General features: G+C 47.3%; 2 protein-coding genes across 3 annotated transcripts; both read right to left on the bottom strand.

Annotated features, from left to right (window-relative positions):
* Positions 1 to 20,123: 20,123 nt before the first annotated feature.
* Eno1 (enolase 1) lies at positions 20,124 to 35,077 on the bottom strand. 2 transcript variants are annotated; one of them, XM_047560571.1, is made up of 12 exons: positions 34,921 to 35,077; positions 32,395 to 32,488; positions 29,144 to 29,239; positions 28,083 to 28,141; positions 25,596 to 25,665; positions 25,152 to 25,285; positions 24,610 to 24,832; positions 23,216 to 23,413; positions 22,236 to 22,437; positions 21,799 to 21,907; positions 21,482 to 21,540; positions 20,124 to 20,554 (listed from the first exon to the last, which is right to left on the bottom strand). In XM_047560571.1, the coding sequence occupies exons 2-12, from the start codon at positions 32,477 to 32,479 to the stop codon at positions 20,485 to 20,487; spliced, it is 1,305 nt and encodes a 434-aa protein (XP_047416527.1). In that variant the 5' UTR covers positions 32,480 to 32,488; positions 34,921 to 35,077; the 3' UTR covers positions 20,124 to 20,484. The 2 variants fall into 2 exon arrangements, with proteins under 2 accessions (XP_047416527.1, XP_047416526.1); XM_047560570.1 differs by lacking the exon at positions 28,083 to 28,141 and adding an exon at positions 27,721 to 27,779.
* A 17,654-nt stretch (positions 35,078 to 52,731) lies between these two features.
* On the bottom strand, positions 52,732 to 55,821 carry LOC124961039 (60S ribosomal protein L37-like). The gene is made up of 2 exons (XM_047519751.1): positions 55,481 to 55,821; positions 52,732 to 52,743 (listed from the first exon to the last, which is right to left on the bottom strand). Exon 1 carries the CDS (start codon positions 55,807 to 55,809, stop codon positions 55,516 to 55,518), a length of 294 nt encoding a protein of 97 aa, XP_047375707.1. The 5' UTR covers positions 55,810 to 55,821; the 3' UTR covers positions 52,732 to 52,743; positions 55,481 to 55,515.
* Between the last annotated feature and the right edge of the window lie 11,346 nt (positions 55,822 to 67,167).

Here is a 67,167-nt window from a genome sequence, read left to right as displayed (position 1 = left end):
CATTGAGTTTGATTCTTAGCATCGCATATAGATAATAAAATAAAGGTCCATTGCCAACTAAAAAAATATTTTAAAAGAGAGAGAGAGAAAGAAAGAGAGACCAAGGTGTTCTGCTGTGTGCTCAGAGGGCAGATAGCCAGGAGGACAGTGACCTGCACTAATGATGACCACAAACTCCCACAGTGCTCAGAATGAAAGCAATTCCTTACCCTGCCTGCCAGGCCCTGCACCAGCCGCCCTCAGCAGCAGGCTCTGTCCCACATCCTGGTTCCTCCAGCGCCTCACTTCCTGTCCTGACCACTTTATCTCACTTTACCTGACAGCACAAACCGCCCCTCACCCCCACTTCCACACAACCCCCCACACACACACCCCAGAGGGAAGAGGGGAGGTTGGAGGGAGGGGGAGGCGCTGACGTGTGGCACGTCAGGAGCTTGAAGGCACCTCCCCTCCACACGCACAAAGCCAAGCAGACTGAGAAGCAACGACTTTTCTTAGCTCCATCAGAGAGGCCATAGGACAGGCAAAGTGCTGACTCAAAACCAGGAGAGGCAGACAGGCCCACGCGGAGAATCGCAGCCTGCCTGAGCAGGACCCTCTGGGGGAATCTGTCCAGGGAGGAAAACCACAGCTACAGTGGAATTGGAATTGCCGGAGGCTCAGCATGTGTCCAGGCAGTGCTGGGGATTGAACCAGGGCCTCCCGTGTTCTAGGCGAGTGCTCTCCTGCTGAGCTACCCCGCCCCCCAGCCCCTGGAGAGCTGGAAACATGGAGAGGTTTGTGACACAAAGATCCCCCTGCACACTGCACCCCCTCTTCTGGAATACACCCAGGGCGCTCTGTTCTTTTTAACAAGGCCTCAGAAGAAACTTTCACCAGGGCCTAACTGACTGCAGGGAAGGGGTGCCAGCCTCAGCTCCCCAGCCCACCAATGGGAGAAGTGAGATGTCCAACTCCAGCCCCCTCCACCCTTCCTGCTAGAAGGAGTGAGATGTACGTACGTGTGGAGCTCACAGTCCAAGCCACAGGCTCACTAGGAGACCGAGAGCCAATCACAGGACCATAGGACACTCCTCTCCACACACCTAGCACTGTGTCCCTAAAGGCCATTCACCACAGTCATTTCTACACAGTATGTCAGCTCTCACTTTCAGCAAAAAACTCACAAGGCATGCGAAAAGTCAAAAACCAGGGTTTGAAGAGACAGCAAGCAACAGAGCCAGGTTCAGATACGGCACAGATGTTGGAATTATCACAACAGAAATTTAAAATAACTGTGATTAATGCTGAGGGCTTTAATGGAAAAAGTAGATGACATGCAAACACAGATAGGTAATATAAGCAGCGAGATGGAAATTCTGAGAAAGAATCAAGAGGAAATGCTAGAAATCAGACTCAATATATCAGATATGAAGAATGCCTTCCACGCCTCCTCAGCAGACTGGACACAGCTGAGGGAAGGAGCCATGTGCTTGGAGGCAAGTCAAGGATGACTTCCCAAACTGAAAAATAGAGACTGAAACACTGAAAGGGAATATCTGAGAACCATGGGACGATTGATTACAACAGGGTTAATACGTAGGACGGGAATGTAGAGGGAGAAGAGAGAAGAAATACTTGAGGCAATAATGACTGAATCTTTCCTGAAATTGAAGTTAGACACCAAACCACAGATCAGGAAGCTTGGAGATGTCCAACAGGATAAATGCCAAGGAATCTATGGACAGGCACAAGGAACTCAAATTGAGACAATCAAAGACAAAGAAAAATACTGAAAGAAGCCAAAGACGGAGAAAAAGAAGAATCACATTTGATTACCTATAGAGGGCAAAAAGAAGAATCACTTTCAATTTCTCTCCAGAAAACACACAATCAGGGAGAGAAGACCCTGTAGTGAAATATTTAATGTGTTGAAAGAAAAAAAACTCACCAATCTAAAGTTCTGTATCTAGTGGAATTATTCTTAAAAAGTGAAGGAGAGCCAGGTACAGTGGCACACGCCCCTAATCCCAGCAAATTGGGAGGCTGAGGCAGGAGGATTGCAAGTTCAAAGCCAGCGTTAGCAACTCAGCAAGACCCTGTCTTAAAATAAAAAAATAAAAAGTGCTGAGGACCGGGGGTGTAGCTCAGCAATGGGGTACATGTTTAGCAAGCTCAAGACCCTGGTTTCAATCCCCAGCATGAAAAACGATGAAAACAAAAAACAAAAAATGAACAACAACAAAAAAAAAAACTGAAGCAAATATGAAAAAAAGAACATTTTCAAAAGTTTAGTCTGTTAATGAAAAGCTATAAAAATGTTCAAGACACCACAGGCTCTTTGTAAAGTTACAAAAAGCCACCTTCTCTTTCTCCTGCTTTTTTTTTTTTTTTTTTTTTTTGGTACCAGGGATTGAACCCAAGGATGCTTAACTACTGAGCCACATCCCCAGCCCTTTTTATTGTTTATTTTGATCAGCATGGAGAAAATGTTGATCTGCCTTCATGTTGAATCTTGTTCATGTAGCACTGGGTATTGAACCGGGGGACTAACATGTGCTAGTCAAGTGCACAATCATGGAGCTAGATCCCCTGCCCCGCCCTTTTCCATCAACCTTGGATTCCAGTGAGGACGCTTCAGACTGGGCATGGATATGCACATCTGTAATCCCCACTGCCTGCAAGGCCAAGTTCAAGGCCAGCTCCGGCCATTTATCAGACTGTCTCAAAGTACAAAACTGAAAAAGGCAGGGGATGTAGTTCAGCAGTAGAACACCCCTGGGGTCAACTCCTAGAACTACACACACACACACACACAAGGCTTTGAAATCAAAGCTTCAAATCAGCACTGCACAGCCTATTGACAACAGATACTTTCCGTTTACATCATACTTTAAGAAGAATTGATATTTTGATCCTTAGAGGACAAATAAAAACATCTAGGGGCTGGGGAGGTAGCTCAGTCGGTAGAGTGCTTGCCTTGTAAGCACAAGGCCCTGGGTTCGATCCCCAGCACCCAAAAGAAAAAAAAAAGAAAAAAAAAAAAAAAAAACATCTAAAAGTCAATAAAATGATGTCCCCAAAGATAAACTAGAAATGCTATAGAAATTGCCCCATTTAGTCAAGGTTGTTAGCGTTGTCCTGGACTGCTAAGATGGTATAAACATAGAAATATCACTAAATACAAAAGTGAGAAAAATGCAAAGTTAATGGAAGGACAGAAGTCAAATATTTGGAATCTGTTAAAAATTGACCTTAGAATCTTGCAATGTTTCCTTGGGACAGAAACCTCAAAATCCTCTAGCTGAACATTTTGGTCTCAGAATCTTAAATATCAACAACTCATGTGAGTTGAATTATATCCTCCAAAAAGCTATGCTGAAGTCCTAACCTTGGTACCCCAGAAAAGGTGACCTTATTTGAAAATAAGGTCATTGCAGAGGTGATTCATCAAGATGCTGCCACTGAAGCAGGGAGAGCCCTCGTCCAATATGACTGACGTCATGAAGACCCAGAGACCTGGAGACGTCACGTGATGGTGGAGGCGAAGACCTGAGTGACGGGTCCACAAACCAAGGAAGGGGCCTGGAACGGAGTCTCCCCGGGAAACTTCAGGAGGATCCAGCCCCGCCAACACCTTGATTTTGAACTTCTAGTCTCCAAGTTTATGAGACAACAAATCTCTGCTGTTCTAAGTCACACCATTTGTGGTATTTTGTCTCAGCAGCTTTACAAAACTAATGCAATGACTGAAAGAGCTTTTTTCAGGTGAAACTTATCTCCTGATACTTAGGGTCTTAGAAACTCAAGAATATGCAAGCACATATTCCATGAGTTGTCAGAACAAGGCCACCATCTCAGCTCAGGTGGCTTCTCATAAATGCCACCATCCACTCAGGGCAGGATGAGAGAAGAAAATTCAAAATGCCTGAGTGTTATTATGAAATTAGTTTTGACCTCACAAAACAGAGTCCCCAAACCTCACTTTGACAAGTGCTGATGAATCAGGCCCATGAGAAGTGGCCTCCGGCAGTCAGCACCTAACCCTGACTCCGTTGTTGCGGGGCTTCTTAGAATCACAGAGCCACAGAAAGAATGCTTCAGGGAGGGTTGAGGCAAGTAACTAGGACAAAGCCAACGAGAGGGTCTCAGCTCAATGCTGCTCTGGACATCCTGAAGCACAGGTGGTACAAATTGCTTCTTGCCCAACACTCGTTATTTTAAAAAGTGATTTAAAGAGTGTGGCCCACTAAGAGAACAGAGTAACCTTTCTTCCCCACATGACAGGTGAGACTTCAAATTCTGATTCCAAGGATTCCTTGGGTGTCCATGAATCCCCTGAAATTATATGAAGAAAATGTATAAACGAGTGTGTTTGTGCATAGATGTGCAGGTACTCATGCACATATTTGGGGAGGGGGGTCCCCAGCTCTTGTTGGGTTTTCAAAGGGCGTGCATGACTTGAGAAGGTTACCAGGGCAAGGTCATCCAAGGAATGACTGATTTAGAGGTTTTCTTCCTCCTGGGCAGCCTTTGGGATCTTGCTGCTTCTTCCTTTCCTGCTTGCAGGAGGGGTCTTTCTGCACAGCACCTCACTGATGTGGGGATGGGGCCCCCTCAGCCTGAACTGTCTCATGACATGAAAGCAGGTGTGCATGAAACAGCCAGTTCATTAAAAAGTCATATGATCCCAGCAGCTCGGGCAGACTGAGGCAGAAGGATCACAAGTTCAAAGCCAGCCTCAGCAACTCAATGAGACTCTAAGCAACTTAGACCCTAAGCAACTGAGAGAGAACCTCTCTCTCTCTCTCTCTCTCTCTCTCTCTCTCTCTCTCTCTCTCTCTCTCTCTCTCTCATTCTCTTTCTTAGTACTAGGGATTGAAACCAGGAGCCCTTTACCACTGAGCCACATCCCAAGCCCTTTTTATTTTTTATTTTGAGACAGGGTTTGCTAAATTCCTTAGGGTTTAAATTGCTGAGGTTGGCTTTTAACTTGGATCCTCCTGCCTCAGCCTCCCGAGCCACTGAGATTAGGGGCATGTGCCATGGCGCCCGACTGTGAGACCCCATCTCAAAATAAAAAATAAAAAGGGCTGGGGATGTGACTCAGTGGTAGAGCACCTCTGGGTTCAATTCTCAGTACCAAAATAAAGGTCCAAATGACAGACTGATCCAGGGCAAGAGGCATGGGAGGGGCACCCAATGCTCAGCACTCACTTGCCTGCGTTCACTGTGTTTAGCTCAGGATGACTAAACATTCATATAAAAATAAACCCTGTAACAACAGAGCCTGAGATCCTTTTATTTATTAATTTTTTTGGTGCTATGGATGGATCCCATGGCCTCACACATGCTAGAAAATTGTTCTGCCACTGAGCTATGCTCCAGCCCCCCAATTCCAAATATTTTAGTACTTGAACATACATTAGATGAGTAATTGGACTAAATTCAGATCTAGATAAGTAAAATTTTTCCAGTTGAAAATAAACAGAAGCCAGGCAGGGTGGCACAGGCCTGTAATCCCAGTGGCTCCGGAAGCCAAGGCAGGAGGATCGTGAGTTCAAAGCCAGCCTTAGCAATTTAGCAAGGCCCTAAGCAACTCAGTGAGACCCTGTCTCTAAATAAAATACAAACCAGGGCTGGGGATGGGGCTCAGTGGTCAAGTCCCCCTGAGTTCAATCCCCGGTACCCCTGCCCCCCCAAAAAAGAAAATGAACAGAACAGCAAAAAATAGATATATTTGAGAAAAATAAAATCTGGTTTTTTTCCTCCATTTATGGGAAGTTCAGCATCATGATAAACAAGTATTCCAATTACTACCTTTCCTGGTTCGTGTTCATTTGTCAGCTGCACTTTCCAAAATCTTTATTTTTGGAGGATTTTGAGTAGTGGAAATTAGTTGATTGAGTTCTCATCAAGGACAAAAATACGCAGCATAAAAACAAAAGGTAACCTTGATTGAACGAACGTTTGAAGTAACTCATCACTTTTTCTTTTTTTTTTTGTATCAGGGTTGAACCCAAGGGCACTTAACCAACTGAGCCACATGCCCATTACCCCGCTTTTTAAAAAAAGTTTTAATTTTGAGACAGGGTCTCACTAAGTTCCTTAGGGCCTCATTAAGGTGCTAAGGCTGGTTTTGAACTTGTGGTTCTCCCACCTCAGCTTCCCAAGCCACTGGGATTAAAGCTGTGTGCCACCATGCCTGGCCGTCCTTATGCCTTCTATTTATATTCTGCAGCAATAAAAAGTGGCTCATTCTCAGTTTTTATCTGGTAAAATATTACAGTTTAATTATTTTGGTCTGAGTCCAAAATAGTGTCTTCACGATGTCACAGAAGTTATAGGTTTTTGACGGATGCCAAGACCATTAACACTGTACTTTATGATCATTACACACTCATCTATTATGCTCATCCGTACTTCACAGTTCATTATTTAACAGTGTTATCTAAAAGGTTAAAATCTTTATGGGATCATTTGCCTGATTCTTAACTTGGCTAATTTACAAATAATTTCACAAACATCTTTATTTATTAATTTATTTTTGTACCAAGGACTGAACCCAGGGGTCCTCTACGGCTAAGCTACATCCATAGTGCTTTTTATTTTGAGACAGGGCCTAAGTTGCTGAGGCTGGCCTTGAACTTGCAATCCTCCTGCCTCAGTCTCCTGAGAACTGGGATTACTAGGTGCTAGGTGTGGCTAGCACACTTAGCTGCAATCTTGAGATTACCAATGCTTCCTTGCTTTCGCTGGATGCCCTTCAGCATTTCTTTAGAAGAAATTATTACCACCATGTCAAATAAATGTGGTGTACATTCCTAACATGGCAAATGGATTTTTAAAGTCATTTTTCTTTCATTATAATTCTCAGGAAAAAGTCTTTAAAAATCTGTTTTTAATTAAATTTAATAAAAAGCATACAAATTCTAAAGGGCTCTTCTAAGTGCAGTGAATCATCTGAAAGATTAATATGCATGCCTGCTCACCGGCTGGCCTCCTGCCTCTCAGGGCACCAGGGCCACGTCTGCAAAGTACTAATTCTCCCTGTGCTGCCTGTGCTTTCCCCACACTACCCCCAGAATCAACCACTGGCCTCCTAGGATGGACCAGTGATCTGCAGTGAACCACACAGGTGGAGCCAACCACTGCTATGCAGGTAACCCGGGAACGAGATTTAAGCACGACCTAGATCAGACCACAGACGCATACTGGAAGAACCCACAGACTTTGGAATTCTCTGCTGACATCGAGACGGCGGCCACCTCCATCCTTGTGGAAAAGGCCAGTGAGACTCAGATGATGACATTTAAGACAGAGAGCTTTGTGAGTAAAGACTTTGACCAGACCAGCACCCCGACAGGAAGCAATCTGTCCACCTCAGTATTCTTTTAAAATGAAGCAAAGTCTCCATTAGTTGTGACTGTCACTCCGCTATTCACCACTTGAACTTCTGCAACAGCAGACCGCCACATTATTGGATATCACAGAACTGTAAAATGCGTGGCATGGCGCCAGTTGAGGGGAAGCTCCCAGGCACTGGCCCTGGGTGGTCACAACCCTCGTGCTGTGAACTGTACGTAGGTGGGAGAGGGACGTTTCCTGACTCTGTCCTACCTAATACAGGCTTCACAGATTTTCACAGGAATTGAAAAAGCAGTTAAACACATCTAAAGTCATAGGGCTGTCTCCTGTGCCTGGGAAATGCACTAGAGACATGCTGGCCAGATCACTGAGATTCCAGTCTTGTCAATCTGTCGCTCATAGAAGGGACAAAGCAACTGATTGTGTGTGTGTGTGTAGCATTGGGAATTGAACCTGGGGGTGCTCTTCCACTGAGCTGTACCCCCAGCCCTTTTTATTTCTACTTTTGAAATAGGGTCTCGCCAAATGGCTGAGGTTAACCTGGAACGTGGAATCCGGCCTTAGCCTCCCACGTCACTGGGATTGCAGGTGTGCACTGAGGCATCCGGTTACAACAGGATTCTCCATCACTTTCTAATCTATCCCAATGAGGACTTCAGATATAGCAGGAACTCCAGGCCATCTCTGTCTTCTTCTCAGTTTTTTCATAGAAGGGGACAATTAAGAGTGAAACAAATTATACTTCCAGCTGAGACTCAGAAAGGTTAAGTGGCCTGGTCGAGGTCGCATAGCTGGAAGGTAGCAGGAGACTCAGCTCTGAGACAGTGGTTGCTGGTATCTATCATCCATTCTTCCTTTTTCTGGTCAGAGCAGCCCATTCTTCCTTTGGGAAACACTTCTTTTCCGATCTCAATCCATGTAGTTGGGTGATACTGACCTGCCCCCAGAATCAAAGGGTGAACTGGCGGCCCAGGTCTGTCCAATCTGTGATTTCGCCTACCCCCTTTGGTTGTAGTGATTGGTTCAAGGTGGAGATGTACTCCAGTTTGAGTCAATGAGAGTCCATTTTAGGCTTTTTGCTGAAACAGTTGGAAGCTTAGGCAGTTGAGCTGAACAGATAGAGGTATGGTGGGACCAAGCCTGGAGAAAGAGAGGGATATTGAGTCCTGAAGTGACCATTTCAGCCTCAGGAACCAGCTGTCTTGAAATTCCATGCCAATAAATGTCCTTTTCGGTTTAAGCTTTTTTTGTTTGTTTGTTTTTGTTTTTGTTTTGTTTTGTTTTCTTTTTTAATTCTGAGACAGGGTCTCCTAAGTTGTCCAGGCTGGCTCAAATTTGCAAACCTCCTGCCTCAGTCTCCTGGGTAACTGTTACTACAGGTGAGCGCCACTGCACTGCGTAGAGCTAGGCTGCTTTGAATTGGTCATTCCTGCTTGCAAGTGAAGCTCCTGAACCATGTAAACCCCAGTCCACACCCTCCCCAACACTGCTGCCTCGGCCCAGTGGTTCTGCTCCAGTAGTAATTTAGCCTTAGCCCATCTCTGCTCTGGAAAGCAGTGTTCACCTGTAAAACCCGGCTCCTAGTTGGCACGAATGCGCACCCTGTAATCCCAGGGAGGCAGGAGACTTACAAATTCAAGGCCAGCCTCTGCAAGTTAGCGAGGCCCTAAGCAAATTAGCAAGACCTTGTCTCAAAATAAAAAATAAAAAGAGCTGGGGATGTGGCTCAGTGACAGAGCACGCTGGTATCTGCAGTACGCCACGTGTACACTCACAGAAGGAAAACCCCGCCCTGGGCTGGGGAGGAAGCTCTGTGATGCAGGCCTAGCCTGGCATGTTCATGGTGGTTTGATCCTCACCACCTCAGGCGGGTTGGGAATCCAGCCCTTGACAAGGTCCTGCTACAGGACAGGTGCTCAGTCCCCTGGGGATGAACACTTGGGTGCTCGTGGTTGCTGTTTTCTCCTTTGGATTGAAGTAGCCCCAGGGAGTGGAGCCGCCGCCGGCTGGCATTCTCCTTTGTCAGCTCCTGCCCCACTTTCGCTCACCCTGTGGCCTCTTCAGACAATTCAGTGTGGACGCTTCTGTCCACCGTCCCAATGGTGCCTGGGACTTGGAGAGGCATCCATAAGCTCTGTGTCTGGCACGCCTTATTTTTGTTATCACATGGTGTTTTCCTGTGGAAGGAGAAGCCCTCATAGAAAGGGCAAGGGCATGCTCTTTTGGGGACTCTAACACTTGAGGTCCACAGTTATCTTCTGCTCTGAGTCTGTACTTCAGCTAACTTGGGGTGACATGAGCATGGCCAATAGTTCTGCATTGGTCAGTGCCTGAAGCCAACAGAGTGGCCTGCTTTTAGGAGGAGGGAGCTGCTGTCCATATTGAGAGTTCCCAAATATATGGCTTCCCCTGAGGTCAGAAAAGTGCTGGCCATGCCTTTGTTTGGGGCCGTTATCTTTTTCTGCTCAGCATTCCTATTTTCCTCATTGCTGATGTGTTTAGGACTTAATAGAGCTGTCAGCCAGAGATTTATAATAGTCCTTTAACACCACAGATTCTTTCTGCCAAATACTTCAGCCCCAAAGCTGGCTACTGGCTGGTGGCTTTGATGTTAGTGTACAAAGCCTAAACTTCCATAAAGGCAGGGGGAGGATATGACCAGGTGACCCAGAGGAGAGACCCAAATCTGACCCCTCCCCCACCCTACCTTGGGCTGTCCTTCTCCAGGCCAGGCATCCAGGGGCCCTGCCTTCTGTAGAGTCCCTGTTTCTCCTTGAATGACCCTGAGGGCCCCTGGAAACGGGTGTTGTCCTCAGGGCGACCGGCGTGGTGCAGGACGCCTGTGGAAATTCTCTGCAGAGTTGCAGTCTGGACAGATGCCCTCCAATGCGCGACTTTGTGTAGAACCTTCCAGTTCTGGTCACTTACTTCCTGGTCCCCGGCCGGCTCATCTCCAGGGTGCTCCCTGGGCTGGTCCCAGGAAGTGCCCTTCCCAGTCCCTGGTTTGATTGCTTTCCTGGTAGGTGGCTGGCAATGTCAAACACAGCTGTGCTAGAGGGAGCCAGGCTCAGCACCTGCAGCGACCTCTTGCTGGTGGGACTGGGCCCGGGCACTGGACCGCACGACTGAAGTCCCAGTTGGTGGCAGCAGTGCCAGAGGGCAGCGTAGCCCTGTCTCCCTGTTTGCCCGGTTGTTTCCTTTTTTCCTTTGGTCCCTGGAAAGGCTGAGCCAAAGTCTTCAGCACGCAAGAAATCTTAGGTGTGAGATTCTTCCCCAAAGGCTCGGAATCAAAGTGGGTCATGGAAGCTGTCTCCTTGACCGCGATCCATGGCTGTGCCTCGCCACAGCATCTGCCGTGACCCGGGAGAGGGTAGATGTGGACAAGGACTTGCTGTCCAGGAATTTTCCTTTATCCAGTGACAGCTCCATTCATCTCCGGAGCTCTGCCCCGAGCTCCAGGCTGGCTCCAAGCCGCTACCCGCCACCGGGTACAGTCGGCTCAGAGGAAGAGCAACCCTCTGCCAGACGCTGGCGCTGCAGAGCAGGGCCGGGAAGGCAGCCAGTGGAGGCCTCCCCGGCCCCAGGCAGAGCCAGCGGGCAGCGGCCGCGGAGGCCCCGGGCTGAGGGCGGCTCCGCTGCGCCCCCTAGCGACCGAAGGACGCCCGCGCCCGCAGACCGGACCGCCCTGTCCAAGGCGCGGGCGGAGCTGGGCTCGGTACCTCGGGGCCCACTCTGTCCTCGGTTCAGTCGGACCCGATTTTTGCCCTGAGTGGTGGATGGAGAACAGCCACTCCCGTGCCAAGGCGCTGAGGAGGCGACAGCAAAAGGCTGGTTTTTCTTTCCTTTCTTTCTTTTTAAGTATCTTTAGTTGTGGATGGACACAATACCTTTATTTTATTCATTTATTTATATGTGGTGCTGAGGGTCGAACCCAGGGCTTCACACATGCTGGGCAAGCGCTCTATTGGGTTCCTAATGATGGTAAGTACAGCTGAGGGCAGGGTGGGTGCTGGCAGTGGCCAGGACTGGGAAGCACATTGTCTAAAAATGCCACCTTTTCAGTAGTTTTTAATATATATATTTTTAGTTGTAGGTGGACACAACATCTTTATTTTTATGTGGTGCTGAGGATCGAACCCTGGGCCTTAAGCATGCTAGACAAGAACATTACCACTAAGCCACAACCCCAGCCCTTCAGTAGTTTTTAAAGCGATCCATTGTTAAGACTTACACAAAAAAAGACATCTTTTCAACAAATGGTGCTGGGACAGCTGTGTATCCACGAGTAACACCTTGTACAAAAATTAACTGGAGGGCTTGGGGTTGTGGCAGGTGGTAGAGTGCTTGCCCCCACGTGTAAGGCCCTGGGTTCATTACTCAGCTGCTCATGAATAAGATAAAAGACTCATTGACAACCAAAAAATAATTTTAAAAAATTAACTGGAGTCGATTGCTGTGGAGCATGCCTACCCATAATCTCAGCAACCTGGGAGGCTGAGGCAGGAGGATCAAAAGTTCCAGGCCGGCCTCTGCAATTTAGTGAATCCCTGAGGCACTTAGCAAGACCCTGTCTCAAAAATAAAAAATGAAAACTACAGGGGAGGTGGCTCACTGGTTAAGCACCTCTGGGTTAAGCCCCCAGCCCCCAAAACAAAACAAAACAACAACCACAGCAAACATAGTTATATGTGATCAAGCAATTCCACTCCTGGTAAGTTGCCTACAAGAACTGATTTATTTATTAAAAATATTTTCAGTTGTAGATGGACACAATACCTTTATTTTATTTATTTATTTTTATGTGGAGCTTAGAATTAAACCTAGCACCTCACACATGCTAGGCAAGCCCTCTACCACTGAGCCACAACTCCAGCCCAAGAACTGATTTATTTCTGCAGTGTGGGAGATTGAACCCAGGATCTTAAGCATGCTAGGCAAGTGCTCTACCACTGAGCTACACACCCAGCTCTACGCAACAGAATTGAAAACATGTTCACACAAATAGTTGTACATAAATATACATTGTAGTAGTATTCAAAATAGGCTCCAGGTGAAAACAACTGGAATCAATTTACAGATAAACAATGTGCTATATCCATAAAATGAAATATTATTCTGCCACGAAAAGTAATAGAAGATTGATATGTTCTGTGACATAGATGAATTCTCAAAATGTTATTCTAAGTGAAAGAAGTCAGTCACAAAGCACCACACATTATATGACTCCATTCATGAACTATCTGGAAGGAGCTTAGTACTTGCCAGGAGCTGGGGGAGCTGGGTGGGGAGTGACTGTTATTAGCACCTGCTGCCTTTCCCAGGTGATGAAAATGTTCTATAGCTAGATTGTGGTAATTGATTTACACAAATTTATGAATATAAGCTGAATTGCACATTTGGGAGGTGGGGTACCAGGGATTGGACTCAGGGATGCTCTACCACTAAGGCACGGTCACATCCCCAGCCCTTTTTTTAAGGTCTGGATACAGGGTCTCACTACCTTGCTGAGGCTGGACTGGAACTTGAGACCCTCCTGCCTCAGCCTCCATGTGGCACAGCGCCCGTCTCCTCATAGCCTTCGATGTGAGCGTGTGGCAGTGCTGTTGTCACTGACTGGCAGAGAGGTGTGGGCTGCAAACCACCTGTGGTTACTTCCATGGCCTCTGCCTTGGTTTGTGCACAGCTTCTCCTGGTCTGAGAGAACTGGGGCTCCTCCTGGCTTGTCACTGCCCTCGCTGCCCCCCAAGCAGCCAGCCTCAGGCTGACCGGCAGAGCAGCCCAGGACTGAGTCCCCTGACTGCCTTGGGGCCTCACAGGTCCAGGGCACTTACCTTCCTCATGACCTGGTGAGCCCATCTTCCGAAAGTGTCTTCAGGCCCCACTGACCTTGTTCTCAGTTTTCCTCCCTCTTCAGTTCATTGCTGAGATCATGCCCTTGGACTTCAACCTCTAACATTCTAAAAAGATCTCTGCAATTCTTTTTAAAATGATCCCCTTCTCTTCATCAAAACTGTAGCCCTCAAAGGTCCTCCTGCAGAAATTGCTGTGAGTCTTCCATGAAGCCACAGGTGCAGGCTGTGGGGCTCATCCATTTGCTCATTCATACCTGGGGCACCTGCCCAAGGTGGCACAGGATCCACTGCAGTGAGTTTGGGAGGCTGAGGCAGGAGGATTGCAAGTTCAAAGCCAGCCTCAGCAATTTAGTGAGGCCCTAGGCAACTCAGTGAGACCCTGTCTCTTTTTTTTTTAATTTTTTTGGCAGTGCTGGGGATTGAACCCAGGGCCTTGTGCTTGTGAGGCAAGCATTTTACCAACTGAGCTATATCCCCAGCCCCTAGAGATCCTGTCTCTAAATAAAATATTACAAAAGGTCAGGGAATGTGACTCAGTGGTTCCCTGGACACCTGGATTCAATTCCCGGTACCAAAAAAAAAAAAAAAGAAAAAAGAAAAGAAAAGAAAAGAAAAGAAACAGTAGGCATGTGACACTTCAGGTGATGTTAATTGTTTGGGAAAAAAAAAAAAAAGCAGGGTAGGGGGACAGTGTTGGCTGGGAGAGGACCCGGCTGGGATGTATGAGGGTGTGCATTTTGGGGAGATGGTACTTCTCAAAGCAGCAAAGCCCCAGCATCCTAACAGTCTGGGGACACATGACCTGGCAGGCACACCTGCCCAGTGTGGTGGCCAGAGCCACGGCCACACCCAGCCCAGGGTTCCTTCCTCCCTCCCTCCCTCCCTTCTTCCTTCCCTCCCTCCCTTTTTCCTTCCTTCCTTCCCCCCTCTTTTTTTTTTAACCAAGGGTTAAAGATTGAACCCAGGGGCACTTTTACACTGAGTCACATTCCCTGCCCTTTTTTTATATTTTATTTTGAGACAGGTTCTCACTAAGTTGATGAAACTGGTCTCAACTTCATGATCCTCCTGTCTCAGCCTCCCAGGTCACTGGGATTACAGGCATACTCCACGATACCCAGTCTAGGGTTTCCTTCTCTTAAGGTCAAGATACTATTTCATACCTGCTAGGATGGCCCAATTGTAATAAATGGAAAACAACATATAATGAGAATGTCAAAAAATTTGGAATTCTTGTGCACTGCTGGTGGGAATGTCAAATGGTGCAGTTGCTGTAGAAAGCAACTGGGGTTGGGGTGAAGCTCAGTAGCAGAGTGGGTGCTTAGCATGTGCAAAACCCTGGGGTCAATCCCCAAAACAACAAGATAGATAGTTTTAGGATTATCATATGACCCAGTAGTTCTACTAAAGATCTATCCCTAAGAACTGAAAGCGGGACTCAGAGGCCCCTTGCACAGCCACGTTCCTGACCGCACTATTCACAAGTCAAAAGGTGGGAACAACTCAAGTAACCCCAAATGGATGAATGGATTAACAGATGTGGTCTGTTTATCCACATCTGTCTACTCCATGGAATATCATTCAGTCTTATAAGGAATGAGGTCTGACATGTGAATGATCCCTGGAAACCTCACGCCAGGGGCTTATGAGGCCGACAAAGAAGACCAATGTTGTAGGACTCCCCTGGTATGAAGTATCTGGGAGAGATAAAGTCATGGAGAGGAAATAGAAACACGCTGATCAGCTGTTGGGAGAGGAGAATGGGGAGTTCTCCTGCCGAACAGGTACCCTGTTTTGGTTTGGGATAATGAACATTTTTGGAACTAGATAAAGGTAATGGTTATACAACACTTTGAATATAATCAACCCCACTGAATTGTACACCTAAAATGGTTAAAAGGGTATGTGTTCGTTGTCTATATTTTACCACTATTAAGAGAAAACAGCAGAACCATATCCTGCACAGTGAGGTCCCGCAGGGACCTGGAGAATGGCTGAGACTGGGTTGCAGCTGCTGTCCCTTGGGTCCAAGCGATCCCTTCTTGAGAGTGTTGAGGCAGCAGTCTGGTGGCCAAATAAAGGAGCCCGAAGGTGACGCTCATCAGCGCGGGTCTCAGAAGAGGTAGCTGGGCAGGGTGGCGTTGGAGGGTTTTTAATTGCTTCTGAATTAATACGCTTCCTTCTCACCCCTGGGGTGCTTGGGTTTAATTACTGTCTGAGGTCACATATGCAAATGAATCTGCCATCGCTCCTGGTCCCAGTGGACAGCAGCCTTGATTACCAAGCCCTCCCACTTTGCGGCAAGACTGGCAGGAAGCAGCTGAGATGCCACCGGCCAGGCGGGCTGAGCTGACAGCAGAATAGGATGAAGGTGGCGGCCACCCCATGTCTGGGTCTGGAGGAGCTGAAGAGTTCAAGGTCATGTCAGGGGAGTTCTTGCTACCTTAAGGCCTGGGGTGGGGGTGGTTGTCAAGGGGAAGCCCTGGAGGGTTTGATCTCCAGAACCCTTGGGGACAGAGGACTTTAACAGAAAGGGAGGACCAGGCAGGCAGGTGAAGGAGGTGGGTCGGGGCGGCTGGAAGACCGGCCGGCTGCTGCCTTCCCAGAGTGCAGGACAGCGAGCTCGTTGTCCAGGCTGCAGAACCCAGAAATTGACGTTGCTTTAGGTTCTGAGAACTAATGAGAATTAAAACAATAATACAGAACAAAACACCAGCAGCTCCCTGGGTCAGGGATGGGGTAGGGACTTACCGGAAGGGGTTCTAGGAGCTCCTGGGGTGTTGGAAATGTTCTGTCACAACTGTAGCGATGGGACCTGTCTCCCGTTTGTTGAAACCTGTCAGCTGTACACTTGATGGATGCCTGCACTTGGACACCGTTGCGAGTGGCTCTCCAGCCTGGGCCTGCTGGAGTGACTCCCACAGAGGGGCGAGGACCATTCTGCCAGCCACGGCAGTGACTGGAGGATGTGCCGTCAGCATCCCCTGCACATCCACGGAGCATGTCGCGTGGACACTGAAGAGATCCAGAAATTGTCCATGAAGGAGACAGGGACTTCAGATGTGCACAGTGATACCAGGCTCACAAAACCATCTGGGCCGAAGGAGTAAGGAAAGTTGCGCATAGCATCCTTGTGCAGTTGTCAAAAAACACGTCTGGATGAAGATCACCAAGTCAAGCTCTAGGTGTTGGTGACTTATGTACCTGCCTGTTGCCACTTTCAAAAATCTAGAGACTGGGCAAGGAGCTCAGTGGGTGCTTGTGTAGCATGGGTGGAAACCCGGCCTCCATTCTAGCCTTGAAAACAGAAAGCCTGCAATGGGTGTGGGTGAAAACGACCTGCTGGTTGTCAAAGTTATAAAGCCACCACACAGGGGGTGGGCGTGGAAAGCTCACGGGAACCCAGCAGGAAGGGCTGGGACCCACTGGGGCAATTCGCAGGAACTTGACATAGCCTGAGTGCTTCCCTTCCCCATCCCTGTGTCCTGTACCTGTTACTGGGGACGTCTGCACCTGGTCGTTAGGCCTAGTGGTTTTGTTCTGAATGGGACCCCAAGTGATGAAGGCATTTATGGCACTGAGTACATGTAAGAATCCGTGGGTGGTGCTAGCAGGACCTTCTGTGGATGGGAAACTGAAGTGCCATTGCTAAGCAGGAGAGCTGGGGCCAGGACCACGCAAGCCTGGCTGAGCCCTCTGCGCTCTGCCGCTGCGCTGTCCTGCTGCAGCGTGACCACTGTCGGGTGCAGCAGAGCTGAACTGGCCGCATCTGCAGCCAGGCGGGCTCCTGGAGCGCCCCTGCCTACCGTGCTGCAGCCCGTTGCTCAGCCACCATCTTCCTGCCTTGACCAGGGCTTGGGGGCTCAGAGAAGCCTGATGCTCCCTCCCGTGGTCTCCCTGCAAGCAAGGCATTCTGGTGTGGCCGGGTCACCACCAACCCTGCAACCCGTTCACTTTACACCAGGGTCGTCAAGGTCCGCTGCACGCTGGAGCCGCTGGGGGGCTTGTTAACAAACACTGATGCTTCGGATTCTGCCTGGAGAGTCTGATTTAATTGGTCTGGGGCGAGGCCTGAGCAACAGGAGCTTTCCCGGGGGTTCTAATGTGGCCAAGTCTGAGAACCACTGTTTTGAAGTTTTAATTTATTTTTGTTCTAATGTCAGAAGACCAGAATTCAGAGGATGGAAAACAACCACAGATGAGAAATATATGCACCATGGAAAAGTATTTGGAATACAAAATTAAAAAATAAGAAAACAAAGCAAGCAGAGAATACTAAGAAGTGCCAAGGAAACTGTTTATTTTAAAAACACTTTTGAGTTTCTGTGTGCCCATGTGGTCTGGAGACACATGTAAACCCAGGCCAGCTCTCAGGAAACCTGGCATTAATATTGCCTATATTCCTTCAGAAGGGCCCCTGGTAAAGGTCCACTGGCCTGCAGTCCTGACCAGCTACATCTGCCTATGTGTCAGGAATGTGCTTCGCTGGTGCTGGGTAAGGAAGTTGTCAGCCAGCTTTCCTAATTTGGGGTATTGGTGTGCCCAGGGTGGTGTGGTAAGCCACCCAGTCCAGCCTGCAAGGGAAATGCCTCCACCCTGTCTTAGCAGCCTTCTTTTGGGGTTGAGTGGGTCTGAAAGGTGTCTATCTCTACGTGCCCCCTGACTTCAAGAGCAATCAATGACTTTATCTGGTAGTAAGGAAATGTTGACATTATATTATATATAAATTTTTTTTAGTTGCCAACAGAGCTTTACTTGTTTATATGCAGTGGTGAGGATTAAACCCAGGGCCTCACACATGCCAGGCAGGCTGCCCTACCTAACTGAGCCACAACCCCAACATTTTTTTTTGTTTTTTGTAGTTGTAGACAGACAGCATGTCTTTATTTTTATGAGGTGCCGAAGATCGAACCCAGTGCCTCACACAGGAGGCAAGCATTCTGCCACTGAGCTATCACCCCAGCCCCAACATTAAAGCAAATTTAAAGACACCAGTGGTACTTCCTGCCCTCAAGTGGAGGCAAACAACATGTAAAGCACTCCAGGAAGACTGTCAGGCCCAGTTAAAGACTTACTTCCCTCGGAATCAATTCCCAGAGAGATCATCACTGAAACCTGGAAAGGGTATTTCTGGGTTGTGTGAAACAGCTGCATTGCTAGATGGGGTGAACTGGCTCCTGTGATTTGCAGATTTAGTTTATAGGTGTGTACGGCTGGACAGGAATGGCTTTGTGATTGTCCACTTTGAGTAGGATCCCAGTTATTCAAATACTAACCTAAGTACCACTGACACTACTCAGTTATAATCGAAGTCACTAACCAGTGACTTAGTTTCACATGCTGGTAATGAAACCCAGGTCCCTGCATATGCTAGGCAAGCACTCAACCACTGGGCTACACCCTCAGCCCTTTGAATTTTTCCAGACAGGGTCTCATTAAGTTACCAAGGCTGACCTTGCACTTGGAACCCTCCTGCCTCAGTTTCCCAAGTAGCTGGGATGACAGGTTGTACACCACTGTGCCTGGGCATTTTTTTTTTTTTTTTTTTTTTTTTTTTTTGTGGTGCTGTGGCTTGAACCCAGGGCCTTGTGCATGCAAGGCAAACACTCTACCAACTGAGCTATATTCCCAGCCCAGTAATTTTAAAAATAAGGAATCATCTTTATTCCCTGGTAGGCCCCCATCTGTGAAGGGGCAGCTTCCCCTGTGCCCTGGAGCTCCATCTACAGCTCAGAACCTGCCCTGCAGATTGGCTGCCTGAGAGCTCCCACTGGCTCCACCAGGCCCCAGCGCTCAAAAGCCAATCATAGTGCATTTCTCCTCCTGGGGTTGTTCCTTGGGTTAAATCCTGACTGAAGGCGCCATGAACACAAACATCCACAAGAGGGCCTCCTAGTCCCCGACTATGTACTGTTATTAAAGTAAAACTGATCAATTTATTTCAGGGGAAGAAAAATGCTAATACAATTGGAATAAATGTACTCTTCATGCACTGTGCTCACCATTACCCTGCAACAGCACTTTCTGCAGAATAAAAGTTTATGTGTACCACTAATGAGGTGGGTCTTAGCCGTGTGTAGGTTCGAGCACTTTAAGAAAGGAGCTTGGTGAAGTGGCACATACTTGTTCCTATCTAATTGGGAGACTGAGGCAGGAGGATCACAAGTTCAAGGTCAACTTCAGCAACTTAGACTTTGCCTCAAAACAAAAAGGGCTGGGTTGTGGCTCAGTGTACAGCGCTTGCCTGGTACATGTGAGGTACTGGGTTCCATCCTCAGGACCACATAAAAATAAAAGCATGTGTCCATCTGCAACTAAACAACAAAAACAAAAAATAGGTTGTGGATGTGGGTGTAGCTCAGTGGTTGATCACCTCTGGGTTTAACCCCAGGTCTGTAACAACAAAGCAAAAAACAAAAATAATAAAAATCCAATGACCCAAGGAATAGATTCACTTGAGTTTAAGACCTTCTAGATCCTCCCCACTCCATCCCTTCAGCTACTTCTGAATCATTCTACCCGCTTCTCCCAGGAACAGAGCCAGCAGATCTGCCTCACTCGGAAGGCTTATTTTTATGCCGTGGGTCCCTCTGGTGTGGACAACCATTTGGTTGTGGCCTGGACATTCTCAGATCACCTCCTAAAGAGCTCTGTATCTGTACTGCGTCCTCAATAAGATGTCTGAATTCCAAGAACCACCGTGCCTCCACCCACTGGCTGTTCACGACCTTCCTCGAGGCCCAGACCTCTTCTGCCTCCCTTTAGGACACAAACCAAAGCCTCCGGCTTTCCCAGGCTTGTACCCGACAGACCTGGGGGCCCTGGGAACTCCACAGACTAAAAGGACAGACTGAGCAGCCAGGGCCAGCTCTTGCTTGTCTCCCCACCCCCCTCTCTCTCACACACACACACACACACACAGTGTTCTCGTGGGTCACTGAGGCTTTTTATTTTGCACATGAAACCACTGGGGACCCTGCCCGTCACCACACTGGAGATTACACTGGAGGCACACAGAGCTCTGGACACTTGATGTAAAGCGAGCTGAGAATGACAATTTGGGCCAGTCACATGATTACAGAGCTAGGGTTTCCAACAGGGTTCCAAGTGGTCACCCTCGGCTTCTGCAGGAGTCCTAAAGAAGCAGTGGCAGGAGAAGGGAGCTAACTACCAAAGGCCCCAGCGAGCACTGGTCGGGGGCTTGAACTGTCCACACACGCTAGCATCAGGGGAAGGATCTAGTCGCTGGCCGGTGACTGCGGGCGCAGGTGAGCCTGCCCACAGCTTACTTGGCCAGGGGGTTTCTGAAGTTCCTGCCGGCAAACTTCGCCTTGTCACCCAGCTCCTCCTCGATTCTTGGAAAGCACAAAGATAAAGAGGGTGAGTAAGAGACGGCTGGTCCCAAGGCAGGAAGCCCTCCCCACCACCAGTGCTGCAGGGACACAGATCTACTCCTCCCAGAAAGCCAGAACCCGGAATGGTCTGGTCCATTCAACTTCCTCAAGAACCCTGCTGTTCCCAGGGCAGGAAGCGGAAGAGCAGCCCCTCCCCTCTTCAGTTCTGAAGGGCAGAACACACATCAGGATGAGCATTTCTTGGAATATAAAATACCTAACACTTTTTTTTTTTTTTTAAAGATGAAAGAACCACCCAGTTTCTTCAAAAAAACATTATGGGAAAAAGGAGGGTGAAATTATTAGAAGACATAAGGTACTATTCGGGTCCTGGTACACACAATAAACAAGAACCCTGAGACAGTGGAGTGTGTGCAAAGACTTGGCACAGCCGCCACAGAACCACAGCTACGCTGGGGTGACGAAGGGAAGAGTGTCTTTTCTGAGTGCACTGAAACCTGTCGGGGAAAAGTTCTGAAGACAGAGTAATGGAGGAGAAGTTCTGAAGTGGATGTTCCCTTTCCCTCAAAGTGTAGAAAAGATAACTTAGAAGCAGACACCCAGCCACCTGCTCTTGGCTTTGTGTCTGAGCCCTGGTTTCGCCCAGCCCTAAAAACATGGTAGACTGTCAAAGGGGACCCAATTCTGTCTCCCACCAGAAGAGGGCAGCAGGATGGAACTGGGTTTTGCTTCTGGGCTGACAATGCCAGGCACGGGAGGGAGGGTCTGTGCCAGGGTCTGTGCCCAGGTCTGTGCCGATCCAACGCCACTCAGCCCGATTTCCTGTGCTGTGTGCCCTCAGCTGGACACACCTCCAGAACAGGCGTGGAGGGAGTGCCACACTCAGTGCAGACCCCAGCCCCTGCCTTCGTCAGGAAGTCTCTGTACCTGAGGAGCTGGTTGTACTTGGCCAGGCGCTCAGATCGGCAAGGTGCACCAGTCTTGATCTGCAGGGAGAAAGCAAAGGCCACATTTGCTTGTGGGACACCCTGGGCAAGGGGAGGGTACCATGGCAGGGAGAATTTTTAAGGAGGACCCTAAGAACATGTAGGAGCAGAACACCCAGGCAGGGCATTTGTGACCCTGTTCTGTTTAGGCTTGTAAACCATGGCAGCTACACACGGGACAGGAGCAACAACAGGACAACGGTCAGAAGTCATCTGCCCTTAGAGGAAATATGGACAGTCTGTCCAAGAAGCCCTCACCTGCCCAGTGCAGAGTCCCACCACCAGGTCGGCGATGAAGGTGTCCTCAGTCTCCCCAGAGCGATGAGACACCATGACGCCCCAGCCGTTGGACTGGGCCAGCTTGCACCTGGAGTGGGACCCAACCCAGACAGCATGAGCCGCCAGCCCTCACCAGAGCCCAGCAACAGGAGCTGAAGCCTGCAGCCCAGGCTCCCCTGGGCCCCGTCAGCTCAAACCCTGGCACCAGCCTCCTAGCAGGGAGACCAGTCTCCTCTCAGAGCCCTTCCCAGCGCTTACTCTCCAAGTGACAGGGGTCACCAGGACTCAGGCCACCACTACTCAACATCCCAGCCCCCTTGGTGCCACCACCTACTTTAAAAGTTACTGATGGTCAACTGTGAACCCCACTACACTTTCAGGGTACCCTAGTTCAGGTACGCCTGGGAGGAACTCACGCCTGGAGGGACTCGGTCACTGAGCCGATCTGGTTGACTTTGAGCAGGAGGCAGTTGCAGGACTTCTCGCCCACGGCCTTGGCAATGCGCTTGGGGTTGGTCACAGTGAGATCATCGCCTACCACCTGGATGCCGGCGCTACTCGTGAACTTCTGCCAAGCTTCCCAGTCGTCCTGGTCGAAGGGATCTTCGATAGACACCACTAGGAAAGGAGACGCACCACCAGAGTGAGCTGGGTTCTGGGCTGCAGCACTGGAACCCCGCTGCTCAGCTCCAAGCACCTGCTCCAGGCCTCAGAACAGAGCCCCCTGTGGTTCCCGGAAACACTGTCCCACCAAGGCTGCACAGCTCAAACGTGACCAGCCTGGGCCCACAGGGTTTTTCTCTTAAAGGGGAATATTTACCTGCCTAGGCTGTAAGTTTAGTGCTGCTGAGAAAAGCACACAGGTAGAACATTTGTCCAGCAAGCACAAGGCCCTGGGTGGGCTCAATCCCCAGCACCACAAAAATATTTTTAAAAAGCATGAAGACCTGAGTTTGGGTCTGGGCTCACTCCTGACCAAGAGTACAACTACTAACTGAAGGAACTCTCGAGTTTGACTAGAGTTCCTGCTCCACCACTGCTACACCCCTGGGCAAGTTTTCGTATCCATCTGTGCCTTCAGCTTCCTCTCCTATAAAGTGGCAGTGAGAGCCCATTCCGTATGCAATAGGTGGAGAACAGCCTACTAACAGGAAGTAGGAAACTGTCAGCAAGTGGCCACGAGAGCTCGGGGCTCAGCTTCCTCCTGTGTGATGGACTGCAGTGACAGCAACAGAGGTGTACAGTTCTTCACATGGTGTCCCTGCTGGCACTGAAAGGACCCTCTCCTAGACTCCCCACAGCAGGAAGCACAGGAAGCCCTATGCTATGTGTGCCGTGTTCACTACCCCAGCAAAACCCCCTTGGGGATGTGTGTGGCACACCCCGGAGCACTCACCCGGGTAGTCCCTGATGAAGGACTTGTACAGGTCGGCCAGCTGGTCAGGAGTGATGTACCTGCTGGCATCATCAGGAGACTTGAAATCCAGGTCATACTTCCCAGATCTGAAGAACTCAGAGGCGGCCACGTCCATGCCAATGACAACCTTGTCAGTGTAGCCAGCCTTCCCAATGGCGTTCTTCAGCAGTTCCAGGGCTGGGGAAAGGCAACAGTGTGGGTAACAGGGAGAGACAGCGGCCACATGGGGACCACAACAAAACCAGGTGCTTGCCTTGGCCACCAGCTCTGAGGACACCAGTTACTGTCTTCTGCCCCTTAAGCATCACCAAGTGAGAATTTCATATCACCTAAGAAAACAGTCCTTCTCATGGACAAATACTCCCAAATTCAGCACCTAGGACAGCTGAGCTGGCCAGGATGCAGTTACAGTGAGATCAGCTGGGATCGGCTGACCCAAGGACAGGCTTTAATGGAGCTGAGGCTGGAATCCAAGAGGCAGTCCTGGGCAGCAAGGGCAGTCACTAGACTTTTCTGCCAAGTGATTAGGCACAGAGATCCTTGCTCCTTAAAGATCCCTCCCCCAAAACAGCTCTTAGGTTAAACCATGGGAGTGGGGAAGACCTGGGTTCAATCTCCAACACCGTAAAAGGAAGCAGGCTGGAGTGTGGCTTAGCGGGAGAGCACTTGCCTGGCACACATGAGGCCTGGCTTTGATCCCCCAGCACCACCACCAAAAAGGAAATGGGGTTGGGGGGGAAGGGCAATGTTAAAAAAGACATGACCCAAGCACCAGGGAGGGAGAAGTCCATTCTGCACAGAACTCCTGTAGCTAAACCAAGGCAGGACCAATGTCTCCTTCCACTAGCCACCCTGGAGGCCACAGAAACACACTGGAGCAAAGTCTGCACTCCCACACCAGACTTGGCACGCAGAGTTCTTGTCCCAAGACTTTCTGGACCCCCATGCATGACCTACCTTGAAGCAAAATCAAAACAGAAACTTTAAGTTTGCTTAACAATGCCTTAAAGTGAATATGAAAATAGTGACTGAAGCTCTATGTGGGGGTGACACCTGGAACCCCAGCTACCTGGAAGGCCATGGCAGGAGGATAGCAAGTTTGGGGCCCAGCCCGGGCAGCTCAGTGAGACCGTCTCACCCCACCCGCTGACCAGAGCAGCTCCCACCACCGCTGCATTTGCCCCATGTACTGACGGGAAAGGAGGCAACCTCGGCCTTCTGGGTCTCTGGCTTGATTTTGGCCTGGTCTTTGTGGCACTATCTATTGGTCCCTACACAATGAATCCCCAGGTGAAGTTTCCCTCCCAAACCCGTCTGCAGGGTCTTGATCCTGTGTCCAGTGGCGGGTGTGAGAGGTCCTCCAGCACCTTTACCTTCTTTATTCTCCAGGATGTTAGGGGCAAACCCGCCCTCGTCGCCCACATTGGTGGCGTCTTTCCCGTATTTCTCCTTGATGACGTTCTTCAGGTTGTGGTAGACCTCTGCTCCGATGCGCATGGCCTCCTTGAAGCTGGAAGCTCCCACAGGGAGGATCATGAACTCCTGCATGGCCAGCTTGTTACCAGCATGAGACCCGCCATTGATCACGTTGAACGCCTGCAGAGAGGCACCCGCCAACCCCTCCAGTTACCATCCGGTTCACAGATAAGCCAGGCCCTTGAGGAGCAGCTGGGGTGGTGGTGGAATGCTCACCAGGGCCCTTGAGAACTGCAACAGTTACCAGCAGGAGCTGCTATACCAGCTCACTCACCCTAACAAGGAAGCACTGCTGGTCCTAAAAAGGCAGAGATCTCCAGGGCCCCTCCTATCTGCTGTGCTGGGAATTACGTGCTTAGGAAATCAAGGCACAGGGTCTTAAGGACCCCAGGAGGGAGCCACCCTCCTCCCGCTTTAGGAGTTCCAACCAGTCACTCACCGGAACTGGCAGGATGACTTCAGAGTTGCCAGCCAAGTCGGCAATGTGGCGGTACAGGGGTACGCCCTTCTCCACAGCGCCAGCTTTGCAGACAGCAAGGGACACCCCCAGGATAGCATTTGCACCAAACTTAGCTGGAATGGAATTAGTTAAATGAAATGGCATGTCACGTGGACCACCCACTTCCCAAGAGTCCCTTCCTCGGGTGGCAAACTGGCAAATTTCACAAGTTGGCGGCTTATAAAGGGCAAACCTCTCCTGAGCACCCATTAGACATGCTGCTGTCACCTGTATACACTCCAGAATCTAGAATGTGACTTCTCAAGGTGAGGCAAAGAAACAGGAAGAGTCAGCCTGTAACTAAGTTCTCTTCCTGAGGTTTTTAGACAGGTCTTCAGGGGATCCCAGTCTTTCCCAGCAGACTCTCTAACTCAGGCCACTCACATTTATTTTCTGTTCCATCCATCTCGATCATCAGTTTGTCAATCTTCTCCTGCTCCACAACGTTCAGTTTCTGCAGGGGAGAGGGAGGGTGAGGACCCCATGTCAATTGCAAAACCTTTGCTCCTTTGCCATGAAATCCACCAAACTTTGGAATGGTGCAAAGTCGAAATCAATTCTGTACTCTCTGCTGATTTTAAAGGCAAAGGGCTGGGGGTGGAGCTGCGGCACAGTGCGCACTAGCATGTGTGAGGCCACGGGCTCTGTCCCCAGCACCAAAAGAAAGACAAAACAAGGGGACACACAGAACTGCCTTTTACTTGCTTTAAGGATGCCTGGCATTTCTCCTGGCCAACAATGGAGGCTGTACAGCCTACTGTGAGTTCAAGGTCACACATACCAGACAGACTTGCCTGGCACATGCTATGTGAGTTATTAATACAAACAAGAGTGACTCTTGGGGCAATAAATAACAAAGCTCATTGTTCAGTCAAATAAGCTGGGCCCTGCAAAAGCTGGCTCTGTGGCCACCTCTCTTGGCTAAGATCAAATGACTGCCAGTCTCTGATGGGATGTGTACTTTTTGCAGGAAGTCTAAAATTACTCAGCAAAACATTTGCTAATTGATCAACATGAGTATTTTGGGGGAGACTTTAAAGTAAAAAAGTTTTGGGGCTAGGGTTGTAGCTCAGTGGTACAGTGCCTGCCTAGCACGTTCGTGAGGCACTCAGCACCACATAAAAAATAAAGGTATTGTGTACTACAACTATAAACAAAAAGGCAAAAGCAACTTAGTGAGACACTGTCTCAAAAAGGGCTGGGAATGTGGCTCAGCAGTTAGGCACCCCTGGTACCAAAATAATAGTAATAATAATAAAATCAGTACTGCTTTAAAAACTTTATAATTCAGTCATAACAATGCATGATTTTATGTGTAATGTTCCTTATATAAAATCACCTACAACTCCATCAATGCTCCGTTGAAGATGTGTCATCTTTGGCTGTTTTGACAAGGCATTACTGAAAAAGTAAGCAGTTACCCAGGCAGATGGCTCCAGGCCAATCCTCCAAAGCAGTTCAGCTGAAGGTTTTCCCCCAGAAAGCCCTGCTCACTGCCTTAGTGCTGCCATTTGAGGGCGTGGGGGTGCTCAGGAGACCAGAACAGGGGTGACACACGCACGGTGGTAATGAGGAAATTCCATCTGGGGACTCACTGTGTGGGGACCAATTAGTGCCACAAAGGTCAAAATCAGCAAGCCAGAGACGCAGAAGGCAAAGGAGTGCCTCTCTTCCCATCAGTACACAGGGCAAATGCAGTGGTGGGGGGACCCAATGCCAGCAGAACAGATTAAGAGGCCGTGGCTCGTCTGGATGGGCTGCGAGCTGCTCTGGACAGGGTGTGCAAACCCTTCCCATTTGGGGAGCATAGCAGGGACTGTGAAGGGCCACAGGAAGGGTGAATGACACAAAAATCTCTGAGGTTGGGTCGTCAGGTCCCTATCCCTATTTTACCTATAGTCTCTCTCTTTTTGTTTCACCTACTGAATCTATGTTTTTATTTTTTAAGTACTGGGGATTTTAGGTACTGAGCCACATCCCTAGTCCTTTTATTTTAATTTCTATTTTGAGTCAGGTTCTCACTACATTGCCGAGGCTGGCCTTGAACTTGCCATCCTCTTGCCTTGCTGGGATAATAGGCATGTGCCACCATGCCCAGCCTAAGCTGCCCTTAAAACACAGATCTTAACCTCTGGGCTGTAGTTCGGCGGCAGAGTGCCTGCCTTGCACACACAGGCCTCAGGTTCAATCCCTAGCACTGCAAAAACAAACAAATACAAACAAACAATGAATCTGGATCTTAATTTCCCAAAGGTCAAGATAGTTGCAGGGAAAAATATCAAGGGCTCTGGACTGCTCTCCATTCCTCTGGTCTAGTTCCAGATGCTATTAGAAGTGGACACCAGGCAGAGAGCAGGTTACACTGTTCCATGCATTAAGCACTCCCAAGCACAACGGGAATCCAACTGGCTTCCACAGCTCTCAGAATAAGCTTTGTGAACAGGAGAGGCCCTGGGCCTGGAACTTGCTAGAGTGCCACTGATACACATTAGTTACCGGAAGGTCCTACCTTGCTAACCAGGGCAGGTGCAATAGTTTTATTGATGTGCTCAACAGCCTTTGAGACACCTAGAAGGAATAATTAAATCAAATTACATTAATAAATAAATACAGGCTTGAGCAGCATTGCTAGAGAACCACTGGTTATGTGGACCCAGAAGCCCACCAAAGGTCCTCCATGGACCTCTTGGAAATTCCACCCCACTTCCCCTTGAATCAGCTTTCCAGCCCAGTCTGAGTGCTCTTACCTAGGACCCCAAGGGGTTAGAGCCACACAAAGATCAACCAGCTCAGAAAATAATCTGCAGTTAGTTTACAAGACCATGCACTGGAAGTACCAGCCGCACAACTAGACGATGCCTGATGGGTTACCTGAGTGCACAAGGCTGGCGCCAGGAACTCATTAACATATTTAACGGGTCTGGAAACGCCTGCCCAGTAGAGGTGGACAGAGAAGGAAAGAGAGACTCAGAAGAGCAGAGGCTGTAAAGGACAGGATGGGAGAGAGCAGACACAAAGGCCAGGAGTGTCAGGGTATAGGTGTACCTCCTACAAGTGCTGGCCCACCGAGCACTTACAACCATGAGGGCAGAGCACTGTCCAGCCCTGGAGAAGGCCATGCAGGCCACTGAACAGGGCAGCATGTCTGTGGGAAGGGAAACACGGCCTCCTCTCCTGCTGTGTTCCTCAGCCAACTCCACAACTCTCTCCCCTGTGGCCCTTGTAGACATCCCCAATTGCTGTTCCCCCGCAATTTCAATACTCCAGATAAGCTATAGCATCTGTTATGGTTAGTTAAGAATGCCTGCCTCTCCCAAAAGAACCAATTCTTAGATCCTGGGGACGGTAACGCTGTTGAGAAGACACAGTCTAGCCCACTGTGCTTTGCTGTGACATGGGTACTGGGGTTCCATCTTCAGAAAGGTCAAAGGTGCACAAAGACCCACAAATCAAACTGCACAGTGTCGACCAGAGTCTGCCTTTGCCAGAGCAGTACGTCTGTGAATCAAATCAACAGAAAACCAAATTGCAACGATTCATCAGGCGCCTCCTGTCAATGGCAGGCCTTGGCCAGAAGGCCCAGATCCTCCTGGGAGGAGGGGAGACTTTTCCTTGGTAAAGCTACAGGTTCTCTTCTCATGCCTGGACTGTGGCCTAACCAGAAAAAGAGTATTCCAGACTGGAGAGAAGAGCAGCAGATACAAGCACTAAAGTGCCTGGCCCAAGTTCCAGGCTTGGGAACCCCAGAACCAACAAGCCAGCTCTGCTGGCTCTCCACGTGCCAGCACTGTGCTCATCCTGAAATCAGAGAGAAATCCTACTGCCACTCCTCAAAACAGGGAGAAGGCGTCTGGGAAAGACCTGGAGGGGGCTAGGGGCACAGAGGCTGGCTCAGCCTCACTGCAGAGGCAGGTGTGGGCTCCAAGCCTTACCCTTCCCCATGTAGCGAGTCTTATCATTGTCCCGGAGCTCTAGGGCTTCGTAGATACCAGTTGAGGCCCCACTGGGCACAGCAGCTCTAAAGAGACCTGGAGCAAAGGAAAAGAAATATTGCGATTAAGAAACTGCAAGAGCACAAGCCAAGTTCCCTCCTCACGGGTAGCATCTGTCATTGGGAAACACTGCACTGTTGCGTCCTTCTACCATATGGGCAGGCCCAACGGCCCATTTCTCCAGCCCTACACACTGGTGTGCCTCTGTAGTGCAGGCCCCACTGCGAAGCACACGTGCTTCTCCAGCTTAAAGAGAGTCACCTTGGGGCTGGGGCTGTAGCTCAGTGGTAGAGCGCTTGCCTAGCATGTGTGAGGCACTGGGTTCGATCCTTAGTACTGTAATGTATAAAGCTGCTCCCCCACCCATCAGGTGCAGCCATTTTCCCCGCCTCCCAACCACTTGTCAGTCTGTGAACATCCTATTGGTTCATTAGTCAGCTTGCAAGTATCCTTCTCCGATACTGGTCCCTGTTAGCCTGGCAGAATTCAACTATTTACTATAGCTTCCCCGCCATCTTTCCCCATTCTTCAGTCTGTCCTCACTTTCTCTAGCCTCCTGGTTTTCACACTCTCTCTAGCACATGCCCTTTCTCTTTCCTTTCTTTTTTCCTCTCATTTTCTCTCTTACCCTGCAGGGAGACACTCTGTTTGCTTAATAAACTCCCCTTATGTGATTTCCCGTGTCTGGTGTGGTTCCGTGGAAATTCCCTTACAAGTACCACATAAAAAATAAAGGCACTTGCATCTATCTACCAAAAAAAGAAAAAAAAAAAAAAAAAAAAAAAAAAAAAAAAAAAAAAAAAAAAACCATCCTGCTCAGAGCTTCTCAGACTTGAACGTGCACACAGGCAGATGCGGACATAGGAGGTCAAGGGTCTGCATCTCCAAAAAGCCTGCAGCAGGTCCGTGGGCCACCTGGAAGCTTCGCCAACAAAACACCTGGAGCGCACTGGGGCTGTGGCTCAGTGGCAGAGCGCTTGCCTGGCATGTGTGAGGCACCGGGTTCGATTCCAGGCACCACATATAAACAAGCACATAAATAAATAAAGGGCCAAAACAACAACAACAAACAAAAACCCCCAAACAAGCAAACAAAACACAACACAACTGGAGTCAGGCAGGGGATGGATGATCTATGGCTTGTTTCAGTTTGGACAAGGATAAATGCTATTTTTTTTTTTTTTGCAGTGCTGGGGATTGAACCCAGGGGCTTGTGCTTGCAAGGCAAGCACTCTACCAACTGAGCTATATCCCCAGCCCTATTTTGGGGTTTTTCTACCCAAAAGGAAACTGGAAATTAGGGTGAACTAAGGAAAAGAAGGAATGCAGAGTTTAGTAACACCAAGGTGAACACCGAATCACAATCTTGCAGCTACAGAAACCAGCCATCAGGCCCTAACCCACGAAAGGCCCAAGGACAGCACAGGAGAGGTGCTGCAGGTACAGGGATGGCAGCCTCTGGACTCAAGTTGAAAGGAACCCCTTGTCTGAGGGCTGTAACGGGCTGGTGGGGTGCAGGGACATGCAGGAAGATGGGCTAAGAGAAAAAAAAACCAACCAGAGTTTAAACACGGTGATCTGTAGCAAGACTGATCAGCAGGGTAAGTCAGCTTGCTACCCACCCGGCACAGATCAAAAGAAAGCAAGAGCAAGCTGAGTCCATGGAGTTTGACAAGGACAGCGATGTAGGTTCACTGACTATAACAAAGCACCACTCTGGTGAGGAGTGCTGATAATGGGGGGCTCTATGTTGGGGTGGGGCAGTGCATACATTTTGCTGTGAACTTACAGGTACTCTAAAAATGTCAGAGAAAAAGAAAGGTGGGTAGGGACTCCTAAATCTATTATCTTATGTTTTTTTTTAAAATGGTTGAAGAGCTGGGGAGATAGCTCAGTCGGTAGAGTGCTTGCCTTGGAAACACAAGGCCCTGGGTTCGATCCCCAGCACCGCAAAAAAAAAAAAAAAAAAAAAAAAGTTAAAAGATATAAAGGAGAGTTCCATTCATTTTAATGTTTTAAGTTAAATTTACTTTTAATTGACATAAAAACAAAAAAGATACATATTAATGAGGAAAAATATTAATTTTAATCATTTTAAAGTTTTTCAGAGAAAATGCCCCACTCCCAATAATCTTCCAGTGCCTGGTGTCTTTTTTGTTTATTTGTGTAAAGTCAACTAATTTCCAAGTGGAAAGTTCCACCTGCTGACTGAGCCAGCTATCTCAAGAAGGGTCATTCACAGCATCCTAGGAGAACCCTGGTTCTTTACCACAGAGCAAATGCCCAGAAGAAACCAGAGTGCCCACCATAGGCTCTCCGTGAATGAATAAGACTCCAGGATCCTTCTTGTAAGGGGGCATTGAGGGGAGGCAGGAAGGGAAGGGCTGGGTTCCAGTGCCAGGCCTGTGACTCAGGCAGTGACTCAGCTCTGACTGGCAGGCTCTGGTGAGCTCGGCTAAGTGAGACTTTGCCTGAGGCTCTTCCAACCACACCCACCACATCCATGTACAAAGCTGCTGGAGGTGACAGGGTTACTGAAGCACCAGATTTTCTTCCTAAAGTAATAGCTTTTAGGAATCCCCACATGTGAATGTTTTCTTCACATGGGAAAACTTCCCAGGGCGATTTAAAGCCAGGTGACAATAAGAACCTCTCGACTGTCCCAGAGCCTAGTCAACACTGTCCCTGACTCAGGGCTCAAGAGCGATCGCCAGACACAAGAAGAGTGCTCCAATTCCACCAGCGCCCTTCCCCTTTAACCTCGCTCAAGAGGGAGAGATCACCGTATCAAGCCCTATCTGCTTATTTGGTCACAGCAAGTTGTGAAGCCAGCAGCAAGTGATGGGCCCTTTTAGGGACAAGGTCTCAAGGCAACACTGACTTCCTTGCCTTGCTGACCTAGGAGGCAGCAAGAGTTTGTTTTAATATTAAGAAGCACTGGGTGTGCTGAGAAAGATACGGCAGAAGTATCACAAGTTCAAGGCCAGCCTGGGCAACTCAGCAAGACCTGTCTCAAAATGAAAAATTAAAGACCATGGATGGCTTCTTGCCTTACAATCTGGTGATGCTTCAGTAATGTGTCCAGTATGTGCAGGTCAGTGAGAAAAGTTGTGGCAGCAACAGACCCATAGTCAGGCAGATTTTTAAATGGAACATGGTAGAAGGAACTAAGGAAAGAAAGTGGTACGTACCTTTTGAGGTGAAGAGATCAACCTCAACAGTGGGATTCCCACGAGAGTCAAAGATCTCTCTGGCATGGATCTTGAGAATAGACATGGTGAATTTCTGTAGGGAAACACACAGCTCATATTTTCCATAAAACATAACACAGCACTTGCTCATTCACTCAAAAGTTTTCTTCTGAGGGCTCCGGGACCAAAACCTGAATGTATGAGGGCTACTTAGTGGGAATAAATCCTGCTGGAAAGCAGCGGGAATTGCTCCTTAAAAAGTTTTGGGGGGCTGGGGTTGTGAGTCAGTGGTAGAGGGCTCACCTAGCACGCGTAGGGCCCTGTGTTCAATCCTCAGCACCACACAAAAATAAAGGTATTGTGCCCACCTACAACTAATATATATACACAGGCACATGTATATTTAAAAAAGAAAAAGGATTTTGGGGTCTAAGGGTGCAGTTCAATGGTAGAGCACTTGCCTGGCATGTACCATGCCTTGGGTATGATCCCCAGCAGTGGCAAAAAAGAAAAAAGGTTCGAGAATGTGGGGGTTGTGGGGGGGCGAGGCTTGCTCAGTGGTAGAGCACGTGCTCAGCACAAGCAAGACACTGATTCAATCCCCAACACTAACAAATAAAAGATCCCAATAGATCAGGTTGTGCCCTATAACTGGGGAGGAGGAGGGAGCAAAAACTGAAAACCTAAGAATGCGTGCATAGAGAGAAATAATCCAAGTGTTAAGATTAATGTGTGCTACCATGCAGAATGTCTCTGAAATGGGTCACTGTCATCAGTTAACAATGAAGGTTGGCCTGGAAATGGAAAGGGACCAAGAACAAATAGCAAGGAAGGAGGGACATGAAGGTCACAAGCAAAACCTTCTAGGATAATGCCAAAAGGGAGGCAGGAGGGAGATCCGGTTCATAGTGTAACAGAGAATGAAAAGTTTAGGGCATGATTTATTAAATTAAATTTGAAGTAACAGTAGCAGATTGAATTGGTAGATAGATGACATCTGATTATATTTCTTTCAAAGAGCATTTTATTTCCTTTCAAAAACTTAACTGTGAAATGTTATGATTTGTAAAAAGAGGAACAATTCCATCCATGAACACCAAGGGAAGAAGCTTTCTTTGAAAACATCTTAAAATTTTTTGTAGCAACAAAGAGCAAGTCCTCAAAGAAAGCCTTTTACTTTGTTCCCTTGAGGGCTCACCAAAAAAGAAATCAATTCAACAACTTGTAGAACTGAACTGGACAAGAGTTAACAGATTAGTGTTCAGGAGCCATTTCTAGCTGGGCTCCCCACGGACATCTCTAGAAGATTCTGAGGAGAGAATGGCATTTTTTCTTTCAAACTTTCAGAATGAGATACGGAAGCCACTTTTGTGGCTTTACGTAACAATGGAGTTCTATTCACGAGACAAGAAAAAGTATCTAGTTTTTAATCTACCATATTCCAAAAAGGCACACTTATTTAGACATTCTTTAGCTTTTAAATTCTAGCTAACTTTGAGTTTTGGCAAATTATGTATCTGCATACAATTTAGCATCCAAAAAGTTCCCTGGGGCCGTTTCTAGCTGATCTCCCCTGCATCCCAGGCCACTTCTGGTTTACACTGTAGATTTCCAATGCACTTTTTTTAAGCACATCTTTATTTCAGTACCTCAGCATTTTCTGATTCATTTTAATGACATAAGACGAAGCAGTTAATTTCATGATGTGGAAGTGAAAGGTGACATATCTTTAAATTAGATAAAAAGCAACTCTTAAAAATCTTCGCTGCTTTTTAGCTGCCTGGATTAACGCCCAGCCAGGGGCAGTACTAAGTGGACCCCGATGAGCCCAGAGGGAGACCACGTGGAGGCCCCCGCGAGCCGGAAGCTTTCTCGAACGCATCCTTTCTAAGAGCAGGGCCTGAGGGTGGCCGGTCAGGGAGCCGAGAACAGCTAGCTCTTGCCCAACTTGGGCGAGGTCCCCAGAAGACTTCCCAATTATACAACGTCTCTGCTGCAGTTTCCTCAAGAATAAGCACCTTAGAGATACCGCCCGCCGCTTACGGCGGAGCAGCGAAGGGGTGGCCACCGGACGCTGGGGGGCGGCCCGCGAGGCGCGGTGGGCGCCGGCGCCGGCGCCGGCGCCGCCGCGGGGGGAGGGGAGGCGCACCTCCCGGGCATTTCTTCGGCCCCTGCCCCTTCCTCCATTGTGGGTAGGGCCTGGCTTGAATGAGCACCAGCGCCAAGTCTCTCCCTTCCCCGAAGCCTGCACCAGCTACTGATGGAGAAGCGCCCTCCGCGCCCCCGCCGTGCGTGGCTCGCCTGCGCTGCTGACCTTCCGGGCCCAGCTATCCCGCCCCGTGACCACTCGCTGGCCCGAACCCTCCCCCGCGCAAAGCAGCTCGCGTCCCACAGGTGCGCCCGCCGCCGCTGCCCGCGGGGGCCCGGAGCCTGCACGTGCCCACCGCCCCGCGAGCCCAGTCCTCCGCCTCCGAGGGCTCCCACTCTGAAGCTGGAGGCCCCGCAGCTCCTTCCAAGAGCCCCTACCTGGCTGCGGGGGTCTCGTCGCCCAGGAAGGAAGCAGAGAGTGCTACAGACACCGAGAGGAGCGTTGAGCCGACAAGGTGTGGCGCCCCGCGTCCGCGCTGCTCTCCCCGCCACCCGCCCCGACTTCCTGCGCAGCTCCAGAGGCCCCGCCCCCTCCCGCCCCCAGGGGCCGCCCCCTCGCCACCGCCTCCCCATTGGCTTTGCGCGCCGTCACTCTGGTCCTCGCCTCCCGGGAAGGGGCGGAGCTGTGGCTGCCTCCACCACCAGGAAAGTGGGGGCGACGACCCGGGATGTGGGGCGGGCGGGCATGGGGGGCCCCGGGTCCCTAGTGTCTGCTGGGGATCGGGCGAGCCCACGCGTTGGGACCCCTGAGCCGAACGGGGGGTCTGCGGGGCCGGGGGTCCGCGGAGCCGGGGCCCCGGGGCGGGGCGGCGCGGCCGGCATGAGGGCTTGGAGCTCCGGCACGTACTCCCAGTCCCGCACGCACTCGGCGTCGCTCCGGCGCTACACGACCGGCCCACGACCTTGGTGACGACCTTCTCGGCCCGGCCCTCCTGCTGCCCCAGTGGCGCCACGAGGTGCTAGCGAACCCCGCGGGGTCGAGACGTTGAGCGGCCGCGCCCCCTACGCTCCGCTCTCGCGTGGGGGCCGCGGGCCACGTGCGCCTGCGCGCCGCGCAGCCGCCTGGCTCCCGCTAGCTAGCCACCCGCCAAGGTGACCCGTCTCTTTGTCCTTGCTCCCTGGGTCAGGTGCGAGTCTCAAGCCAAGGAGGCCAAAGGAAGGTTCACTTTCCCTTGATATTACGCAGTACTTGTTGCTGGGGCTTGAACCCAGGGCATGCTAGGCACAAACTTTACCACTCAGCTATGCCCCCAGCCCTATCTAATGATTTTTGAACTTTTTTTTTTTTTTTTTTTTTTTTTTAATGTGCCTGGCACATCCCTATGTGCCACCTCAGTGTTAGTTTATTCTCTAGCCTTAGTTAATGTTGCATTTTAAAAGGAAATTTAATATCTCTCATCCCTGCCCCCCAGGGGACTGGATCAGGTTTATCTGGATTCTTTTGAACATACATGTAATAATTTGGGACTGAATTTTACATAGATCAGAAGGTTTTCCCAGAGTTCAAGACAGGTAATATTCCATGGTGGTTTCACAAATGAAAAACAGGAAGGATTGGGTGGGGTCATTTTATCTTTCCAATCAAGAAAGAACTGATAGAGGTGGTTGGCACATACCTGTAATCCCAACAATTTGGGAGGCTGAAGTAGGAGGATTGCAAGTTTGAGGCCAGGCTGGGCGATTTAGAGACTGTTTCAAAATGGAAAAAAAAAAAAAAAAAAAAAAAAAAAAAAAAGGAAATGGTAACTCAGTGGTTGAGTGCCCCTGAGTTCAATTCCCAGTAACACACACACAACGGTGATAGCCATTGAAAATAACTTCTGCTATTCCCACACTCCAAGGATCATTTTCTGTTATGGTCATTTTTGTATTTTCTCAGGGTTCCTCCGGTCTAAATCTGAGAGCTAAAGCAATGTCATGCACCTCTGTATTTTCATATTGCCTTGCATAAAGGGACTCGAATAAATTTATTGTACCTTCTATCAACTACAAAAGCTTCATTTCTTCCTTAACTGCTAGCATTTTGGCCCCTGGAGCTCCTGGTTGATGTTTCCATAGAATTGGGCAAAAGTGAAGGCCTATGAAGTCCATGGCATTTGCTCCCAATTAAGAAGCAACAGGAACTAAAATGTTTCATTAAAAAGAATGTTATGAATTTTGCAAACAGTTTGTGATTTCACCAGCAATACACTGATGTTTTTGGCTGCATAAAACCAGTCTCCCCAGCCCCGTGACTCAGCAACTAAATCAAGTTCTAAGCCTTAGGAAATCAGACAGCTCTTCTTTTTAGAGCCATTTTAAGGTGTGGTCCTGAAAATGCTCCAATCTTTTTTTAAATTTTACATTAAAATGGTTAGATAAAGATAGACCAGCAGGGCTCTTGTAACTGATGTCTGGCCAGAACCGGTGAATCTAGGAAGAAATCAAATGCAGAACATGATCTCAGACAGCTGCTATTTCAAGATTCTTGGAGGCCTCCACGCAGCATTCTGAGCCAGCACTTTGACCTCACATTGCACCTCAAATGTTAATGATTAGTAGAGATGTCCTCAAATCCTTTCCAAAATCCTTTCCAAAATCCACAGGCTGCCAAATGCCCTCCCCATCTCCACAGCTCCTGAGGCTTGGGTTACAGGCAGTGGGTTCATATTTGCCTGCAGTCAGCATCAGGGTAGTTACCTTGTTACAGGCATTTAGTTGTTACTTCTCACTTTCAGTGAGCTTGTTGAGCAATTTTGTTACATGTTAAGGCATTCACTTTGCTGGTGTGCAGGGAGGGGGAATGAATTTGCAAAGCTATCAGAATGGCATTTTGTGTGTGTGTGTGTGTGTGTCTGGGGATTGAATCCAGCGCCTTATACATGCTAGGCAAGCACTCTACCATTGAGCTACATGCCCAGCTCCAGAATACCACGTCTTGAAGTACTACGGTATATTTGCAATTGGACTGCAGGATTAAAGGAAGTTGTATCTGCAACAGTCTATGACTCATTGGGATTACTGATTCTACCCATGGTATGTATGTGAACACCATGGTCAGCTGAAAAGGTGACATACCTCTTGATGAAAGAGGGTCTGTAGCCAAATAGGAAAATCAGGGCAGGATGAGGGCCCCACAGAGAGGTAAGATACTAGATGAATGCAGAAGGCCCCCACGGGAGGATCTTGCAGGATGATCAGTCTTCATCACTGATCAAGAAGGGTCCAAGTTATATAGCTCAGTGGTAAAGTATATGCTCAGTATATGAAAGGTTCTGGGTTCGGTTCCCCAGCAACAGAAAATAAACACCCAAGAAGTTTTGTTTATCCCTAAGTATTTCACATACACGAGAGAGATGGCATAAAGTGAATATAAACATGTGTAAACTCACGCTGGGGATGTGGCTCAGTGGCAGAGCACTTGTCTAGAATGCTTGAGGCCCGGGTTGCATCCCCAGCATGCTAAATAAATATGTCGTGTCCTCACCTCCAGCTCAGAAATGGAACACTTGCAATGCTGTTGAGTTTCCTCGTGTGTTCTTCTCTGGTTCCAGAGTAACTACTGTTCTCAACTTTGTGGTTTGTTTTGTTTTGTTTGAGACAGGGTCTGGCTAAGTTGCTGAGGCTGGATTCGAACTTGTGATCCTCCTGCCTCAACCTCCCAAGTTGCTGGGATTATAGGCGTGTGTCACCATGTCCTGTGCTTTTCTTAAAGAAATGATTTATAAATAGTTTTTTTGAGCTTTATATAAATGACATCATGACATCATATTGTTGGTAAATTTTTGCTACAATTTTTTTGATGGTATTGGGAATTGAACCCAGGGGTGCTGTACCATGGGGCTACCTCCCTAGCCCTTCTTATTTTTTATTTTTGAGACAGGGTTTCATTAAGTTGTCCAGGCTGCCGTGGACTAGTGATCTTCCTGCTGCAGAGTCCCCAGGATCGCAGGCGTGGCACACGCAGACAGAGTACCACGTTTCCCATGCCCCTTGTAAAGCTGACTTCAGCTGTACAGAGGGACTGGGGAGGCCTACGTTTGGGAGACAAAAAGGAGAACACAGTATGGCTGTAAGTAAAGTCATTCACTGTTCTCCCAAACGAGGGGATGGGAAGCGGGGTCAAAGTAACCAAGACCTGGAGACAGACGCCAGTCCAGGGAAGCAAGGGGCAGGCGCCCAGTAAGCAGAGTCCTTGTCAGGAGTTAATGAAGGGGGGTCAGGTGTGGAAGGAGTGGCACTATAGACCAAAGAGGGATGATCTTCAGCAAGCCAGGCTCAGTGAGAGGAAGGTGCCTCTATCTTGGTGCCTGAGAGCTCTGCAGGATCCTCCCAGGCCCTTAAGCCCTTGCTCCTTTGTCTTGGAAATGTTGGTGACACCAGCCTTCACCTGGAGGTCGCACCCCTAACCTCCCCAGATGACTCTCATTGTCTGGGATGGATGCCTGGAAGGCAGCTATCTCTAACTGGCAGGCGCAGCAGTTAATCACCCCGTTTTCTACCATCTTCATGTGTTCCAACCCTCTTTTTCTCAGAGTTCTTAAGGTTGTCACTGGAAGGCAGGTCCCTGTGATTCACTGGGGAGGGTTTCCACCACAGCTTCACGTGGACCAAGATAATGAGAACATTCTCCCTCACCAATCGTGAACTGATAACTGCTTATTACCTGCCAGCCATCATGGCACTCAGTGTATAACTCATTTACTGCTGTCGCCAACTCATGAGTGACTTCCATGTTATCTATACTTTGTGTGTGCGTGTGTGTGCATGCGCAGGCGCGTAGAGATGGAACCCAGAACTTCACACAGATAAACAAGCTAAGCGCTACCAGTGAACCCCACCCCCACCCATCTCCACTTCTCAGGGTGCAGAGAAGTAGCAGTTAATGAGTGGAGGCACTGGGGGACCAGTCCAGGCAGCCTGGCCCCTCAGTCCTAGCCCCCAAAATTTCAGCATCCTGCGCCTCCAAGATGAAGCTCACCTAGTCCTTGGATTTGGAAAGAGATGCCACAACACCTAGCCAGAGGAGCCTTCTTTAATTTGCATATCTACACCATGCTCTAGAAAGAACTTTAGTGTAATAGCTTCAGGATTTGCCAACCGTGACTCAGGAAGCTTAAGTGTCTGCTACATACTGAATTTCTCCTAGAACAAGTTTGTAGCTGAAAGGAATCAGAGGAAATCAGCTGAAAGGATACAGTTACACTGTATCACAGTTTGAGTTCCAGTTACCAAATGTCCCAATCCCACATGCAAGATGGCATTAGCTGGTGTTTCTTAAGCAAACTCCCTGATTTTCCTACAAACCCTTCGCAGTTCTCTTGCAGAGAAGTTCCTGGGCCTCCTGAATTGGAATTCCCTGACTAATCCGGGGTGTTCTGTTATCTCTTTCATTTCCTGATGGTCAGGAAAGTGCCAGTGAGAAGGTGAAATTCAGCAGAGCCTCTCAGGAGATTCCTGTGGCTGGAAGAGAAATGCAGATTGAACGCAAGAACAGAGTTACAACGGCTGAATGGGTGTCCTAAGTGGCCAATTTCAAACTCCAAGGCACAGTCCTAGATAAAAATAGTGATGGCATGCTGCTAAGAATTCATGGGTCATTGGAGCTAGCAGGGACAGCTGCCTAGTGAATGGCTGACTCGGGATTTGCCCCAGACAGGTCCAGCAAGTGCCAGGCAGATCTGTTGCCCTTCTGAGGGGCTTGCTGGGCACATATCTTCTTCTGGAGGATTTCTCAGGCTAAACCCCACTTTCCTGCCTGAGCACAGCTGACTGGGTCAAGGTCAGCGCCACAGTGGCCTGCAGGGTGGTCCAGATCTGCCTATAAGGAGCACATGACAGTGGACCATGAGGGACTGGCCAGACAGTGGATCCTCTTCCTCGGGGAGTTTGGATTCAAGATCTACCAAAATCGGGTCCTGATGGTTGAAAACTGCAGGGTGAGAGACACAGCAGGCTGTAGGCAGGAGCCCGGAGGCTGGGAAGTCCTGAGGAGGCTCTCCTTGTGGCAGTGGGAGCCATCACTTCCTCCTACACATTTTAGTGACAAGGTCATTTTAGTGACCTTGATGATTGACATTTTAGTGATGAGGCCAGGTGTCCTGCTGCTCTGATAGCAGCCCTGCCCTGCAGCTGTGAACCCACCATGTGAGTCTTGTGCTGTGTACAGTTTCGTCCTGACCAGTTGGAATGAAGGCCCAAATCTGACTCCATGAGATGGAGAAGAGAAAGACAAAGTCCACCCTGGGGCTGCCATGAGTGAGCTCTGCCCTCAGCAGACCTTCTGGCTTGTGTCTTTCCACTCATGCCAGCATAGCCACTGTAGAGACCAGCTCTGTGGGAGCGGTGTTTCTCCCCTGTCTGCATTCCCGCTGGTGCAGGGCCCTGCTCCGGAGCTTCCTTCATTGTAAGCTCTGGGGGTGCAACGAGCCAGCAGGGTTTCAAGCGTATTAGAGTGGACCTTACACGTACTGTTGATGGCTGTGCTTCCACTAAAGCCAGGAAAATAAGATCTAATTTTTTTTTGGTGTAAATAAAATTATTTAACCTTAAAGTGCTAAGTTTGAATAGACTTACTTTTTAATTCTTAAATAGTTTCTCAATCACTTTGATGTTCCAGTAAGAAGTCAACAAATAAGAAAATAAGAGTGCCTGCCTTGCCTCCCTAATTCTGGCCCATGGTGATGTGACTACTCATACTTAGGTGGCCTTAAAAGGAAGACCACAGCAATGTGAAGGTCGTGTCGTGGAGAGGCTGCTCAGGTTTGAGTACAAAGCCCATCTGACCCCTCTAGCCTGTGCTCTCCCGCCTGAGGTCTGCTCTCAAGCCCTCGTAGGATTATTATGTGGCTAAGGGAATAGACAGAGTCTTTGTGGGCTCCAAAGATGAGGATGGTGACCACAGAGTCATCTGTGGTTTCAGAGAGGAGAATAATGAGTACAGAGAGAAGTTCCCAGGGAGGCTGAGAGCAGCTCAGTTTAAGAGCAAAATACAATAAGCCATTTGCAAAATGACAGGCAGTTTCTGCCACTGGGAGCTGTTCTGGGAGAGGTTCCCACTCTTACAGGAGGGCTGGGGATTTGGCATCTGAAGCCTGCAGTTTCTCCCAAAGGGCTTTGCAATCTACATATTAAGGCAAATTGAAGCTAAGTCATTTTCAATGCTTTTTTGAGATTTTTAGAATATCTTTAAGATCACACTTGTTAAACTTTTGGGGCAGAGAATCAACTGCCCAGGCTCCTGCCTCTTACTCCAGGCTCCGCGACCAGAATTTTGGATCCAGAGTCCAACAAAGACAAAGATGCTTCTGTTGCTCTCCAATTAAAAGTCTGCCCTGCTTGGACACCAGCCCAGGGCTTGCTAACTCAATGCTTGTTCACAGACTCCTGGCAGAGGGGCCATCCTGGAGAGTGCCAAGTGCCCTCTCTGGTCCCATCCTCCTGCTGGCTCACTTTCCATGGCAGCTCTTGCTCTTGCAACCAGGTCTGTGTCCTGCTCTCTAGGCAGGAACTTATGTCTTAGCAGAGCTGCTTCACTTCCATCGCCTTCCTCTCCTCCTCCTCCTCCTGTTTCTTCTTCGGTGCTGGGCGTCCACGCCAATGTCTCATACATGCTACCTCCACGCTACGTCCCAGCCAGGCAGTGCTCCTTGTGCTGAGCTGAATGTACTGATTGGAAGAGTCACCATACATGCCCTGTGTCCTGCAAAGCAGTTTCTTAATCTGACCAGGACCCCCGTGGTCAGCCAATCGGAGGTCCGGGGAACCTGGACCTGGAATGTGTGCCAGTGGAGTGTGTCCATCCATTTCCTATCCTTAGGGTTTCTCTTTGAAATCTCTGAATGGGGTCTGTGGTCCCTCAAAATTAAGAACCATGGCTGCAGAGGGCGCTCTGAGTCATTGTGTCTTTGTTTATCTGTGTCACTGGAAGAAGTGAAGTTAACATTTCTATAAACTCTGTAAGAGCCCCTGTATTTTCTGACCCAAGACCCTCACAATTGTCCACTTTAAGCTCAAGAACTCTGGAGGGTGAACTGCAACGTCCTCAGCCCTCGAAGAAGGGACCCCTTCATTTTCTTCTCTCTCCTCTCAGCTTCTCAGGAAAGGTCCTAGAAAGAGGAAGTGAGAGGCTCTCCTGTGATCCTCCTGTCCACCAGCCTGTTCCTGTGAAGATCCTCCTAGGCAGAGCCAGGCAGGGCTTGTTTGCACCTGTGTTGAGTATAAGTACTCACAGGGGACCAGGATACCGTAGGAGACTGCAGCGTATGTCCAAGCCAGGGGAACGTGGTCCTCTCCTTTAGCAGAACCCTCTGGGATTCCGACTTGTATGTCTCAGGAAAAGTGAGAAATCGCGCTCAGCGTTTCATGGAAAGAGAGAAGGGGATCTGCTCCTTAGCAGGCAGGCTTCCCTCCTGCCAGTTTAATGTAGAGCAATGCCCTGGGCCAGAATCTATGTTAAACTTGTTAGCTAGGAGGGGACAGCATGGAAAGGGAAGCAGTCCCTGCATCACAGCCAAGTGAGTGCTGAGGACTCCCACGGGAGAAAGAACAGTCTTCGATACACGGTGCTGGGAAAGCTGGCTACGCATCCGAAGAATGAAGCTAGACCCCAGGCTGCCAGCAGTCACACACACCAGCTCAAAACAGATCGAAGACTTACACGTGAGACCTGAGACTGAAACTACCAGAAAGAAACACGGGACATGCTTCAGGACACTGGACCAGGCCAGGATGTTTTTTGAAACTGGAGATGATTCTGTCAAATGAAAGAAGCGGAGGGGCTAGGTCTTGGCTCAGTAGTAGAGCGCTTGCCTAGCTCCTGTGAGCTAGCACATGTGAGGCACAGGGTTCGACTCTCAACACCGCATATAAACAAATGAATAAAAATGAAGGTCTATCAACATCTAAAAAATTTTATTTATTTATTTATTTATTTTTTATGGTATGAGGGATCAAACCCAGGGCCTTGTGCTTGCAAGGCAAGCACTCTACCAACTGAGTTATCTCCCAGCCTAAAAAAATTAAAAAAAAAAAAAAAAGAAAGAAAGAAGCCCAGCACAGAAAGACAAATGCTTAACAATCTCACTTACATGTGGAATAAAAAAAAAATCAAACTCTAGAAGCTGAGAATGAAATGGCTGTTACAGAGGCTGGAGAGAGTGTCAGGGAGGGAGGGTTGGGTACCATGTCACAGTTAGAGAGAAGTAAGAAGTTCTGGTGTGGATTGCACAGTGGGGTGACTCAAAAGGCTAGGAAGAAGGATTTTGAATATTTTCACTACAAAGAAATGATAAATGGGGGCTGGAGGTGTAAAACAGTGGTAGAACATGTGCTTAGCATGTGCGAAGCCCTGGGTTCCATTACCAGCACCCCTACCACCCACCAAGATAATGGTTTTTTAGAAATATATTTTTTTCTTGTTGATGGACCTTTATTTTCTTTCTTTATCTATATGCGGTACTGAGACTCAGACCCAGTGCCTCACGCATGCCAGGCAAGCGCTCTCCCACTGAGCCAGGAACCCAGCCCAAGGAGATACATATGTTTAACAAGACTTAAACATTATCTAATCTATACATGTGTTGAAACATCACCTTACCCCACAAACATGTATAATTTGATGTTATATGTATCAATGAAGCATACATTTAATGTAAATATTAAAGGGGGCGCTGGGGAAACAGCTCAGTGGTAGAGTTGCTTGCCTAGCATGCTTGAGACCTTGGCTCCCAACCCTAGCTCCCCCTGCAACAAAAAGAAGAAAGAAAAAAAAACAGGGAATAGGAGATCAATTTCTACCATATTGAACATTTTGATGTTTTATAGAAAATGTTAAAGAAAAAAACGATTCATGACTTACCTTAAAGAAGAGTAAGGCAGACTTTATGCAAAGGGTTTGCTACACGGGGTCACAGGAAGCGAGAGATCACACTCAGCCTGTAACACAACCAAGGCAAGTGGAGATGGGTTCAAAGAGCGAGATGGGCATCAGTGGGTGGGAGATCACTAGGCGGAAACACCAAGGCTGGGGCCGTTAGGTGAACAGACTCAACAGGATTCCTGCTCAAGGCAGGTGAAAGTGACCGGGTACCAAGGCTGGGCATCCCTACTGAACCGATTCAGCAGGATCGTTGCCCAAACTGGACGGAATGATCAGAACCTGTGGACTAAGTATAGAGCCCAAGATGGGAAGGAGGACTAGTCAGAAAGAGGAGAGAGAGAAGCGGGTTCAAGCTTGGTCAAGGAGAGAGTCTTTGTCAAGGTGATACCTGTTTTGAATTTGGATTGTCTCCCGAGGGGGAACACGTACACTGTACCTAGCAGATGGGGTTTCAGGGCGCTGCCTGAGAAGGTGGAACAGGGTGCTCCCTTCTCCTGTGCTTTACATGCTAGCTTCTCATGCTGTGACTTTTATGCAATGCCTTTCCAGGGCAAGTCAGGCATAGTCTCTGCCTTCAGAGTCCTTGGTTGGCGGAGTGACAGAAGTAGGTACAGCCAAAATTCGAAATTAAGTGGTGAGGGGTCTGTAACAACAACAACAACAACAACAACAACAACAATAATAAGGATAATATAATTATTGGTACAGGGACTGAACCCGGGCTGCTTAACCACTGAGCCACATCCCCCTGTCCTTTTTATTTTTTATTTTGAGACAGCGTCTTGCTAAGTTGCTCAGGGCCTTGTTAAGTTGCTGAGGCTGGCCTCGAACTTGTGATCCTCCTGCTTCTGCCTTCTGAGCTGCTGGGATTGTAGGCATGCTCCACAATGTGTGGCCTAAAAATTATTTTTAAGCTGTTTGAGAAGAGATCCCCGCTCCCATCTTCCACAGGCGCGTGTGCTCGCTCTCTCTTTCTCTCTCTCTCTCTCTCTCTCTCTCTCTCACACACACACACACACACACACACACACACTCCTTTATTTGGCTAAAAGCAGAGCTTCCCCAGAGAATTCTTAAATGCCCTACCTGGAAGCAACCGAGGAGGACTGACTGGCTCTTACTAATAGAGGCAAGAAGCCATCATCATACCTAAGTAGGCATTTTTAAAAAACTTTTTAGTTGCTGATGGACTTTTATTTATTTATTTATATGCAGTGCTGAGAATCAACCCAGTGCCTCACACATGCAAGGCAAGTGCTCTACTGTTACCTTTTTTTTTTTTGGATTTTTTTTCTTTTTTTTCTTTTTTTTTTTTTTTTTTTCTTTTTTTTTCAGGGCCGAGGACCGAACTCAGGGCCTTACGCGTGCAAGGCAAGCGCTCTGCCACTGAGCTAAATCCCCGACCCCAAGGCAAGTGCTCTACCACTGAGCCACAACCCAGCCCCCTAAGTAGACACTGCCACACAATTGTCATATCTCTGTCTGTTCCCTGAAGGGCCCATTTATCTTTCCTAAAAGTAATTTATTTTTCCACAAGTGCTCTTCTCCTCCATCTTAGTCTGTTTCCTGTTACTGTAACAAAATACCCCACACTGGATCATTTAAAAGGGATAGAGGTTTATTTGGTTCACAGTTCTGGAGGTTGGAAAGTCCAAGAACGTGGCACTGGCATCTACTCTGGTTCGGGCCTTTTTGCGGCATCATAATGTGGTGGAGGGTGTCCTGTGGTGAGACAGCAAGCCACTAGCTCAGGTCTCTCTTCCTAGAGCCACTAATGTCATCCAGGGCCTTACCCTCCTGACCTCATCTAACACTAATGACCTCCCAAAAGACACTACCTCCAAAATGCCATTAACATGAATGTGGGGAGTAAGTTTCTAACACATGAAAGTTGGGGGAGCACATTCAACCCCACAGCACGTCCCCTTCCCCTATGAGGATGCCACTTAAGCCCCCAATTCTGACCAGCCGCCTCCTTGAGTCACGTTTCTCCGTTAACTCCTGTACCTACATGATTAAAAACCTGTCTTTCTTCTTTTCTCAGCTTCATTCACATAACCTCAGTACAGAGCTTAACTGTCATAACTGGGATAGCGACAACTCCACGTTCCGACTTGTGTGGAAATAATGATTCAAACTACAGACTCTGAAGTTAACTGGCTGTTTCTGATGGTCAAGGTTCACCTGTTCACCGAACACTTTTGAGGGCCTACTGTGTACTGTTTAAGGAGCTGGGAACAGAAAAGAGAATGGGGCTAAGTCTTGCCCTCAGGGCTCTGGCTCTGGCTCAGGAGACACAGGCAGGAAGAGGTCAGTGGGAGGCAGGGCCACAGGACCCGGGAGTGCTGGCGGACCTTGTATCCAGAGTGTGTCACGTGATCCACATAAAGCAAGTCTCAGCCTAAAAGTTCAGCAGTTTGTATTGTTCCAAGTGATCTTTTTTAATAGGACAGAAAAGAAGTGGTTGTGTTTTTGGCTACTTACTTTTAAAATCACATACGCAGGGTGGGATGTAGTGGAATGGAGGTGAGAGAGCCCCTGGCACCTACTTCCCAAACTTCCTGTAAGGTTCTGGCCTGGTTTTAATAATAAAGTCAAGCAGCATGTTGCCTGCTGCTTTACAGTAGGTGCCGGGAAGGATTCCTTATGAGCCTGGGCAACTTCATCCCATTTGGATTCCTTTCCCAGGAGTCGCTGGAGGAGGGAGAGGGGGCCTTTTTTCCTGGTGGTGAGCAGTTAATTGTGTGTGAGGTTTTCATGCTGCCCTCCGGTGCCTCGGCGGCCTGCCTGTGACCTCTGCGTGTGGCAGAGCTGTGAACAGTGCAGATGTCCCCAGGCAGGCTGAGGGTGTTTCCCCATTCCATTCCATCACTCACTGTGGGAACAGAAAGGCCCAACACAAAGGACTTAACACTTACCGGGAAGGAAGGTCTGGGACTGGGAACTATTCCAAGTAAAGACAAGTGGATACATTGGGCTGTAGGGAGGAAGGACTTCTCACCCTTACTCCTGGCCAGGTCCAGGCCGAGACCCCTATGGGAACAGACGTCAGGGCCTGTTCCTCCCTTGGATTGCGCAGCTTGTATGGCTTTGAGCTTGTAGAATGGAGTGCGGGAACTCTGCTTTCTTCTCTGTCGCCTCCTCGCTGCCTCCATTCTGTTCCAGAGACTCGTCCAGCTACTGCATGTATTTCTGACTTGCTTCGTAACACAATAGGATCCTGTTGGAAGAATTATCCAACTTCATGTTTCTAGTTGTCAAAAACAATCAGGGAGTGAGGGTGCAGCTCAGGGGTAGAGCATGTGCTTAGCTTGCTAAGGGCTAGGTTGATCCCCAGCACCTCAAAAATACCCATACTGAGCATTAATGGGGAGGCCCTTACGCTGAGGAGGCTCCAGCGCCACGGGTTCCAACAGAAGCAGGCTGAAACCCAACTCCATGTGAAATTTAAATTTAGTCAATCAGAAACCACTGATCTAGTTGGGCATGGTGGCACAGGCTTGGAATCCTGCCAGTTAGGAAGACTTGGTCTCAAAGTTAAAAAAAAAACAGGGCTGGGGGTGTAGCTTAGTGTAGAGGGCCCTTGGGTTCAACCCCCATACCTAAAACGAAACAAGCAGACAAAGAGAAATCGCTAACCTAGCCTCTAACTAGGAATGTGGTGCTTGAAACTGAATACATTTCCCTTATCTTTCTTTGGTACTGGGAAGTGGACCCACGGGCACTTTACTACTGAGCTCACAGAGACAGACAGATGGACAGACAGACAGACATGGCTTCTCCGAGGCTGCCTGATTCATAACCACCACTTGAGCTGTCTGCTCACATAAACCCTTTTGAGTTTCTGTGTGCCGGGTCACCTTTTAAGGTGGCCTGCGGGCGATGGACTGTTTGGTCCCGCTTTTTGGTTTTATCAGCAGAGCTGCAACAACCGCCTGGATACTGTTTTTTCTTCCCCTTCTGCGCGCTCTCGTGTGAGCATCCGGCCCAGGTGTAGTCCCTGCGCCCAGGAATTCCTGCTCCCCTGCGCCTAGGAGTCCTGGCTGCGCTCTTCCTTCCCTCCGTCCCTCCTCTGTGGGGGTGGCCCTGGCCTTTCCCTGCCTGGGGTGCTCAGGGTGCTGGGCCAGCCTCAGTAGCTTGGCTTTCCTTCTGGAAGCCCCCACGCGCTTGTCAGCAGGGAATGTCCGAGCCCGGGGCGGGCTGGGTGGGACTCGCCTTCCGCCTCTCTGTGTCACGGTGGCCCTGTGACTTAAACAGGGAGCAACTCAGACATCTGTCACAGAAAGCGGCTGTGGTGAGTGGGAGATGGGCACGATGTTCCCCTTCTTCCATGTCGCCAGATTGGAACGTGACTGTGCAGTCTTCAGCCACAGGAGTGCAGCTCATCCTGGCTCCCAGAGAGCTCCAGGAACCGTTCCTGCCCGAAAAGCTCCTCGTGGCACACACCCAGGCCGCCTCCTTCCAGCTGCCTTTAAAGCAAATAAGTATATATCCTATTCCAAGAAAGAAAAAGAAAAAGAAAGAAACAGTCCAAAACGCATGCTCCAAATCTCACCAACACAATCTGTTCATAAGACAAAACTGAATTTTCTTTTTTTTTTTTTGGGTGCTGGGGATCGAACCCAGGGCCTTAGTGCTTACAAGGCAAGCACTCTACCGACTGAGCTATCTCCCTAGCCCCTGAATTTTCTTTTCTTTTTTTTTTTTTGCAGTGCTGGGAATTTAACCCAGGGGTGCTTTCCATCGAGCAACATCCCTATTCCTTTTTTTTTTTTTTCTGGTACCGGGGACTAAACACAGGTGTGTTCAACCACTGAGCCATAGCCCCACCCCTTTTTTAAATAGACACAGGTTCTCACTGAGTGCTTAGGACCTCTCTAAATTGCTGAGTCTGACTTTGAACTTGTGATTCTCCTGCCTCAGCTTCCCAAGCTGCTGGGATTACAGCCATGTGTCACTGTGCCTAGCTCCTAGCCTTGTTTTAATCTTGTTTATTTATTTATTTTAGTTGCTGAGGTTGGCCTCAAACTTGTGATCCTCCTGCCTCAGCCTCCAGAACCACTGAAATTACAGGCCTGTGTCACAGTGGCTGGCTAATGCTGTGGGTATGGTCAAGGGTAGCAGAACAGACCACCCCATACAATGCCACTAAGATATAAGGGTTACTTTGAGGTGAAAGCAACTGAGAAGAAGCAGGACATAAATCTATAAAGCTGTTCTCCTCCCCATCTCAACCAGGAGGGACAGGAGTTAGTCCCCAGATAAAATTCTAGACCCTTATCAGCCCTGACTTGGCACCAGAGGAATACACAAAACAACCCATACTAATTAGCCCTCATCTTCCATTAGTTTCCCTACATATTCCTTTCCCACAATTTCCTGCGCTAGAGACTCTAATTCTTTGTCTGTTTACTTCTACAACTGTGGTTCTTTTGTTAAGATTTTGCTAAGGGGCCAGGTGTGGTAGTGTACACCTGTAATTCCAACTACTCAGGAGGCTGAGGCAGGAGGATCATGAGTTCAAGGCCAGCCTTAGCAACTAAACCTGTCTCAAAATAAAAAAAATAAAAAAAGGCTGGGATATAACTTAGTGGTAAAGTACCCCAGGTTCAACCATAGTACAAAAAAAAAAGAAAAAAAAAAAAGTTGTCTAAAGGGCTGGGGTTGTAGCTCAGTGATAGACCGCATGCACAAGGTCCTGGGTTTGATTCCCAGTACAGCATTAAAATATATATATACTACCTAGGAGCAAGTTCTAATGCCCAGTTGGAAAGAGATCAGAGTTTACTGAGCATCGGAAGTTTGGTTTAAGGCATGTCTTTCACTGTGGAGACTTGGTTATGACTGGGTCAGAATCAAGATACAGCAGCCTGGTATTGGTGGACACAGCAAGGCACAGGTTTTGGAACAAGGGATTCAAAGAATCAGGATGCAAACTGTCTCCTGTGGTTTCCATGGAAGTGTTGATGGACTTTCCAGAGAGTTCCGAAATGATCAGTCAAACCATCCTCCCAGCAGGAGACTCTGGGAAGCACAGAGTCATGCCAACGAAGACCGAAGAGCAGACAGTCATGTCTGGCTCTGGGCTGGGCTTGGCATAGAGGGTTTCAGTTCTCGAAACCAAAGTGTGAGTGCAAAGTCCAAAGCTCTGCACAAGATCAAGGATTCCTGACACTAATCAACGTGTCTCTAACTTCACGGAGAGACGTGGCCACCAGCATGAGATGCCGCCACCTTACTTTTGTTGCAACCCAGAAATACGATACCTGGAGATGTGAAGTGCTAGGTGGTGGGCCAGGCAGCCTGAGAACAGAGAAGAGCACGGTTCCCAGCCTCAGTGCTCCTCTGTCACCCCTCGTGTCTGGGGGAGAAGTCCTTGATAATCCATATTTCTGTTTGTGGGGTTCCTCCCCCCTGTGATGCAGACCCCCTTTCTCTTGAGTACATCAGAACAACAAAGTGCCCCCCAACCTTTTTCTTTTGGTACTGGGGATTGAACCCAGGGGTGCTTAACCATTGAGCCACATCCCCAGCCCTTTTAATTTTTTGACACAGGGTCTTGCCGAGATGCTTAGGGCCTTGCTAAGTTGCTGAGGGTGGCTTTGAACTTGTAATTCTCCTGCCTCAACCTCCTGAGTCACTGGGATTACAGTGGGTCACCATGCCCGGCACAGTGTCTGTTATTATTATTATTTTTTTATTCATTCTTATTGTAAACAAATGGGATACATCTTGTTTCTCAGTTTGTACATGAAGTAGAGGCATACCATTTGTGTAATCATACATTTACCTAGGGTAATAGTTTTTGATTCATTCCGTTATTTTTTCTCCCTCCCCACCCCTCCCACCCCTCTTTTCCCTCTATAGAGTTTCTCCTTCCTCTATTCTTGCCCCCCTTCCCACCCCCCATTATGTGTCATCATCCGCTTATCAGTGAGATCATTCCTCCTTTGGTTTTTTGAGATTGGCTTATCTCACATAGCATGATATTCTCCAACTGCATCCATTTGCCTGCAAGTGCCATAATTTTATTATTCTTTATGACTGAGTAACAAAGCCCATGATTGATGACTTTAGGTGGTGACCGTGTGACTTATGAGGAAGTCATAAGCCGATGACCTCTTCTGCCTCATTCTGGCCTCTCACTGCTCTCGACCCCCAGAGGTGGACTGAGCTCCCAGCTTCCTGTGTACGTACCACACCTTACTACCCGCCTGCTCACTGGGCTGTCTCCCCATCAGGCTGGGAAGCCCAGGACTGGGGATCCTCGTATTCACCGTGGTTTCCGCGTGTCTGACCCGAGGCAGGGGCTTAATACATTTGTGTTGAATGGGTGAAGTGCTTCTCCACTGGAGATGCTGGGTGCCACTCTCTGAATCCTGAGGGAGCCAGCTCCCCTCCGACTCCAGAGCCCTTTCATAGCCGTCTGTCAATGCCGAGGTGTGGTGGAGATCTTCAGGCATCCCCCTGTAGGCATCCAACCCCCGATTCCCCGAGGGCTGAGTGGCTTTCTGCCACTCAACAAGGGTCTCTCTGGGCTCTGGAAGCGGCATGGATTACCATGTCTTTCCCTATTTCCTGACCCGGTGGGCTGAACCTAGTTAAGAAACTCAGAAAGCCACCTAAGATGGCATTAGTCAAGCACCCGTGATGTGCAAGTTTCGGCTGTGTTCCCTTTCTGGAGGATGCCTGCCTCATGCTGTCTGAGTGGCTCTTTCTCCTCTAATCAGCAATTTACAGAGCACTCACGCTGCAGGCACCACGCAAGAGAGCAGGGCGGCGGCTGCAAACACCCCGGCTTGGGCGCTCCGTTTCCCTTCGACTTGTCTTGAAGTGAGCATGGCGAGGGATGCGGATACTGTGGGACCCTCCCTTCCCCAGGGGTCCCGCAGGCGCCTTGGGGGATGAGAATTGAATGGGGGGAGAGGTGTTGGTTCCCGGGTTGTGTGTGGACATATCTTCAGCGAGGGCAGGAACAGAAGGACTTCGGCTCCCCTGTCATCTCCATCTGCAGCTTCCCAAGCAGGATCTAAGTAGAAACAAAGCAAAAACGCAGCGTTCGGGCAAGTCTTCCAGGTGTTTCTTCCAGCCTAGCTGCCCCGCCAAGCTCCTCCTGTTAGGGGATTCTAGAACACCGTTCACCACACGTTCGTGTCCACTGGAGCAAAGTGCTTTCCCTGGCCACTTGTGCCTATTTGGGTTATTCTAGAGTAATTGTATTTGGTAACAATTCTGCGACCTGGAGAACAACTTTTTGCCCCAAAAGAAAAAGGACCTTCATCACACAATTACCCATTTTCTTCGCTGCCTTGAATATGTTTAATGCCAGTTTCCGATCTCACCTGTGCCACTTGTCACCTCCACGCTGACAGGCCACTTGGTATCTTAATATATTTCCTCGCAGCTTCTCCATTTTGTGACCATGTCACAGATTGTGCCTCTGTGGAGGAAAATGTCCTTGTCTCTGCTTTCAGGACTGCATATATTCAGCTCAGCTCAATACAAGCTCATGCTACACAACTTCCAAACACACAGGAAGTAAGTCATCATGCGTAAGAATCCGTAGAAACCACCACCAACAGACTTGGGCCCCCTGAGGGTTTGGGAGATCAGAAACAGATCCTTCAATAACTATTTGTAAGTAAAAAAAAAAAAGTAAAAAAATGAGAAGGGACTTCCAAAAATAAACACAGATTTTTTTTTTTTTTTTTTTTTGTTTGCTTGTTTAATTTTGTGGTGCTGGGGAAGGAACCCATGGAGGGAGTCACTCATCCCAGGCAGGTACAATGTCACTGTGCTACACCTGAGCATGTGGGTTTTAGAAAGAACCAGAGAACTGCTAGAAATAAAAATGAGTGGGTTAAAAATCAGATAATTAGACACAAAGACCAAACTGATCACCACAAGACTTTGTAGAAAATGGTAGCTATAAAGCAATGCAGAGACGGAAAAGCCACAAGACGTTGAGAGACAGATTGAAAGACAAGGTCTAACATAGGTTGAAGGGGAGTTCCAGAGTAAGAAAGGAGAGAGAATGCGGAGAGGCCATATTTGCAAAGAAGATGTCTGAGAAAAATTTGGAGCATATATAGGGAAAAATCCATGTGACATACCCCCTGAGAAACTATCCCTGTAAGTCAGGAACAGAATAAGGATCCTCACCATTACTGATTCTAATTTTTTAAAAAGTATTTCCTCAGACTCTTGTGGAAGAGCCTTTTTAATTTTGTTAACCTCGGATGCTGGGAATTAAACTCAGGACCTCACAGGTAGGCAAGTGTCCCACCACCAAGCGTTCTCCCTGGGCTGGTCAACAGGCGCTCTGGGGTCGAGTGGAGGTACAGAGGGCCCCAGTGGGCTTTGGCGGAGTCCGGCAGGGGCACAGTCACCTCTGGGAGCTGCCTTCCCCCTCCAGCACGGCTGGCGGCCCCTCAGAAGCAGATTGAAGGAAGTCACCTGGGCAGATGTCGAAGGGAATTGCAGGCGCTGAAACCCCTACTCAGCCCTCGTCCTGGAAGGCCACCCCGGGGCGCAACCAGGCCCAAACACTGTTCGCAACCACGTCCGGATTTCTGTTTAGGAAGGCAGGAAATGCGCCCTCGGCTTTAGAAGGCTTTGTCCAAAACGGTCAAAGCATTTAGAATGGGGGGCTCAGGAGGTCAGCTCAAGTTTTCTAGAACATTCATTCACACCAAGCAGTTCCTTCTCCACTGATGCCAAATCAAGGACTTTTACTGTAGAGGGCACTGAATATTTTCCCTCATTATTTTCTTCTTTTAAAGAAAACATGACAAATTGGTGACCTGGAAGTTCTGAATAAAAGTGCATCAGAGCAATCATTGTTTTGAGAGTTCTTTTCAGCTTAATTAATTCACACTGGCTGTCCAGTTTCATTTTAGGGTTGGAGGCGATTTTCAAACAAAATGTTATGACAAAAATCATTCCACAGATTTGGGACCCGAATTTCTGTTTTCTAAACTGTCACTCAAGCTAAACAAATGTCAAGAGGGAATCTTTAGGCAGATTAACTTTCCCCTGAATGGATTCTTTTATCTTCTCTGTCTGCATTCATTCCCAGGGATATTTCCAGGACAGGCTGCCTAGTCAGAGGCACAGTAATGAAGTGCTCAAAAACAAAAAACAAACAAACAAACAAAAAAATCAAAGCTTCATTTGGGGAAATTTGAAACTTGGTCCTAGTCTAAATATGTTGAAGAGGTTTTTTATTTTTTATTTTATTTTGAGATAGGGTCTCACTAAGTTGCTGAGTCTGGCCTCAAACTTGCAATCCTCTTGCTTCAGCCTCCAGAGCCATTGGGATTACAGGTATGCACCACCATGCCTGGCTCATCTTGATAAGATAAACAGCTTAGTTTCAGCTTGGTGACATGGAAGTTTAGGGTAAGGGATTCCATTTTGATTTTTAGCCTGATCTGTTGGGGCCTAGTGCAGGAGTTAAGTCCAAAAGTATGGCCTTCTGCAATTTTTACTTAACAGTATAAACCAGGCACGATGATGAACACCAGTGGTCTCAGCTACTAGGAAGACTGGAAGACTGAGGAGAGAGGATCATTGGAGCCCAGGAGCTGGAGACTAGCCTGGGCAACATAGTGAGACCTGTCTCAAAGAAAGCAAAAACAAAACAAAACAAAAACCCCCTATCGGTCTAGTACCTGGTTATTCATTTGTCTCTTGATGGATATTTGGGCAGTGTTCACCTTTTGACTGTTGAGAAGAGTGATGATCTGAGTTGCTATTTTCCATTCTTTGGAGTACATACCTAGAAGCAGGATTGTTGAGTCATATGGTCATTTTAGGCTTAATTTTTTTTGGGGGGTTACTGGGGATTGAATCCAGGGGTACTCTACCACTGGGCTACATCCCTGGCCCTTTGTGCTTATTTATTTTTTGATATAGGACCTTGCTAAGTTGTCCGGGCTGATATCCAGGTGAGTCTGTGATCACAGGCTTATGCCAGCACAGCTGGCTTAGTCTTAACTCTTTAAAGAACAGGAAAAGATTTTTATTTTTATTTTTTATTTTTATTTATTTATTTATTTATTTTACATTTTTAAAAACCAGAACATTTATTGGATGGCTAGCTGTTGAAATTCTCAAGATGAACTGGATGCTGCAACAGCTGCCCTCTTGGGTTTAGGAGTTGTTCCTTCACGGAATCCATGCCTGAATCTGCGGTATACAATTTTTAGGTGCCTCGTTCGACCAGTCCCGGTGGTATTTCGTCTTTTAGCTTTGGCACTCCAGTTATACTTTCTCTTGCGCTTAGCAGGGTAGCCACATTTGCCACAAGTCGACTTCTGAAGATGGTAGGCCTTAGAGCCACAGCGGCGGCACAATGTGTGCATCTTATTACGACACTTTCCAAACGATGACGTTCCCTTTGTCATCTTGCTTTTGCTGCCGAGACCAAAGAGCAGGAAAAGATTTTTAGATTCCTAAAACGGAAGTGGCCCATCAGAACACTTATTCTATTCTATGGAAGGAAGTTTTGATCAGTTCTAGAACAGAAAATACAGCCAATTAAGATCATTAAACTAGATTGTTATAATTTTGTCCTTTGAGGATACATACAACAGAGTATTTCCCAACCATTAAAAGCAGATGAATGAAAAATGATACAATGTGTTTGAACCTCAAAAACATCAGGCTAAGTGAAAGGAGCCAAAGGTCAAGGTCACAGGGTGTGTGATTTCGAGTATGTGAACTCTGCAGAGTAAGTGAATCTGCAGAGGAGGCAGATTGGCAGTTGTCGGGTGCTGGAGGAGGCGGGAATAGGAATGGCCATGGATGGGAAGGGGGTTTTCTTTTGGGGTGTTGAAAATATTTCAGAACTAGATGGAGGTGGTGGCATGCAACATTTGTGAATGCACTAAATAACTGAATGGTACTCTTTTTTTTTTTTTTTTTCTTTTTCCCCTAGGGCCAAAGACCACACTCAGGGCCTCGCTGCGAGGCGAGCACTCTGCCGCTGAGTGCATCCCCAGCCCCTGAGTTGTAGTCTTTTTTGTACTTTTTTTTTTTTTTTGCGGTGCTGGGCATTGAACCCAGGGCCTTTTGTTTGCAAGGTAAGCACTCTATCAACTGAGCTCTATCCCCAGACTCGTACCTCACGTTTAATTTTTAGAATTATTTAAAATATAGCCCAAGAATCTAGAGGCAACGTACGTAACTGGGGAGAAAGGAATGGGCTGGGAAGAGCAGCGGCGTTAACGCTCACTCTTCCCGTTTTCTGTTTTGAGTCTTCTATTCTCTATTTTATCTCTGCACCTGGTTCTTTTGCGTAGGAAGACGAAGATCATCTGTTTGTCTTCATTTCTTGCATCTCTTCTCTATTCTATCAGAATGACATTGCCACAGCAGAGCGTGATACAGACTTGGGTTTAAGAGGTTTATTTGGAAAGTGATTCTCCAAAACCAAGAGGACAGTGGCAGGGAGTGAAAGCCACACAGGAAAGGAGGTGGGGGCAAACATAGGTGACTGACATCTGTGATGAGAGCCAAGGCGGCCTGATTCCTTTGGAATCCTAATATGAGTGTATATGCCTCATATAGTGCCCTTGGGATCGGGCTCTTTAAAGAGGTGAATGTCAGCCAGGCGTGGTGGGGCACACCTGTAACCCTAGTGGCTGGGGAGGCTGAGACAGGAAGATTGCAAATCTGAGGCCAGACTCAGCAACTTATCAAGGCCCTAAGCAACTTGACAAGACACCTGTCTCTAAGTAAAATATTAAAAGGGCTGGGGATCTAACTCAGTTGTAAAGCATCCCTAGGTTCAATCCCCAGTACCAAACAAACAAAAAAGTCAGTATCACATTATGCTAATTTCACCTCCAAAGCACAATTCTTTGAGGCACTGGGAATGAACATGCTTAGCACATGTTGGAACATGCTTAGCACATGTTCAACCACTGATACCGCCGTTTACCGGTGACGAGTTCTGCTCCTTCCAATGTTGAAGATTGAACACTAGAGAAGCAGCCAAGGCAAGCATATTAAGCAGGTTTTATTTAAAGGTAACAATACAGACTTCTCCCGGCAGGAAGAAGGGGGCCATGGCTGATGTTCTAAAGTCCCAAGAAGTGAGTGCACCCTCCATCTTTTATAGGTTAGGGTCTCTTTTGTTCTCCAGTTCTCTCCCCCTTATCTCTCCTTCCTGCCTAGTGACTAGGCCTGGTTTTGCATTAAGTGAGAAGCCATGGGCAGGGGGAGGGCCAAGGTGATTCAGGCAGGCAAGGGCCCAGGGGGCATTAATTAGCAGCTCCATGCTTGCACTCCTTGATAAAGGCAGGTAAATTTGGTAATCAATGGGCTCTGGAGATCCTTGATATTCCATTCTTCCAGGGGCAGTCTCCAGCTTCCAGAGGCAGATGGCTTCATGGCTTCATTTCCTCAAATTGACCCCATTTCCTATTTCTACACTAACTGCCTGTCCTTAATTCTGGCTTCATTCCCCCCTTTAGCTTTAGGAACTCCTAACTGCTGTAAGGAAAAGAAAGGGGGCATCAGTCGTTCTGGCTGCTTCGAAGCTGAAAGGGGGCAGCGAGGGGCAAGCAGTTTGGAGTTCCTTTTTTAAAAATCAGGTCAATCGAGGGGTCCAAGGTTGAAGTCGGGTTGGGAAAGAGCAGGTTGTAAAGTCATCTGGGGGTGGGTGCTTCTATGATAGAAGGACAAAAAGACATGAGTACTGAAATGAGATCAGTACAAAGTAAATGTTGCAGCATCTGGAACATGCCACTGAGTATCATGAAAATGACAAGTCAATCTCTCACCAGGAGGTGGAAGAACTGAGAAATTGTTCCCATAACGAGGCCTAACAAAGTCCGGAGAGGACAAGGCCTTTATTTGGGACTTTAACGTTGTCCACATTATCAGGAATGTAAACACAACGTTTAACTCTTAATGTCATAGATGTCCCCACAAAATATAGTTAAGCTACTTAATGTCATCTGATTTTTGTAAAATATCCCTTTATTGGTATAACCTGTGTTTAGTAGAGATCTCTATACTTCTGTTACTTAGGGCTAGATAATCATATGAGCAAACATAGATTAAGTCTATCTGTGTAGCTTAGGAAGTTCTTAAACTGACTAAAAACTTCTGACTCTGGCAGTTTCTCTTGATAGTTATCAGGCACATTTGCTGAAGAATCTTTCTTTCATTTGTAGCTTCCAGTCTTTATTCTAGTGGGCTAATACAAGTGTACATCTTAAGTTACATTTAACTATTATTTCTTTTAAATGCCCAAGAATGGCTATATTTTGGTTTTAACTGTTTTGCTGGGTGTCTAAGATCAAGCTGGTCAAATTGACCTGGTTCCTGTCTTGTTAAAGAGTCAGCTGAGTTCCCACAGGGGCCACTTGTAGAGAACTTAAAAGCAGCTTCTTAATTCCACCAGTGCCATTGGTTAGGCCGGGTCTCCTTGATGAGGTGGCTTCCTTTGGAAGCATTAAGGGATGTCTCCCTTTTTCTATGACCCTCCTCTGCAGCAGATGCACTGAGTGATTTTTCATCCTCTAGTCTCAACAATCTCCTTGATCAGGAGGTTGTGTGACCCAGAGTTGCAAAGCTCCTTAGAGAAGTTCTCTTGTTCGTGGGTTCAGGCTGACTGAGGGCAAAAGATCCAAATACTGGTCTATCTTGCCTTCTGTATTTAATTCCAATCTCTAAGTTTGATCTTAATCATCCAGCAAGCCAGTCTCACCAGTCATAAAGTAAGAGTACTGGGCTTTAACTTCAATGTCTATAACTTTATAATTATTTACCCTTCTATCTAACTGGAGTCTGCATTAGTACTGGAAGTTACCACTATCTGTTCTATAGGTGATGGCTGATTGTCACAAGTTACCTAGGTTGTGTGTTCTTGAAGCAGCTACTTCTGCAAAACATTAACAGGTAACAGTTTTACAAAATGAAATTAGCAAGAGTAAAAATATATTCAGCTTGTATAATAGCTATCTTGAATTTTGACTGAGAACCACATTATATCCCTTATTTGAGATCACACTACTTGTACAACAAGAACCAATCTTTTGACTATAACTTTAAATAAGCTGAAGTCTGACTTATTTTGGAGTCACTCTAACATGCAGTAAGGTGGGAGGCAGAGCCTTATCTCAGGTAAGGCGTGACTCTTTACAGATCTTAAGTGTTCTAATTTTGATGTTGATCTTTGCTTCTTTCTTAAATGTCATTTTAAGAAGTTTACATATATTGTTTCCTGAGCCTGTATAAACTTTATAATTAACACAATTTAACATTGTATCTAAAACATGAATCAAAGAAAGGCTGAGAGAGCTTTTAACTTTCCTTTTGTGTGTCAAAGTGGCAAAATGTTTTCATGTTTCACAATATTAACCTTTAAACAAGTCAGGCTCTAACTTTTATAAATACATTTATATTTGAAATTCTTTATCTCAGTGTAAAAAGTAACAAATTTTACATATACCCTATTGATAGCAGGTCCTATAATAGAACATTAAATGATAGAAATAAATCCCCAATTAAAATTTACTCTTTATAAGTTTAAGATTATCATTACAGACAAGTTTAATCTGGAGAATAGCAAAGCTTGATAAATTCCCTGTTTTAAAAACTTGTGTACCTGAAAAATATGAACACATTTAATATACAACTAGTGACCATTTCACAATTACCTTGACACTTTTATCTTACCAAATTTAGTTTTTAAAGAAAAATTTAGACTCTGTAACATAGTACAATACTCTAACAGTTGTTTAACCATAATTGTATAAACCCCAATTTTTAAGACTAATTGTTCTAAAGAATAAAACTTAATAGACATAAAGTTAAGAGTAAATTAGTGTTTCTAGAAACACTAAACTTTGGTTTATATCAGAACATTAGTATTTCACCTTAGGAAAAACCTTAAATAGTTTTAGCTGTCTTACATACATACAACCAACTTAGTTTCAAGCAAACTTGTTGAAACTTGCCCTTTACTTACACACAGACTTTCTTAGCACTTACTTAGACCCTCATGTATTTCATCACACAAGCACTTTCTTACCCAGAAACATTTCCTTTTCCCTTTTACTAAATATATTTCCATACCTAGAACCTTTTATTTTCTCTTTCCTTGTCGCGTCCCCTCTGCCCGCAGAGAGAGACACGGCAAACGTCTGAAGCTTTGGAAGTTTATTGTGCACAGTTTCTTTCCTACGCTTCTCTCACCCCTAGCTTCTGCGCACTCTCAGCTTCCCTTTTCCCAGCTCCTTCCAGCTTCCAGCTCTGCTCCAGTCTCCGCCGCTGCTTCTTCCGCTTCTTCCGTCCCTTCCTCAGCTTCTCTCTCTTCCTCAGCTTCTGCCCCCTACTCTCCCACCCACCAGGCTTATATACACTTCAGTCAATCAGGGGAGAGTACACGAGATAAACGCGGACAGCTGCAGACACAGGATGGGTACACGAGGGGGGGCATGCTCTAATCACATCGTTAACTAGCCAATCATTGGAATTCGCTGGTTGTTTACTGTATAGCTGGCCGCTTTTGGCTCAGCGTCAGGCGCCATCTTGACCATGTCTAAGGCCAGGGGCTCTAGAAACCCCGACAGATCCCCCTTCTTTAATATTAAACTAAGGCTCGGGACCGTGTCTGTCTTAGGCTGAGTGGTCAGCATATGTCCTTATCCGTCATCAGAGCCTGCAGAGCATGCTGCAGCTCCTGTCTTAGGTCGGTACACAGCCACCTCCTTCATTACCCGTCCTTGACTACCGATCCAGCATCAAGAGCCATACTAATGGGGGGCTGTCGGCCTTTAGGGCGGTCATGGCCTGATGAAAAATAATTTGATCTCTCTATTGGCTAGCTTGCAGATGCATGCCAAAACGAATGAAGAGAAGAAGGCCAAGGCAGAGGAGTACCACCATAGCTCCTAAGCTTGCCCACTGTTTGACAAATCTATAAACAGAAGAGGAACCTTATAGCCATATTAAATACAGAAACAATATACATCCCAATGGAGTTACAACACGGGTAACACAAAGCAGCTCTCAGGGAATAAACGCATCCCAGTCCCAAAAGTTCTTGCAAGGTATCCACTTGTTCTTATAATGAGTCCATTCTCTGATAGAGTCTCTATGGTCCGTAAGGCTGCAACTGCATTCTCGGCCGAATGATCGTTGTTGTGGTTGTGTCAATGCTGCTACTGCAAGGACTGTGGTGGCAGTGATCACGGCTGTTGCAATGTCAAAGCCTCTTTTGTTTCTTGATAATAGCACTGGCAATTCTATATCTGCAACAGAAACTAGGACTGGTAGGAAGATAGAAATGTGCAAATTGCACAGGTGGCAAAAGAACCATTCCAGTATTGTGAAAGACAGCACACAGCTAGTGAACAGCCAATAGGCATTATTAGAAATGTTAGTTGGTAGAAACATAAAAAAGAGAAAATACACAAGCTGACGTGGGAGGAAAAGCAACATCATAGCTAGGGTCAGCAGAACGAGTTGCTCTACTCTGGGTCTGATTTGTAGCATGATTCCAACGGCAAAGTGCAGAAATTCCTCCTGTTAAAGCAAAGAAAGGCTAGAAATATCCTTGTCACCAAAACAGCACGACCTGAAAAATCATCAGTAGAATTGACAGACTTGTAGAGAAATTGGTGAAAAACAAGAAAAGGAAGGATAAAAAATATGTTAGTCAGAAATGAAAAATATGGCCAGGCTAACAATGGCCCATAGGTTCCGGGTTTGCCTTTCCGTCTGAGTTTTCGTTATTGGAGGAAGGCTCAGACTCGCCATTGTGAGGAGGAGCAGCATCACTTGCATGCTGTAAAACTCTGATTAGCCTTTCTGGAATCCAGACTGGAGTCTGTTGATCCTGTGGGAAAATACAAACAGACCCTCGGACCCAACGAAGGACTGGATCCGGTCCTTTCCAACAACCTGTCAGGATATCTTTCCATTTTGCCCATACTTGAGGAGTATTATGGGGATTATAATGTCGATCAGCTGCAGAATGGCCGTCCCTATCCAGAGTTAAGAAATTTAGAATGAAAAGAACTAAGTTAAGTTTATCTTTAGGAGACTTGTAGGAGGCTCCTATTCCCCCTTTTTGTTTATTTAGACAATTTTTTAAAGTAAGATGTGCTCTTTCCACAATGCCCTGTCCCTGAGGATTATAGGGGATGCCAGTGACTAATTGGATGTTAAATGTTTGTAAAAACAACCGGAAGCTTTTGGAAGTATAAGCAGGACCATTATCTGTTTTAATAACTTTAGGTATGCCCCAGCCAGCAAACGCTTGTAGGCAATGTTGAATGACATCTTTTACCTTTTCTCCAGAATGAGCAGAAGCCATAATGACCCCTGAAGCGGTGTCTACTGACACATGTACATACTTAACAGTACCAAATTCAGAAATATGGGTTACATCCATCTGCCAAATATGACCAGGTAACAGTCCCCTGGGGTTAATTCCAAAGGATTGTACTGGGATTAGAGGAGCACAATGTTGACAATTTTTTACTATTTGTCGAGCCATACATTTAGATATAGGAAATTTTCTGCTCAAAGTAGTGGAATTTACGTGAAATTTTTCATGAAAGAGTTTTGCCTGTTCCTCTATGGAAAAAACAAAAATTGATTTGGTGGCCATATCTACCAAGTCATTAGCATTGGCCAAAGGTCCTGGTAAATTAGAATGAGCTCTAATATGTCCTACATAGAATAGATGTTTACGCTGTAGGATAAGGTTTTGTAGCGTAGTAAAGTAAGAAGCTACCGTGGACATAGAAGAAATATGGGGTACCGTTTCAAGAACCTGTAAAGCGTTAACGATATATAAGCTATCAGATAGAAGATTGAATGGCTGATTATCTGCTAATTTAAAGGCTAATATTACAGCTGCAAGTTCAGTAACCTGTGCGGAGTTGGGTGGAACTATTATGGTGTGAAGTTGTTTACTGATAAGTACTGCACCTACTCCATTTTTGGAGCCATCAGTAAAAATGGTTACACAGTCTTTAAGAGGCTGGACACTAGTCACTTTTGGAAAAACTATGGGAGTATTTTTACAGAATTGAATCCAGGGATGTTGGGGATAATGGTTATCGAACTGAGCTGAAGTGGAACAATATAATACTGACCAATCATCATCATTATTAATTAACCACTTAATTTGCTGAGTGGAATAAGGAGTTATAATAATAGACGGATGGATTCCAAAAACAGTAATGCAAGATTCTATTCCCTTGAATATTACCTGGGCAATAGCTTGGGGATATGATTGCAATGTTTTAGCCGGAGAGTTAGGGAGATTTATACTTTGCAAAGGTCCTCCTTGCCAAACTATGCCAAAAGGGGTATGTTTCTCCGAGATTATGATTAAACTTAATGGTTGAGTAGGATCACAACGATCAACGTAACACTGCTGAAGTCTATTCTCTACTAGCTGCAAGGATATCCGTGCTTCAGGAGTAAGTTTCCTAGGGGAATTCAAGTCAGGATTACCTTTTAATATATCGAATAAAGGTTTTAATTCCCCTGTGGATAATTTTAAATAGGATCTGATCCAGTTAATGTCACCTAAGAGTTTCTGAAAATCATTCAAGGTATTCAATTGATCTGTCCTGATGGTCAACCTTATTGGTCTGACTGTAGTAGCAGTGAGCCTTGTACCCAGATATTCTTGGATCTCCTCTAATTGTAATTTTTCAGGGGCTATCGTTAGTCCTCTCTTTTCTAATGCTTGAGTTATAAATTGTAATGCTTCTAACAAAACTTCTTTTTCTGGATGGCAAATAAGTATATCGTCCATATAGTGATAAATCAACAATCTCTTAAACTTTTGTCTAGTAGTTGTTAACGCTTTATCTATGTATATTTGACATATAGTAGGACTGTTAGCCATACCTTGAGGCAACACAGTCCATTCGAATCTCTGGTCAGGCTGAGTGTGATTAAGAGAGGGCAAAGTAAAGGCAAATCTCCAACAATCATTTTTGTGCAAGGGTATAGAGAAAAAGCAATCTTTTAAATCCAGAATAATAGTAGGCCAATTTTTTGGTAGTGCAGTGACAAGAGGGAGTCCACATTGGACGGGTCCCATAGGGTACATTTGTTCGTTTATGGCTCTTAAATCATGTAATAACCTCCATTTTCCTGATTTTTTCTTTGTTAAGAATATTGGAGTATTCCAAGGAGAGGTAGAATGTTGTAAATGACCTGCTTGCACCTGCTCTTGTACTAACTTATGAGCTGCCTCTAGCTTTTCTTTTGTTAGGGGCCACTGTGGAATCCAGCGAGGCTTATCATCTTTCCATATTATAGGGATTGATGGTTTATCAGTGGCCCCTAGGAAAAACCCAACCCATGAGAATCATTTTTTGGTGGAAGTAAAGGCAGTGGTTGGGTAGATCCTTGGCTATGTCTTCCTAATCCTTTTTTATCATCATAATCCATATTTTGTAACATATTTCTTACAGGAGTCCCTTGGTAAATCTGGTCAGTGGTGAGTTTCATATCCATTTGCTGCAGGACATCTCGTCCCCATAGGCTAATAGGAACATTACAGACATATGGTTGAAATATTCCTGTGTGTCCCTCTGTATCTTTCCATGATAATGAGGAAGCACTTTGATTGGGGCTCTCTGCTACTCCTAAGCCTCTCAAGCTCTGAGCTGCTGTGATCAATGGCCAGTGCTTTGGCCAGACCATTGCGCTAATAATGCTTTTGTCTGCTCCCGTATCTAATAAACCTGTAAATTCCATATTTCCCACTTTTAATTTTAGGAGGGGCCTCTGTTCCATATCCATAGTAAGGTTTATTAAAGTGGTTCCTGTTGATCCAAAACCTCCTTGTCTTTTATTTGTATTTTTACTGGGCCACAAAGAATGTTGACTGGGCAATATAAGCATTTGTGCAATGTGATCCCCTGGAGAGATGACCGTAATTCCTTTTGGTGAAGAGACCAAGGCTTTTATTTGTCCAGTGAAATCAGGATCGATAACCCCTGGGTGTACTATAAGTCCTTTTAGTGTTGAGGAACCTCTACCTAATAATAGTCCTACACTATTTTGTGGGATTTTTTCATGCCAATCAGTATCAATCATCTGCACCCCCATATCTGGGGTTAGTATGAGTCTGGAGGTGGCACAGATGTCCAATCCGGCACTTCCTGAGGTGGCTCTGCGCTCCCCTTCTCTGTGGGAGGATACCACCGTCGGGGAACTTGTTGAATTACCCCGTATATTTGTTGCGGGCCCCGGGGAGGGCCCTGTCTCCTGTTTTTTTGAAGTTCAGGATTCGACCCTAGGAAATTATCCTCCCTATCTCTAATAGGCTGACAGGCACTACTCCAATGACTTCCTTTCTGCATCTTGGACATAGCCCTGGGGCATAAGGTGTAACAGATTTTACTATAGTTATTTCTTATCTTTTGTTAGGGCATTATCTCCTTGCTGCTGATTTTGTGCATCTATTGAAACGTATTGGCCTTCTCCTATTAACATTTCTATCGGGAAACCTTGCCACTATGTTTCTGCAAGCAGTTTCAACAGCTGAGCTCTCCAATTAGCCATTGTTCTCCAAATAACACTGCTCTGCATACCTGCTTCCAAATAGTCTTAACTGCCTCTTTAAAGTTTTTCTAATGGTTGATGGTATCTCCATTTGCTCCTCAAATACAGGCAGGTTCTACAAATTTTGAAGCTCTTTTTATTAGGCTTAGGTTTCTCCTACCTTTTCCCCTTGTTCCTAAGTTTTCACTACCACTTGGTTATTCCTTTTTGGGGGTTCTTTGTGTTAGACTTAGTTCCCCTTTTTCCCTTGTTCTTAGATTTTTTGAGCAATTATTCTGTAGGTCACCACCACTCAATCTTTCCTCACTTCTGTTACTATTAGACCCTGTTCATGAAGATCCCCCTTGTGGCACACTAAGCGGCTTTTCTTTACTTTAGCTGTTTTTTTTTTTTTTTTTTTTTTTCCTCAATGGCGTCCCATTGTTTTTCAATGGTTCCCTGAGGGGTTGCTGCACCCAGACCCCATTGCTACTAATCTGAATAGCTTTAGTTATGGCAATTACAATAACAGTGGCCTAGCTGCCAGGAGCAAGGAGATTGCTGAAAGGAAAACTATCAAGTGCGCATTAAAATTTTTATAGCGGCTTTTCACGTAGGACCGCTTCAAGCGTGTTTCTACTTTCACTTTAATTAGACCGCGTTCCACGCGCCAGGACCGCTAATGGCGTGTCCCGATACCGGACCACCTTCCGTGTGTCCTTATTTTTATTTTAATTGGACCGCATTCCGCGTGCCCCCAGGACCGCTGATAGCGTGTCCTGATACCCTTTAACTGGACCACATTCCGCGTATCCGGATAGTCGCTATACCGCGAACGTCGAGGCGCCTCTCCTTTACCTGTTTACCTTTTTTGACTTCTTTATAACCGGTTTAGCTTGTTAAAAGATTTTAAGATATCTTACCTTGTCCCTTTTATCCTCCCGGGTTTCGGCACCAGCTGTCGCGTCCCCTCTGCCCGCAGAGAGAGACACGGCAAACGTCTGAAGCTTTGGAAGTTTATTGTGCACAGTTTCTTTCCTACGCTTCTCTCACCCCTAGCTTCTGCGCACTCTCAGCTTCCCTTTTCCCAGCTCCTTCCAGCTTCCAGCTCTGCTCCAGTCTCCGCCGCTGCTTCTTCCGCTTCTTCCGTCCCTTCCTCAGCTTCTCTCTCTTCCTCAGCTTCTGCCCCCTACTCTCCCACCCACCAGGCTTATATACACTTCAGTCAA

This window comes from Sciurus carolinensis, chromosome 1, assembly GCF_902686445.1.
Source record: "Sciurus carolinensis chromosome 1, mSciCar1.2, whole genome shotgun sequence".
Classification (NCBI taxonomy): Eukaryota; Metazoa; Chordata; class Mammalia; order Rodentia; family Sciuridae; genus Sciurus; species Sciurus carolinensis.
Note: the sequence above shows the minus strand (reverse complement) of the source record. Positions and strands in the feature narration are given on the sequence as shown.

Excerpts from the sequence above, each read along its gene's own strand:
- Eno1 (XM_047560571.1), bottom strand. The coding sequence starts at position 32,479 with ATGTCTATTCTCAAGATCCATGCCAGAGAGATCTTTGACTCTCGTGGG. Across the intron at positions 22,438-23,215 it reads CTTCATCAGGGACTACCCGG|TGGTGTCTATCGAAGATCCC; the intron begins GTGAGTGCTCCG and ends CTCCTTTCCTAG. Across the intron at positions 20,555-21,481 it reads AAGTACAACCAGCTCCTCAG|AATCGAGGAGGAGCTGGGTG; the intron begins GTACAGAGACTT and ends GTGCTTTCCAAG.
- LOC124961039 (XM_047519751.1), bottom strand. The coding sequence starts at position 55,809 with ATGACAAAGGGAACGTCATCGTTTGGAAAGTGTCGTAATAAGATGCAC.